Raw genomic sequence first — 62,165 nt, forward strand, 5'->3', positions numbered from 1 at the left:
AATGTTTCATGATTTTATTGAAGATTTTATGCAAATTTACATTGATGATATTGTTGTGAAATCATCTTCTGAAGACAAACACTTAGAACATTTACGTTTATCATTCGAAAGGATGAGACAATATGGATTAAAAATGAATCCATTAAAATGTGCGTTTGGTGTTTGTGCAGGTGATTTTTTAGGATTTGTTGTCCATAAAAAGGGCATCGAAATCAATCAAAATAAGACTAAAGCTATAATGGAGACTAAAGCACCCTCTACCAAAAAAGAGTTGCAGTCTTTATTAGGCAAAATAAATTTCCTCAGAAGATTTATATCTAATCTAAGTGGCAGAGCACAAGCATTCTCGTCATTACTTCGATTAAAGAAAGAGGAAATTTTTAGATGGGAGCCTGAGCACCAAAAGGCATTTGAAGACATAAAGTCATATTTATCTAATCCTCCTATTCTTTCACCTTTGTTGAAAAACAAAAAGATGAAGTTATATATAGCATCATCTGAAAGTACTATAGGGAGTATGTTAGCACAAGAGGATGAAAATGGTGTAGAAAGAGCCATTTATTATCTTAGTAGAGTTTTAAGTGATGTTGAAACAAGATATCATCCTAGTGAAAAATTATGTCTTTGTTTGTATTTCTCATGTATGAAACTTAAGCATTATATAAAGCCTTTTGATGTTTATGTTTATTCCCATTTCGATATTATTAAGCACATGTTATCTAAACCTATTCTGCATAGTAGAGTTGGTAAATGGGCTTTGGCACTCACAGAATATTCTTTAACTTATCAATCTTTAAAAACTGTGAAAGGCCAAATAGTGGCTGATTTTATTGCTGATCATTCCATTGAAGAACCTGTGACTGGGGGCATCGAAGCATTTCCATGGATATTATATTTCGACGGGTCTAGTCATAAAAATGGTTCTGGAATAGGTATAGTTATTGTTTCACCAACAAATGAAGTAACCAAATATAAATTTCGAATTAGCCAATATTGTTCGAATAATGAGGCAGAATATGAAGCCTTAATAAATGGTTTAGAGATTTTGCTCGAACTGGGGGCAAAATGTTTAATTATTAGAGGTGATTCTGAATTAGTAATAAAGCAAATAACAAAAGAATATAAATGCCTCAAAGAAACTTTGATAATGTATTACACTATAGTTAATGCATTACTTAAACATTTTGTTCAAATTGAAGTTCAACATGTTCCTAGAGCAGAAAATCAAGAAGCTAATGATTTAGCTCAATTAGCTTCTGGATACAAACTTTCGAAGGAACAAGAGCAAGAGGTTATTGAAATTAAAACAAAGCGTAATTCGATAGACATTGTGCCTAACAAATTGTTAAGACCAAAACTTGGGGGCATGGAAGCATCTCAAGGATACCTTCAGAGTACAAAATTTTCTGAAATTTTGGTCATTAACAATTTGGATGATAATGATTGGCGAAAACCCATAGTCAATTTTTTGGAAAATCCAGATGGCACAACTTGTAGAAAAGTCAAATATAGAGCCTTGATTTATGTGATAATAGGCAATGAATTATTTAAAAAGACTCCAGAAGGAGTTTTACTTAAATGCCTTAGTGAAGCAGAAGCATATTTGGCTGTATCGAATACTCATAGTGGTGCTTGTGGTACACATCAAGCAGGCTATAAAATAAAATGGCTTTTGTTTCGACAAGGTGTTTATTGGCCAACCATGTTAAAAGATTGCATAAATTTTGCTAAAGGTTGTAAAGAATGTCAAGAACATGCTGGAATTCAAAAAGTACCAGCTAGTGAATTACATTCAATAGTGAAACCTTGGCCATTCAGATGATGGGCTTTAGATGTAATTGGGGAAATCAAACCTAAGTCATCCAAAGGCTACAAATATATTTTGGTTGGAATAGATTATTTCACTAAATGGATAGAAGCTGTTCCACTAAAAGATGTTACTCAAGATGAAGTTATAAACTTCATTCAAAAATTTATTATTTATAGATTTGGCATACCAGAAACTATTACTACAGATCAAGGATCTATATTTACTGGTCGAAAGATGGTAAAATTTGCTGAAGAAATAGGATATAAATTGTTGACTTCAACACCATATTATGCTCAGGCAAATGGTCAAGTAGAAGCAGCAAATAAAAACTTGATTACTATAATCAAAAGAAAAGCTAGCCAAAAGAAAAAACCCAAAGAATGGCATGAGTTTCTTTATGAAGCTTTATGGGCAGTTCGAACTTCTCCTAAAGAATCTATAAATACTACTCCTTTTCGATTAACATTTGGCCATGATGCTGTATTGCCAACAGAAATCTTACTTCAATCTACTCGAATTCAAAGACAAATCGAAATTCCAACAAATCAATATTTGGATATGATGTTGGATGAATTAGTAGATATTGATGAAGAAAGATTAATGGCTTTAGAAGTGCTTACAAAGCAAAAAGAAAGAATAGCAAAAGCCTATAACAAAAGAGTTAAATCGAAATTATTCTTGCAAAGGGACTTAGTTTGGAAAGTTATCTTGCCTATGGATAAAAAGGATCGATGTTTAGGAAAATGGTCTCCTAGTTGGGAAGGACCATGGAAAATTCTAAGAGTTTTTTTCGAATAATGCGTATGAGATCGAAGAACTACAAGAAGATCAGAGAATTCTACGCATAAACGGTAAATATTTGAAAAAATATAAACCGATGTTACAAGAAATTAAAATTACACAAGAGTAATTTGATTCGAAATAAAAACTTGGCATTAATTTAAAAATGCCAACTGATGGGCAGGTTACATCGAAATGCTTAAAATGGAAAAACCATTACAAAAGAAAACATAAAGTACTTAAAGACTAAAAAGCATTTAAAGATGGTTTTCACCATTCAGTTACAATCCCAAAACGATCGAGAAACCAGCGAATTTCCGTATCGAGAAGCAAGCATTGACCAAGTAGTATTCATGATCTGGCCCAGGTAGAAGTGCATACCAGCCTCCAATTCTCCCATCTCCTGCACAGTTGTGGTAGTTGTTGCAAAAACGACGCCTAGTAAGCCAAATAGGCATGGGCCTATTCCACCAAGGACAGCGAAATCGATAAGTTGAAGTCCCTCCCAAAATGTCGCTTCGAAATTCTGCCAATCGATGTGTCCATGCAAGATCTTCGAAGTCTTCGAGGATGTTTTCTGGCATAGGCATGGAGAGCGCATTGATGAGAAGACGGTAGTACCTTGCACTCAGAGAGCCAGTGGCGTTGATAGCAACAGTGAGGAGGCGTTTCATTTCTTCAATGTTTGGATTAGCATCCAACATGTGTTGAGTGCTTCGAAGAATACAGAACATGGCGTTGCCATGATTCCAGAGTCTAAGTTTAAAAGCAAACTTAGAATGAGCCACCATAGCATTGTTGTACCATTCATTGGGGTCGTAGAGGAAGTAGAGGACATCATTTCCAAAAGCCCTAGAAACTTCAGAATCCTCACTGACACGCCAATGCCTGCTACTGGTATGGCGAAAGGCGAAAAGATCTTTCCTGCTTTGATCAGCAATCTTTGCAGCAATCTTGACTAAAAGATCATCACTCAGATCATCAATGGTGGTCATGATGATTTAAGAAAGAAAAAGCTTTGAGTAAGAAGGGTTTTTCAGACGAAGACGAAACAAAGAAAAGAGTGATTTTTATAAAAGGAAAATCATATTTATAGTGGGGGGAAGCTGAAAGAAGTGGTTCAATCAGACGGTTCTTCTTGCTTTGAAGATGATGACACGTGGGAACAGTTATTCCGATGGCCAATGGTTACTTAACTTTGTAACCTGAGGGAAGTTTTAAAGGTTTTCTTTTAAAAGGATTAATCTGTGTTAAAAGGTCATTTATTTGTTTTATTTCTTTTCAACTTCCTAGACAAGTTTAACTTGTTGGGTTAAACAAAAAAGTTACTTTTTTGTTTCCTCATCATTAAAATGTCTTGGAAATTGTTCCAATCTTATTTGGATTTAAATAAAATTTGAATTCGATATAAGAGAATAAAAAAGGAATTTCGATGATTGAAAAGAAATTGTCATTCGAAACAGAAAATGGTTCACAGATTGTTATAAAGACATTACAGACCAAGATATTCGATAAGGCTGAAATAAAATAAAAGTCTTAGAGAATAAAATAGAAACAGAACTAAATCTCAAATGATGAGATGAGTTTCTCGATTTGGCTCTTGTATTCAGCCAGTTGAGTATCGAGAGCATGGTTGTCACTTGCAAGTTGAGCAATGGTAGACTCTAGTTCCTTGGAGAGCTTGAATTTGTTAACAGCTTCATTGGCTTCTTGATTTCTGGCTTCATCCTTAGCCAAAATTCCAGCTTTCTGAGCTTCCAACTCTTTAATCTTGGCATCGATGTCAACCACCTGCTGCTTTGCATTGTTTCTTTCTTGCTGAAGAGTTTTAAATTTCTCTTGGAAGGATGACAGTTCGATCACAATTTGATCATGATACGCTTTCTTCTCTTCCATTTGAGCTTGATCAGTTTTCCTCTTCTGGAAGTTTTGATTAGCACTCTCCAACATTGGTTCAAGATAGTTAAACAGGTTTCGAAATTTCCAACCAGTTGGGAGAGCACCAAGCTTTTCAAATAAACTCCTGATTTCAGCAAGAGCTCCAGCATCCTTTTCAATCAACTCTAGCAAGTTGGCTTCGATGATCCTCTTTTGAAATTCTGCTAGCAGGTTGTTCTTTGAAGTCTCAGAGGGATTTCCCTTGGATGAATCAGAAGTTTGGCCAGTGCTAGTTGAGAAAAGAGTATTACTCTTAGCTATCAAGGCAAAAGCGTTGAAAGGATCATCTTTGGCCAACCGATCGATTTCTTCCAGATCGATCATAGGAGTATCTTGTTGAGCAATCATCTCTGCATCACCAGGAGCATCTTGTCGAGTAGTTATTTCTGTATCTTCAGTAGCAAAGTTTGATACATTATTTCCAAGGGTGGGTGCAGAATGAGATTGGTCATTGTTGAGTGATTCATCATTTACCAAGTCATCAGTGGGTGTTTCTGTTTGTTGTTGTTGAGGAAGATTCACTTTAAGACCTTCTGGACTGCTAGCATCATCATGCTCATCTTCTTTGTCTTCAGCAATTGGTGAAGTGGTCTTCGAAGAAGGAAGAACTTGCCCATGTTGTGATGGATTAGCTTGTTCTTGTTCGATACCCTAAAAAGAATAAGATAAATGCTTAAAACAAGACACTTAGAAATATTTCGTATAAAATATGGTTTTGATAAAATACCTTCGAACCATTATCACCAACATGTGAATGAGCACTAGAGTGAGAATCCTTTCGAAGACGTTTGAATGGTTTAGATGGTGAAATGGTGGGAGAACCTTCAGAAGCTTCCACTTCGACTTCCTTTTCTTGGACAAGTGATATTTGTTCTTGTTTTCTTTTCCTTCTTCCTTCAGTATTGACTTTGGGAAGTGTTACTTTGGAAGCTTCGATCTGTTCTTTAGTTATCTCCACCTCGCCATCATCATCAGAGAGATCAACAGTTGCTTGTTCTTTCTTGCTCTTTGATCTAGAAGGTCCTTTTGATGAAGTTGTTTTCACTTTGGGTTCCTTTGATTTAGGAGGTTTCTTCGATGCAGCCTCAGATTTCTTCAATTCAGCTTCTTTAGTTTGGGAAACTTTCTTTTTCTTCTTGTCAGACTTGCTTTTTGAAGTGTTCTGGGTGCTGGCATCATCGAGCTTTGTTTCTCCTGGAGTTAAAGGCAAAGCTGAAATATGTGATTATACAGATAAGTACTATTTTTTCTAAAAATAGTATTAATATATTTTAGTAAAAGAAAAAATCATACCCATGATACTGGGAGTTTCAATTCGAACTTGGGATAATTCATAACCAAGTTCACCACCATATTGATATAAATTGCATTTAGCATAGGTTACTAAATTATCCTGTGGGATTTCGAAATTATAAAGTAACCATTTTGGGTATGGTGGCCTAAAGGCCAAAGCAAAATTACAAGATGGAAATTTTGCTAGTTTCATTTTCTTTTCTAAAACATAAAGATATTTATTGGGTGTTCCAGGGGGAAAAATTGTTTCTGGAATTTTTTCTCGAATTTTGTCTCTCAAGGTCTGAGCAGCATAATATACTGTCCTCCTTGGATGTAAAGGGTTATATGCTGTTTGATAATATCTTTGAAATTGCTGAATTTCTTTAATGTGCGTACCTTTAGTCTTCTTGTCTTTGTTCTGCAAAGTGTGAAAAGTACTGGTCAGTTGAGGCAGCAATTCATCAGGATTCCCTCGATTGGATTGGCGTGTGTAATAATTTCGCCACCATCGAAAGAATGTTTCAGAGCATGCAAATGATGTTGAGAAATATGTAGGCTCGAACACAGTTGTTCTCTTGGCTTGAATTATGGATTTCCACACAGGTTCGATCTGAGGAATTTTCCATTCACTTATACTTTTGAATAAAGAGCTGGGTTTCGATTGAACTATACCAAACTGTCTAGCTACATGGTTAGGTTGATAACCATATACTCCATAAGGGCTACCAGGTGTAAGTCTGCTAGATAGATAGGTAGGGGTTAAATAAGCTTCCCATATAGCATTGATTTCTGTTTTGTTGGCTGTTTTCGAAGTAGTGGGAAAATCCTCTTTGAACCAGTTAGGTCCATATTTCCTAGTGGTAAATGGTGCCATTATAGGGGTGAAAATGGGACAATCAAGCAAGGTTTTGTAAGCATTCTCAAAAAGTTGTTGTGAAGTCTTGTTCCCATCAGGTTGAAACATAGCTAAGCCTATACCTTCAGTGGTCCTTTCTGAGTATGCTGATGTGTAAGAGGAAGGTAGGATCGAAGCAAGTTTTGATCCAAAAATGGCTAAAAGCCATAGTTGGAACAACCATATGGGTCCTGATACAACTAAATTCCCACCAGTTCGGGGATAATCTCTAAGATTATTAGTTGTATGGTTAAGGGTTTCATACAAAGAACCTAGAATCAGTTTGCTTAAACAGATATCTGCTCCTTCATGTAACTGACTAGCTAGACACATGAATTTCTTAGGGACTTGTACTGACCTTGAGCAAAAAACATGTATAGATAACCAGTAGGTCAAGAAAGCTACATGTTCATCTGCAGATACTTCAGCACATTTGGTATCATGGTTGTTAGCTATAAACAAACCATAGGCAGGGCTATCGAAATCTACTGAGTATTGAGAGGTGGTAACATCTGGATTAAAGGTGTATCCAGTTGGTTTTAAGCTAGTAAGGCCAGCCACATCTAAAAGGGTAGGAGTGAGCATTCCACATTTCAAGTGAAGGCTGTTGTTCGATGGGTTCCAAAAATGTAAAGCAGCAAATATCAATTCATTATGGTATTTTGGACCATATCGAGATATTTGGATGAGATCAAAAATCCCTTTCTCCTTCCAGAATTGTCCCTTTTGTTTTCGAACTTTGTCTAACCAAGCAATGTATTCTGGGGAAGGTTTTGGTTCAGTCCTAATTTTGGATTTTACAAAACTTAGGTCAAAAGGACCTTTTGTGAAAATTAAAGGAGGTTGAGTTTCAATACATGGAAAAAGAGAGTTAATCTCTGGAGTTTCAGGTTCTAGAGAAATGGGGCCTAAGAATGCATGTGGAGTATCAATACAAGGGATGATTACCTGGGTTTTCCAGATAGCTTTTTCAGCTTCATTGATTTCTGGTTCGTTCACAAAAGCAGGAGCAGCACTGGCGATTTCTTCAGTGAAATCAATGGGTTCTTCGCGATTCACATGAGAAGTTCCTGCTGCGTTTGTCATTGTTTAAATGTTTTTGTGAGAAGTTGATGAATAGTGAAGATTTCGTGTTTAAAGATAGGAGTTGCAGAAAATTCAAAGCTTTTTCTTTGAGAGAATTTTGGCGGAGAAGAGGAACAGTGAAAGTGAAAATGGAATGGTGAAAAGTGAGAAGAGTAAAGGTGAGTTTGTTTCTATATGGACCTTTGATCATGACACATGTCAAGATCTTATTTTGACAGTTTTACCATTAAAAATGGTATCTTTTCCAATGTTAGAGAACGTGGCCCACTAACTAAGATTGTGGGGTCAGTATTTAAAGGAAATTTGAATTAGTTTTGGATTAAATACTGACATCATTCATTTCGATGGAGAATGTTAGTTATTTTTTCAAAAACGTCTTTTTCTTCTTCGATGAAATCGAAAATGGCGTTTCTGGGGGGCAATTTGTTAGCCAATATATTTTACTAGCTGTAATAAATGTGGTCAAAGTATAGTTGACCTAGATTTAAAGAAGATTCGAACAGAGTGTTGTATTGAAAGCAAAGATAGGTTCGAAGATGGTAGAAGACTTCGATAGAGCAATTTTCGAAGGTGGTTATCAACAGTTATTCTTTAAGTCAGTTTGTATTTTAAGTTTGTTTTCAAATAAGCAAAACTGTCGACTTGTGGCAGTTGTAGTTTGAATTTCAAAGAAGTGTAGTTATTTCTAGACTTAGTATAAATAGTAGTTTTTCATAGGAAAAACGGGTCACAATTCCATCATACAAACTTACACTCAAAGTATCCGTATGGAAGCGAGAAACGAGTCACAAGTTGCAATGTATGAATCTGTGTACCAACTTTCATTTAATCAATACAATTTACCCTTTTTTCTTTAAGTGTTCTTGCACTTTACTTTATTAAGTTCGATTGAGTTCAAGTGGATTGAATTCGATTGTTTTTATCGTATTTCTTATATTTTCGACACCAAAAACACAGAATTTCTAACAACAAGAACAAACACAATATGTCCTAAGATTTACTGGTTGATCTTGCAAGTTACCATTTGTAAACCAGCGGTTGTTTGCGAAAATCCAACGTAAACACTTAGTTATCTAAACAAACTAATTTTATTACTTTTGGCCCATCCCCTGCATTATTAATTCTACTGAGGGTGGGAAGTTGGTTTAATGAAAACATGAGGATGATGATTGGCAATGGGGGATAATATTTACTTTTGGACGAACCCTTGGTTGGGTGGTATCCCTCCCAGTGTTAGATATATTCGACTCTATGAATTGTCTAACAATCGTTTGTTATCTATAACTAATATGTATGAATTAAGGTGGGGTGAGGGAGGAGAGGCTTGGAAATGGTGACGAAGGTTGTTTGCGTGGGTAGAAAAGTTGGTATGGGAGTGTAGTGCTTTGCTTTTTAACGTTATTTAGCATAGTGATGAGGCAAGTGGTAATGGCACTTAGAGCTTGAAAAAGGCTATACAGTTAGTGGCGTTTACAAATTTTTAACAAATATGAATCGTCTGACTCCTTAGTTTCAAATCTTATTTGACATAAGGAAGTTTTCTTGAAGGTTTCGTTATTTGTTTGGCATTTTATTCGTAACCGTCCGACCATGATAATTTATACAGGCGAGGATCCTTCAACAGAATTCTTAACTTTGCGTAAGTGGTGGTGGCTCGGTATATCATATCTTGATCCACGTTGCTTGTCATACCATTTTCTTTAGTATTGTCAGATAGGTGGGAATTCAAAATGTCTTCGATCTACTTTAAATTTATTATGGTTTTTGTGTGTTGTTTGAGTGATTTGGAAAAAACGTAACAATATGATTTTTAACATGGAAACATCGGATCTAGGAAATGTTGGATTAAATTAAGCTCCTCTCATAATGGTGGCCGACAACGAAAAACACTACTTTTGCTTTTGGTTATCATAATTGATGGCTTAATCTTTTATTTTGCTTGAGTGTTGGCATGTAAATATTTTTTGTTTGATTTGACATTTTTGTCACTTTTTTTTTGGGTTAATAGTGCTTTACCCCTGCAATATAGGCCATTTTCGGTTTTTCAGCATGTATTTTTTTTTTCTTCTTGGTTTTCGTCCTTATAATTTGAAGATTTCCAGTTTTGAACCTTCATGAATTTTGACTGTACAAAATCGATGATATGGTTGGGGGTAAATAAAAAAAAATTACAAGGTCAAAAAAAAAAAAATACAAGGTGGAAAACTAGAAATCGCCTATATTACAAGGGGTAAAACATTATTAACCTTTTTTTGTTGACATTATTGTTATTGTAATTGGCTATTAAACTTTGTGTTCTATCTTAACACTCCTTATGCTAGATAGAAAGTTTTGTCAGTAGTAATATATTCCATCTTATCTTGTTAAAAAGAATATAATTCCACCAACAAAAATATTACAATTTAGAAGATAAATATATTATTTAAATTAAATTAATTTTGTAATTTGTTCAGGTGTAGTTTACTTATTTTATACAATTGTGCTACTAAAATCATTTGATATGGTGTTATATAAACATGAATATTTTTTTTTTTCGCTAACCATCCTATTATTAGTAGAAAAGATCTTAATAATTTGAAGTTCGGATCGGATGTGATAACGAGTACCCCGGGGTACTCGTTAAGCACTTTAAATAGTAAGTTTTATATGAAAAAATGTGTATTGAATGCATTGAAAATTGTGACAGTTGACTTTTTAAAAGAATAATTGCTAAATTTAGGATGAGTGTCCAGAGGCACTCGTTAACAAGACCCAAAAGTTTTCTATCATTTTATTATGGAAAATGTTAACGAGTGCCCCCGGGGCACTCTTTAAGGACCATAATTAGTAAGTATATTATGAAAATGCATGTAATTAATGTCTTGGAAATCGAACTGTTTGACTTTTTTAAAGAATAATTGCTTATTTTGGATAGTTTAAAGAGTGCCCCGGGGGCACTCGTTAACAAGACCCTTTTATTATTAGAGTCTACAAAATAGCTTGAAAGTTGAAACCAAACAAACGCACTCTTAATTAACCTACGATTTTCCTCCTGCCCATTTTCCTCTTCACGTCGAAGTTCGAACAGGCCTCTTCCGCCATAGACGTCTCACATCAAGCCACCTCCAGGCAACACTGCTTCTTTCCTCTCAATTCATTTCTCCTCTCTTTCCTTCTTCCTCTTACACCTAATTGCTTTGCATACCCCCCTTAACCATTATTGCTAACTAAAACACTCAATTTCATCTCATTTTTCCACTTAATTTCACTCAAATTCAGATTCATACCATTTCCTTTCCCACAATGCGAACAACAAGAACTTCAATCTCTTCATGTTTCCTTCGTCTTCAACAATACTGTAACACCTTCTCTTCAACAACAACAACAACGCATTCTAACACCGTTAACAACAGAACCCATCTCTTAAACACCATAAGAACCCTCACAAACGTTAACACCGCCGTCACATTCTTCCACCAAATGCTCACACTCAAACCTCTTCCTAACATCAAAGACTTCAACCTCTTATTCACATTCATAACCAAAAACAAAAACTACACAACAACAATTTCACTAATCAAACACGCCCATTTGTTTAACGTTAACCCCGATACTTACACACTCAACATTGTAATTAACTGTCTTTGTCATCTGGGCCATACTAAATTCGCGTTCTCCGTTTTGAGCCAGATGTTTAAAACGGGGTTAAAGCCGACAGTGGTGACTCTGAACACGATTGTTAATGGGCTTTGTGTTGAAGGTAATGTTGCACAAGCGGTTAGTTTAACCCGTGAAATGGAGAACGCGGGTTATGAGCCAAATGGTTACACGTTTGGGGCGTTGGTTAATGGTTTGTGTAAAATCGGGGATATGGTTAGTGCTGTTGGTTGTGCTAGAGATATGGTTGAGAGAAACTATGAACCAAATGTTGTTGTTTATAATGCAATTATCGATGGTTTTTGTAAAGGAGGGTTTGTTTCGGAGGCTTTGAGTTTGTTTGCGGAAATGAATGAAAAAGGTGTTAAGGGTAGTTTGGTTACTTACAATTGTTTGATTCAAGGGGTTTGTAGTGTTGGTGAATGGAAAAAAGCGTATTTTTTGTTGAATGAGATGATGGAAAAGGGTGTAATGCCTGATGTTCAAACTTTTACGATTTTGGTGGATGGTTTTTGTAAAGAAGGGTTAATTTTGGAGGCTAAAAGTGTGATTTGTTTTATGGTGCAAATGGGTGTGGAACCGAATGTTGTGACTTATAACTCATTGATTGGTGGTTATTGTTTGATGAATGAAATGGATGAAGCTATAAAAGTGTTTCGTTTGATGGTTTTGAAGAAGTGTTTGCCGAGTGTTGTGACTTATAATTCACTGATTCATGGTTGGTGTAAGGTTAAAGATGTTGATAAAGCTATGTGTTTGTTGAATGAAATGGTTAATGAAGGTTTGTATCCTGATGTTGTGACTTGGACAACACTTGTTAGTGGGTTTTGTGAGGTTGGGAAACCTTTGGCTGCTAAAGAATTGTTCTTTACTATGAAGCAATATGGTATGGTTCCGACTCTTTTGACTTGTGCTGTTGTTTTGGATGGTTTAATTAAATGTCATTATCGTTTTGAGGCGATGTTATTGTTTAGGACTTTGGAGGAAAGTGATTTAGATCTTGATATTGTGATTTATAATGTTATGATTGATGGTTTGTGTAAAGATGGAAAGTTGAATGATGCAAGGAAGGTTCTTGCACGTTTACTGGTTAAAGGGTTGAGATTCGATCCGTATACTTTTAATATCATGATTGGAGGTTTATGTAGAATAGGGTTGTTGGATGATGCTGAAGACTTGCTTATGAAGATGGAAAAAAATGGATGTCAACCTAATAAATGTTCTTATAACATCTTTGTCCAAGGATTGCTGCGAAAACGTGATGTTCTAAGGTCGAAAAAATACCTTCAGATAATGAAAAACAAAGGGTTTGCAGTGGATGCTACTACCACAGAGTTGCTTATAGGCATTTACTCAGATGATAAAGAAAGCGACACATTTCAAGAGTTGATGCAGAACTGAGGTTCGTTTGGATTTAATTGCCGTCTATTCATTATTTGATGTGAATTTTTCATATCATGTTTTGAGAGCCTATTTGATGAAACGGTATGCTGTAAAGGACAAGGGCGAGCACATTATGATGTTCGTATATGAAAATCCAAACTGGATTACGACAACGATGGTGTTCTAAACGTTAACAGATTGAAGAGTTCAGAGCTGCGGCTTTTTTTTGCCAAGTACAATTCAATGCAATCAAAATGAAGGTCTTGCTTTGGCTAGATTGCAATTACACGAGTCTGGATGATATATAACTGTTTTGTCTGATGTTTTTACATGATAAGGTATGTTTCACATGACGTAAGTCAAACAATATTTACTGTTTTCAAGTTTACCTTCTGATATGCAAAGTTACCCTTTGAGATTTGTAGTATGAAAAATGTGTGGATAAGTTTGTTGCTCATGATTTAGAAATTGTTGATTGGTTTTGAAGTTCTGTCATAAAACATTTTCTTACAAGCCTAAACCTTTCATATCCCCTCTTTGCTTTGCAACAAGAGGTTAAGATTTAAGAAGAAAGAGGGTGAAAAAGTGCAGTGTTCCTTAATCCTCATTGCTTTTTGCCGTAACTTTAGAATAGGGAATCATTTGTTTTGGCCATTATCGTCAAATAGCAACGATAACAATGCTATAGCGCTATAGCATAGTGGATTTTGAAGAATTCACTATGAAAACTGCGACGTTATCCTAGTTTCGCTAATAGGGTAATAACGTCTGCCATTCCAGTGTCTGCGAGCGGGATATAGTGACCATAGCAGCCAATATGAATGAAGATATTTGATCTCCTCATTCATATTTGATATTTTGGGATTATCTACTAGAGTAAGTGCTTGTAGAACTGTTTGGATGAAAAAATTACAAGAGCTTATGAGCTCACATAAGCCCAAATTCATAAGCTCCCCTTACAAGCTTATCAAGTTGGGCTTATGAATTTCGGACACAGAGCGGAAACACGGAGCGAATCTGCGAAACACAGAACCGGTTCATCTGGCAAAACTCAATTCTCTCACCAGGGTTCTATCTTAGTTCCTTTCTTCTACCTCTTCATGAACCAGAAACAGCGCTACACCTCCATTCTCTTCAACCTCTTCCTCTCAGTTCTCTTTGCTCGTTGTGCTATCTTTGTCCTCTTCATCCTCTGTAACTCAGGTATGCTAGAGTTTCTGAGCCTTTTGCTCTTGTTTCTTGTTGTGATTTTTACAGCTAATATTTGCTTTAAAATGTTGACTTTAATTGCAATTGTTGCTGATTGGTTGCTTCTTTCTCTGATTTTCTATTGATTTGATGTTGTATGTTATTAGGCTTGACTATTCAATCAGTTAGCTGAATTTGAGTATTAGATTGATTAAAATAAAAGGTCAATTTCTCAGTTGTAGGAGCCAAATGAAAAATGTATAGTTTTTTCTTTTTGAACAGGTTGTGTAGCAGAAATCAATGAATAATTGTGAATTCAATTCTATACTGTGTTTTTTCAAGCAATCCCTTGAACTTTATCAAATACAATATGTCAAATTCTATCTTCTTCAAAGTAATTTGATAAAAAAGTAGATGTGAAACCTAGACAAAGAGATAGATAGATGTCTCTAATGTTAGCCTTGCTCCGTACATAGATTGATTATGGTTTTACTTTGGTTTGGTTTCAGTTTTGCTAACTAATGCAGAACTTGTAATTGCTATAAACATCTACTTAACTCCACTCTTCAGCATACCTTATGCTGAAGTTGCTAGGTATTTGTGTAATTGGTTGTATGGCAGTAGATGAAAGAGGGTATGGCAGGCCTTTAATGTCGAACTTGGTCGAATTGAAATAGATGAAACTTTTGAATTATATATAACTTCAATTATAAACTTTTTATTATAAGCTTTCAGGATTAATCTAAAACAATATCATTGCTATTTTCAAAATCAAACTGGAATTTCTTACAGCCGAATAGGAATGCATAATGAGTGCTGCCTCATTTATCGATGTACCCATAACATGTTACTGTGGTATTAATTGAGCTTCATACTAGTAAACGTTGTCTAGATTTGTTTGAAATGTGGTTTTTGTCACTACTGTAGGTGTTGTTTCTTTTTTCCGCTATCCTACTGTGCTTGATGTTGCTGCATATTGTTAAGGTTATGACTCCAATCGAAAGCAAATCGAATCTAGTTCCTTTGTATATATATGTTTGATAAAATGAAGAATCCCACAAGTTGTTGCTTTTCCCTATCTTATGATTTTGATCACCAGTTTGTTTATTTCTGTTTGAGTGGGTGGGGAAGCTGGTGTTCATGGATTTTCAGTTAAGATTCTTGAGAAAGGGCACTGCTTTTTTGAAGTTTCTTGGTTTCCACTAGATTTTGTATTCAGTATAGTTCTGATTTCTGGACCTATTTATAGAAACATTTGACAATTCTTTGTGATATTTAGCATAACAGTTTGTGTGACTTGTGACTTCTGTAAGTTTAACAATTCTTTGTGATGTTTTTACAAGAGAACGTGCTTTTATCGATTTACGGATGCATATTATCAATCTTTGATTTTTCTCTCCTTTACTAATGACATTAATCTTACTATGCATTTTAATCTGATATGACAAACTTTAAGGACTTAATCTTTCATTTATTTTAATCTGATATGACAAACTTTAAGGCCTTAATCTGATATGACATTAATCTTGTTGCATGTGCTTGTAACAGGTACCTGCAACTGTGGACCTAACATAACCATTTTGACTTTTGTTTAGCAAAATTGCATGTTTTATTTTGAGGCATACTTCGGCCTAAACTGTTAAAAATGCATTTTCACTAGAATGTAATAGATGGTAAAATTTCAACCTTTTCAATATTTAGTAAAACAAATTTATTATATTTATGGAATATCCTGAAGTTGCAATGTTCAAAGACAGGGAGAATATGTGCCTGAGCCGGATATTCTTTTTAAGGATACTATGGCATCTAGCCATGGTAAATGGGCATGGTCTCTAGACCTAGAAATAAGGACTGAAGCAACTGGTGAAGATTATCGTGAGCATGTTGAGGAGTTAGTTGGGCAAGGTGAAGAGGTACCAAGTTCTTCCATTCAAAAGCCAAAAAGTAAAAAGGGTGGAAATGATAACAAGAAAGGAGGTGCTGGTTCTCAAATGTGTGATCAATTTGATTGTATAGTTTAAAGTTTGAATAGTGAAAATACTTTTAATAGTGATAAAGCTGTCAATGTTTCTACAATTCTTTATTGTTTGGAGATGTTTAAACAATTGCCAGGGTTGGAGTATGAAATTGATACCCACCTTTTTAATATTTTAGACATATTTGATCATTTTCTATCTTTAAATACATAATTTTTAATGATGATTTTATGATCCCCTCAGAAAAATAATGATTTTATGATGATGGGTGAATGCTGATTTTTTTTCTTTTTAAACTCTTATCATGATTTTAAATAATAGTTTTGTATTACAGTGATCACAAGCGATCAGTGTAAAACAAAAATATATATAGACATTTAAAAATAGACAAATATACCCAAAAACGCTTAGATGAGATGACACATGTCTCTTCTAACTTAACCAAGGTTCTGAGTTTGAATCCAACCTTAGGTATGTGGCAGCGTTAAAACTCTCGGGAAGAGTTTGTCGCCCATTTAGATCCCACAAGATTCGAGGGATTAATCTCCGCCGTTGGGCGTGCGGAGGATACCTAGTTTACAACCAAAAAAGTGACAAATATATGTAGAGAAATGGTATGTTGTGCACCAGACACTAGTTAAGGAAGCAAATATACACGTATTTTTTATTTTTTTTTGGTGCAAACAAATATACACGTATTTCCAATGAGTTGCATGGATAATTTTGCCAACCCAAACATACCCAAATTCAAAGCATAAAAAACACATGCACCTTTTATATTTATTTTGGTGCTTTGTCAAAAAAAAAAAAATTATTTTGGTGCAACACAGAAACACCTTTTACCTCATAACACGTGTCTAATTGTTAACAAGAATTCAAATTCCTAGATTGATGCATGTCATGTTTTAACGGTTTAACTCAAATATAAGAACCATTTTTGCGCGAACTCTGGTTTCCAACAAGGGAACCCTTTCTTCTCCTTTGAACAATTAACATCTCTCTGCATTTTTGTAACCCCTCTTTGATTCTCTTTCACAAAAATCATTAAAAGAAACCAAATTTTCATTTTCATTGCTAATGCATGGTATGGAGATTGTCACGGTTCCAAATGATTCAAACTCGAAAGAGAATCTGACCCTTTATCAAGAGTGGTTCAATTATGCAGATGCAGGTTATTCTATAAACAAAATTTCATATTTTTTTTACTTTTTTGTAAATTAAAAATTTCTAGGGTATTGTTTTTCACCATGTTTGTTATGAAGTTCTTGAGATTTAATTTTTACTCCAATCCTTTCTATAAAGGGATATAATTATGCTACATGCTTGTGAAAAAGTGCACATGTTGATGTAGCCATGAATAAAGCTTTTAATGTATTCATATTCCCCTTTATATGGTTTCTAATGCATTTTTTTTCCCATCATTTTACTCTTTTTGTGAAAACAGTGTGGTAATTGGAAATTTGTGTTTTTTATACAGATGGTGACGGTCGCTTTACCGGGAATGAAGCCACCAAATTTTTTGCAATGTCGAATTTGTCTCGACAAGAGCTCAAGCAGGTTTCGATTTTTTAATTTGGTTTGTGCATTGGAACAAGGTGTATATATAAATAGGAATAATGTATGTCTTCATTAGGGTTGAAACCAGTCAATTAGTATTTTGAAGTAAAGGCTTGTTTCCTTTGGTAACGCATCTCAAATTTGAGTTTTTCTAATTTAGGTTTATTGGAAAAAATTAGAGTGCACATTGACTGGCGAATAGCGATGAGGTCTATAGTGTTTATATGTCGATTTTGTGGGGTTAGGCTAGACCTAAAATCTAAGATAATATCAGAAGATTCGTAACCTATTGTAGATATGCTAAATTGTCGTAAGTGTTATCGACACATCTAACATTATCAACGAGTTATTAATACTACGCCACTCGATGAGGAATTAAATATATTACTCAAAGGCCATAACATTTTATTGTTTACTACTACATAATGACTAGTTCTACAAAGTCTCTTATTTTTCACTTTTTTATCTTCCTTGTAACTAAATTGTTTCTTTGTTTCTCACCTTACCAAACTAAGGTGTGGGCTATTGCAGATTCAAAGCGAGAAGGGTATCTTGGTTTCAAAGAATTTGTTATTGCTATGCAGGTAATTCTTTTCATTAAAAAATAAAAAAAACTTTGCTTTATCAAACTTTAATGCTAATCAATTTCTTGACTCTAACCAATTTGAATTGTAGCTTGTTTCTTTGGGACAATCTGGCCACTCAGTAACACAGGATCTTCTGACTAGTGATCGTAAGTTCTGTATCTTTAGGTTTGTCCTCTATTGTATGGCTGGATGACTCTGCATATGTATTAGTTAATGATTTTGCAACTATGCAGCCACGACACTTTAGATTGAAGTCGTGTCTAGACGTCTGATGAGACCAACACATGTGGTTACATCCAATCACTTACATTTTCTTAAATTATTATCTCCATTACATGTCTGTATCGATATCGATACTGTGTTTGATGTTTGTGTCTGAGTCAGTGCTTTATAGTTATGCAATGCGTATTTTTGTTGCTTGTGAGTATCTTTCAGATAAAGCTACCTAATAGAAGATTTACTTTGATTTCAGTTATAAAAAATGTAAAACCACCAAAAATGGAAGGTTTGGAAGCATTAGTTGCAGTAAGTATTTCCGTCTCTATGTTAATAATTTATGTTGATTTAATCAAAGTACTTATCAGTACCTAAATGATTATGTTTGTACAGAAGAAAAAGCGCAAACATAAAGATAAAGATAGGAATGGTAATATCTCTCATTTTATTGACTACGGTCATTTACACTTTCACATTTATTTTCGTTGGTTTTTCAATTTCTTTCTTCTTCTCTTCGAATTCCAAGTTCGCGTAATTTGCAATAATGCAGTTAGTCCTCTGCCATCACCCTCAGATAAGTGGTTTTCTGCAAAGTCATCAAAAAAGGTACACATTTTGTTATTAGTATTACTCTGAAATTTGATTTTCTCTGCTTGTGCTCCTTGATTGTTTCTGCATTCATATTGATTTTTCACTTAAACGTTTTGTGCATTATGTCCATAGATACCTTCTTCCTCTGTGACATCAATTATCGATGGTTTGAAGAGACTTTACATTCAAAAGTTGAAGCCTTTAGAAGTTGCTTATCGATTCAACGATTTTGTATCTCCTTTACTAGTCAGTATATGACTCTGGTTCTTTTGTGTAACTTTTTGATTAAGCTAACCACGTTTTAAATATCGAAAAACATGTTTACTTAATTCTACATTGATTGATTGCAGACAAATAGTGATTTTGATGCCAAACCTATGGTTATGCTTTTGGGTCAGTACTCAACCGGGAAAACGACTTTTATTAAACATATGCTTCAAAGTAGTTATCCAGGCAAGTAGTTCGATCCATTCTCGATATCTACTCGAGTATTATATATTTATGTCATTATTATATCTGTTAAACAGTACATGTTACTGATTTTATTTTCTTGTTTTTCTATTTACTTATGTCATTAGGAGCTCATATTGGACCTGAACCAACAACTGATAGGTTTGTTGTTGTCATGGTATGTTCTAAACTATTTACTCTTCATTACCAGTTACTACTGATATGGTCTTAGAGGGTCAGAAATCTTTAGCTTTCTTCAGATTTGAATTTGTATCTTAAATTGACATGATATGAGTGTTCTATCATTTGGTTCACGAAGGAAAACTTAACCGTTACAACAGTTTCGTAAAACTGAACCAATCCAGCTGCTATAAAAGTTCGGTGTACTGGTTCTGTGTTTATGTACCGTAACTATCTTTATAGAAAACTAAACTGTAACTTTTTGAACCAAACTGATTCTTTGTCAACCGAACTATACCAATTTTTTTTTATCAAGGGATATTAGAACTGTTAAGGAAAACAAAAACCGAACCAAATCGATTATTGGGACTGTAAAAAACCAAAAACCTAACTGCACCTCACCGAAAAGAACCAAATTGGAAAGATAGTTCACGAGCCGAACTGAATTGAAATGGTTCAGTTCGGTTTGTGAAGTTTCAGTCACAGTTCGGTCCTTTTCTGTTGAGTTCGGTTTTGATTTTTTTAACAGTCCTAGATATATGCTTGAACATCAAGCCTGTAATTGCAAACTTGGCTTAAGAATTTTCAAACTAAAAAAATGTAAAAAATGGCACATAGTAGCATGACTGTTCAAATAAAATGAGGGAGCATTGTTGTTGAGTTACAATAAATAAAGCAAGCTTCACACTACAGGAAAAATTGGTGATATCGTTTGGAAATTTTCACTGAAATACATCGCAGTCTTTGAAGGCATATATGTTAGTGCTGATCCTTGACATCGTATAATTATATTAACGAGACGTTGGTTGTGTTTTTATATTACTTTATTCTCTTCAAAACCTCTTATAGTTTAAGTTGTAATCATTTTAAAAAATGAAATGTCAAGTCAGTTTATAAGATTGCTGTGGGCATTTTGAGTGACGAGTATGATATCGTGAAGTGATTGTTATCTATGCAGTCTGGACCTGATGAGAGAAGTATTCCTGGTAATACTGTTGCTGTCCAAGCAGACATGCCATTTGGTGGTCTTACAACTTTTGGCTCCGCTTTTTTGTCAAAGTTTGAGTGTTCTACAATGCCTCATCCTGTAAGTTTCTCTAGAAAAAATTGGAAAAAAATTATTTTCTAAAATATCTGCAAATTCGATCAGGAGAAAAGCAACGATCGCATAGATCATATGATTTTACCGTGCCAATATATAGTAATTAAGTTTTTTCATTTTATAGCATTTGGAACTAACTTTTTCTCATTTGTCCAAAGCTACTGGAGCACATTACATTTGTGGACAGTCCTGGAGTTCTATCAGGAGAAAAGCAACGATTAGAGAGATCATATGATTTTACCGGCGTAACATCTTGGTTTGCTGCTAAGTCTGATTTAGTACTCCTCCTATTTGATCCTCACAAACTTGATATCAGCGACGAGTTCAAACGTGTGATAACATCCCTCAAGGGGCATGATGATAAAATTAGAGTGGTTTTAAACAAGGCAGACCAAGTTGATACTCAACAAGTAAGATAACATTAAGCAATTCATCCTGTATTTGTTTGCTTAGCAAATATTTTGAAACATAGTCAAGGAGAATATAACTTTATATATAATTGTGTGCTCTAATGTTGCAGTTAATGAGAATTTACGGTGCTTTAATGTGGTCGCTAGGGAAAGTGCTCAATATTCCAGAAGTCATGCGGGTGTATATAGGGTATGCCACATCATAGATGTCATGTGCACACATTCTCTACCATCACTCTTGAAATGTTATCTTTGACCAATGTTTGGATAAACACTTCAATTATGCACATATGGCATAACCTCTTATCATACAAGTGTCTATGTATAAGCTATTTCTCTAATAAAACATAAAATAAAGTCAAAATATTTTCGTATAACCTTAAGTTGTTTTCATGAACTATCTTTGAGAGCTTATGGAAATAAGATGAAACATGTCATCTACAAACAGTCTCACAAGTGCTTATGCCAGGAGATAAATAAAATTAATCAATCCAAACAAACCCAAGATTTATTAATATTATTATTATTATATTTTTTTTTTATTGTTGTTGCTGTTGTTGTTTCTCAGCTTTTACCTTGTGCACATTCATATAAATTTAGATGTGATTTAAATCTTATGACATTGACTTATATTGGCAGATCCTTCAATGACCAGCCTGTAAACAATATTGTCAGTGGTGTACTTGGCAACGAACTCTTCGAAAGAGAACAGGATGACCTTCTTACAGATCTAAAAGATATACCAAAGAAGGCCTGTGATCGTAAAGTAAGTTCTTCATTTGATTAAAATTTTTAATTATAATACTTTTCTCAACTTACATACTACACACATGTGCAATTTTTTATATTAGCTAAATTCTTTGATGAGATTCATTTGTGGAGTAAGCTTTAATGTAAAGTATAAACCACAAAAGATTGAAAGATAACCGGAATATGGATGAATTAATAATGATCTGAGATTACTTTTTAGTGTATTTGGACAGATAACATTAGTCAAAATGTTATGCAAATTTTTGTTGTGGTATTGACTTCATAGCTGTTGTGTATGCGATCTCTTGAATTTCAGCTTATAGTTAAGTAACTAATCATGTTTTGTTCTATAAAAAAAACTAATCATGTTTTGTTTTATCTATCTGTTTTTATAAGAAATTAATATGGGAGGGGGAATGATATTGTTTAATTAGTGGGAAAGGGGAGACACTTGGCCACATAGTCTCCAATTGAACCTAAATCTGCCCTTTTATATTACAAAGCCAAGCGATCACCGATCTGCTAACGTTGCTAAGAGTTTGAACTGAACTCTGCCTCTTTAGGTTACAAAGCTAAGCACTAACCACTATGCTAACATCTGATTTAATTTTTATTTTATCTGTTGAAGTTACATCTTTTTGTAATTAAGATAACACTTGTACATGTAGATCAATGAATTTGTAAAACGAGCTCGAGCTGCCAAGATACATGCATATATTATCAGTCATCTGAAAAAGCAAATGCCTGCCATGATGGGGAAAGCTAAAGCTCAACAAAAACTCATTGATAACTTGGAGGGGGAATTCGCAAAGGTATATATGAATCCAGCAACAACTCTGAATTGCTCACAAATTTATGATATTAATAAAGAATGAAAATTGAGAAAAATGTATAACAGGTACAAAGGGAGTTCCATCTACCAGCAGGAGACTTTCCAAATGTTGAACATTTCAAAGATGTGTTGAGTGGTTATAACATCGACAAGTTTGAGAAATTGAAACCGAAATCGATACAAGCCGTGGATGATATGCTTGCCCATGACATTCCTAATCTCTTAAAGACTTTTAGAAATCCATATGGTTAAGTTTGCTAGATCAATGTCAATGACAAAAGCATGCATGCATGCACAAGAATGTACATGCATTGTGATAAATATGTATCATGTGGTGCATATTATTATCAATATAACGGCTTCACCATCATAGATCTAATTGTTGAGAAGAAGGGATTTTTGTTGTGAAATGATGCATTATCATCATTCTACAAAAGGTGTTACATTTGTTTGGACCTCTCACTAGTTTATAGGTCTTCCACTTCCTCAATAATGGAGATGGCCTTTTGTCAAAAAAATGGCGATGATCGGTTTCATCTTATGATCACCAAAATTTTCATTCAATTTTACAAGGTTAAATGTGTTTTTCATCCCTATACATAAATCGACTTTCGTTTTCAATCTCTATAAACTATTTGTTTTCAAAATTTCGTTCACAACATATTTTAAAGTTAGAGCTTAGCCAGCACATTAAATTACATAGACACATGCTAACAAAAGTTCACGTGGCAAGTGTCACCAATCTTTTATACAAATTTTATCATTGAAAATTATACAATTCTCTCTTGAAAGAAATGAATTACATTCCTCTCCCATTTTATCTTTCAAATTTGCTCTCCCCTCCGTTGATGAATACTTTGGTTAAATATGGGTACCCTATCAGCAAAATTTACTCAAAATTAGAACTTATTTTAAAATTAATTAATATAAAATATGCATGACATTAAAAGATTAAATGTTTGATATATACCAAAGTAAACTCTGAGGTATCAAAATATTCTTCAATGGTTTTTCTCCCTCTATTTCTGATACAGAATATCATTAATTTATAGTTTAAAAATCTACTATAAACCATGAAACAATACAAGATAAAATAATTTTTTTTGACAATTTACTTAAAAAAAAAATTGCAAACTCGATGGTAAGAGTTTAGCCTTACAAAGTTCAAATCGTTCTGAGAGTACTTTGTTTAATAATTGTTCTTCCTTCCCCGATTATTTTTAAAGATCTTATATTCAGTCATAAAATAAATTATAAAAATTATGATTCACATTAAAAGTTATATAGAAAAAGAAAATTAATATCTCAAATGATACTATATTGCTTAATTTATTTTAATAAAAAATGGTGTTTGCACTCCTATCTCTCTTTTTCTTGAAACAAGTAAAAACTCACCACTTTTTCTACTCAGTTTCTGTCTATCGTTCTTTCCATCAACCCATATCGCCGTAAAATGCTTCCTCAGCGAATGAAGAAAGCAATTACTGATAACCCTAAAAAACTTGCTAATTTGATTGATCTCGTTAACCTTCCTTCTACTCTCAGAGACTTCGTTGGTCAATCTCAAACTTCTCGTTTATCTTGTTTCATGCGTGTTTGGTCCTACATCAAAACCAACAATCTCCAGGTTCCTTTTTTTCTTTTCAAATCAAACTCAATCATTTTATAATTTTTTTTTTTAAATTAAAAAGGTAGAGGGTAAGATGTGGGTTTTAAGCTTAGGGAATTTTCAAGGGGTATACTTTTAGATTTTTCCACTTCTTTGCGTGGTTATGAAGCACAGACTCAGACACGGATACGTTGACACCGTTAATAATTTGAGAGAAAATGACATAATTCAATGTAATAATATGAGCCGGTGTGGTGTCGGACACAATGCGTATCTGACACCAGGACACGCCTAATCTGAGGATTATATGTGCTTCATAGCCGTGTGGTGAGTGCTAATGATGAAATAAGGTTGGAGTTAGACATAATGGAAGGTTAGAATGGGGTTCTGATGAGGCACTTGATCAATTTTGATTTGATAGAGATAGACTTGCATCGACAATTTAGATTGAAGATGTGTTTGGGTCAGACACTAACGCAACACTGATGCATGTGGTTACATTCAATCACTTCTTTTTTCTTAAATTTTAGAAGCATCTATGTAACTATGTCTATTGTGATAGTTCTAGTGTTGTGTCCAGTGGCCGTGCTTCATAGCTTATAGTTGATCTTTGAGTGTTACTTTTGCTGATTAAACCCATCCTTGTAGTTTTAATAGTGTTATCAATCCCAGGTAGTGGCTAATCTCAAAAACACTAGTGAATTGCGATAACGGGAGGCAGCTATTTTGAAATATGTATACAATTTATACTAAATGCATAAAAAATCAATTAGTTGTGTGACAGTGAGAGCGGAGAAGCTCTAACACTGTTTTGGAGTGTTTTAATTGCAAAATTCCTAATATCCCCCAACGATAAAGCCCCAACATTTAAATCTTTGGGGCTTTTTTGGAACTTTTTATTTCATTCTGTGTGACACTATCTATCTGCAAAAATCCCAATAGTGGTTGCTACACTAAACCAAACCGCTCTGCTATCGCGTGTCCTGTAACGGTCAAGGGCCGCTCTGCTACACCACCATAGTATGCTATTGACTGCACTGATTGCACTAGTAGTGCTTAAATTTTTTTTTTCCACCTGTTAGCGTTGGTTTAGGCTAAACAAGAGCTCAACATAATATTCCAAAATAAAAGAGATCAGTTTCTGATGTTATTGAGTTGTTATATGATCTTATTATTTAACCATATTTGTGAAGTTGTGAATATATAAAATGCATGTGCCCATTTTTGAATTGGGGCTACCGTCATATTTGCTATGATGTCTTATGGTTTTGGTATATTTGTTTTAGTTAAAACTGCGCCAAAGGTCCTTTAACTTGGTTTGCAGTTTCAAACACATCCTTTTATTTTTATTCTTTGTTTCAAATTAATTATTTATCTTTAAAAACATTTACGCCAGAACAACTTTAATTCTTAGTCTACTTCTGTTACAAATTTGTCTACTTGATTATGAATGATAAACTATGAATAATGTTTCACCATTCAACACCCGAGTGACTCTGTTCGACAAAAAGGAGCTCACAATCTTCAGATAAAAATTGAAAAAAGGTCATGCTAATTTTGATGATTAGGTATTGTAAAAATATTTATCATGTAATTTTGATGTTATCTTGATGAATTGAAGATGTAATTCACCTTTTGAATGGTCAAGTAAGACTTTTGGTAACATGCATAGATGAAAAATGGACTACTTTGACATGAAAAACAGATAAATTACATGTTTGAAATTTTAAATAAAGTTAAAAGATCACTGGTGCAATTTTGCCTTTATTTTAGCACGTTGTTTGATATGTATGTTGAATAGACTGACTAAAAGATGAGCTGTTTCTTTGATAGAGCAGGATCCAAATAACAAGAATATGGTAAACTGTGATGAGAAGTTGAAAGGCATTTTACTTGGGAAACCTCAGGTTGATTTAGCAGAACTTCCAGCACTTATCAAGCTGCATTTTCCGAAAGAGCCCAAGTGATGTGTGTGATACAAAACAAAATGTTTGTCTGATTGGGAATGAAAGCTCAGATACTCTTCCTCAAGATGAGTCTCTCTACTGTTTCCTGCTCTGCTTTTCCCCCATAGATTATGCAACAACATTAGTATAGGAATCTAGCACTTGAAATACCAAATTGGCAGTTTTCTTTGTGCTGTATGGATGGATTATTTAATTACATGTAATCCAACTTAAAAACTGGTCCTGTTTTGCTGCATGCTTTTGCGACTTTATAAATTTTGTATTTTAGAGTTTTTCTTGTTGAAGTTATTATTTTTTATGCATAAATTCTGCGTATTATCATATATGCCGAGTCATTTTTATCTTTCCTTAAAATCGGCCTCTGCAGCAGCTGCAGAACTGTTTCATCCAAATCTAAATTCAGTGAAGTTATGTTAAACCGCTCAATATCATGTTACTCCATACATATTTTCAAAATTTGACTGATGGATTGTAAGTTCATATCATTTAGATCATCTGTAAATCTTTAAGTAAATTTGATATGTTATTGAAACTAAGATTAAGGTTGAACATTGTTAATCTAGGCGAGTTTCAATAAAATATCAAATGATTTTCGGTTTGTGTAAAATTTTACATGAATGACTTATATGATATAAATTCACAATCCAACGGTCAAGTTTAAAAGATTAAAACAATATTAAACGACGTAACATTACATTAATGTAATTTGATCTCACCTCACACACACACAAAAGTAATATAAGTAATATATGTTAACAATCTATGGATTCAAAAGTAAGACGACTAAGGTTTCATAAAGTTACAATAGCATACCATGATAAAAGTTACCAGCAAATATATAGTAAAATCTAATGGATTAGACTAGTAACTTAGAAATCTAAAGGACTTAATAGCATAAACCCAATACCTTATTATCTACAACCTCCCTTCAAACTCACGATGCAACGGCAAGAAACAAGAGTTTATCAAACAAAAAACAAAAAAAATGAAATACTCAATAATATAAACTCAAAATACTACCACTCAAGTTAAAGCTTACCAAGCTTTAGATTGGTATAGAAGTAACCATGAAAATAAATCAAACCAACTGATATCGTCACTATCCAAGAGAAGCAAGCGATGAAACCATATCAAACAAAATTGACATTGAACATAAGAGCCAATAGAGAAAGAAGCAATCAAAAGGTTTTAGTATGTCTTCAATGAGAACTCTTTACAAACAAATTGTGAGCATTATCTTGACTCACCAAATTATCCAAAAGAAACACCATAACATGATGCTTCACAAACTACCAAAGTAGATACCATATGAAACCAAACAAAACTAAATCAAACTGTCCAAACTAAACCAAAGCAAATTGAAGAACCAGTGTGAACCAAAACAAACTAATCCAAACTAAAAGAAGGACAAAGAGAAGAAAAACAACTAACAGCCTACAAATCTGACCCCAAACAGTGCAAAAATACACCAATATCGAATAGAATCAGCTGTACAATAGAACGCCCGGGTTTTGTAAGATTACAATAGCAACTTGATAAAGGTTACAAGAAAATATTTAATAAAATCAAGGTTCAAGATTCCCGTTGAAGGGATTTCTTACGAGACTACGCCCCTCAAAATCTAAAATTCCATCTTTTAGACCCATTTTTCATGTTTTTTAAAATTTACATATTCTCAAAAAAAATCCGAAAAAATTCGCATTAGTTTTATTTTATTTGACACATTTTATTATTTTTTTTTTTTTTTGTTGTTTTTAAAAGCAAAATTCGAAACTGCTGAAATGAGAGAGATTCTGATCGCTCATTATGTATAAACATATTTTGGATTATATAAAATCCAAACTCTGAAATCCCATGATCATTTTTGTAAAAATTATAGGGCGCGTAAGAAGTAGATAGGGTGGAAAAAGTAAAACCCAAAATCTAATAGACTATACTAATAACTATTTTTTGTTTTTGACAAACTATTTTTTTTTTTTGAAAGAACTATACTAATAACTTATACATAGTATATGGTAATGCTATATGTACGATTTGCATATGTTATATTATTATATTAGAAACTTGGTCATGAGTTGGGCATTACAACTGCAATTAGCAATAAGAAAGGCCAGAAAATATCGTCATGAGTAAGATGAGATGATGAAGAAGAAAACTGGGCAGCAATTGGCCGGAGGTGGAAGTCCATACACATCTGTCTACCAATTGGCAGCCTTACCACTAATTAAGTTGGTGATTAAGTTGGTGCCGGTGACGTTGTTAATTAATAATTTTGCCTGCACCACTACCTTCATTATTCACCAAATGAAACAGGAAGAAATAGTAAGCAAATAATGTGTATAAATATGTGTTATCAACCTGCATGCTCATTCACAACTCATCAAAAACTACATAATATTATGAGTAACATCATGTCTTCAAAATTATCATTTTCTTTTCTTTCAGTTTCAGTAATAGTTGCTCTCTTGCTGGCAACTACTGAACAAGTGACCTCTCAGAAAACAACTTCCTTCGACTTTCAAAAATTCACCTCTGGTCAATCTGATTTAATCATGCAAGGTAGTACCGAGATTTTTTCAAATGGGATAATGGCACTCACCAACCCTTCTACCCCTAGTACTGGGCGGGTGTTGTATTCAAATCCAGTACCTATTTGGGATAGTACTACTGGACATGTTGCTAGCTTCGTCGCTTCCTTCTCCTTCACGGTTGAGGACTTTCGAGGTTATAATCAGGCCGATGGAATCATCTTCTTTCTTGCACCACAAGACAGCGACATTCCTCCCAACTCTTACGGTGCAAACCTCGGAGTAGTTGATGCGCAAAATGCTTTCAATCAATTTGTTGGTGTAGAGTTTGACAGTTATGCCAATGTGTATGATCCCAAATATCCACATATTGGAATTGATGTTAACTCAGTAATTTCCGCCAGGACAACACCATGGAACAGGGTGAGTGGGTCATTGGTGAAAGTAAGTATAATCTATGACTCTCTCTCTAACACATTGAGTGTTGCTGCCACTAACAACAATGGTCAAATTACTACTGTTGCTCATGTTGTTGATTTGAAAGCTGTTCTCCCACCGAACGTTAGGGTTGGTTTATCTGCAACAGTTACATCTGGCGGCCGCCAATTGCAACACATTCATTCATGGTCTTTCACTTCAACCTTGGCATGATTGGTCTCCTACGTATGTTATGTATGCATGCATGGAGATTGTGATAATAACTAGTATGGCTAAACAAAAGTCCATACTAGATTGTGATAATAACTAGTATGGCTAAACAAAAGTCCATACTAGATTGTGATAATAACTAGTATGTCTAAACTAGATTGTGATAATAACTAGTATGGCTAAACAAAAGACCGTACTAGATTGTGAATTTGTGATGATAACAAGTATGTCTAAACAAAAGACCATACTTGAACCATGTGTATGTTTTAGTTTTTCTATAAATAAAGTGCATGCTTAAACTAATGTTACCTAAATAACTAAGTCATGAATACCTATCAATTTCTCAATAATTAACTAATATATACGTACCACTCCAAACACAAATATAAGAAAAACATATTCCAGTTTAGTGGTATAAAATATTAATAAATTAGGTTGAATATGTTTTTATCCCTATAAATATTTGAACTTTTTATTTTAATCCCTTTAAAATTTTCTTTCGACTTCAAGCCATGCAAAAGTTTTCTATCCACTTTTATGGCCCTACTTTCAAGACACGTCATCTGTATGCTTTAAATTTTTGAATGGGTTTATTTTTTTCTTCAGGAATGCTTAGAATATTATAAGAATCTCTCACAAAAAAAATATAACTTTTTAACCAAAAATGAATTAAATCTGAAATTTTAAGAGGTAAAATTATATTTAATTTATGTTTTGTTAAAAAATTCTAATTTTTTTGGGAGAGATTATAATATTATAATTATTCTTGGAAAAACTAATTCAAATTTTAAATGATACACATGAGTCGACCAAAGAGCAAGGACCATAAGTGGTGATGGAAAAAGATCTTTTCGGGAACAGAGCTCAAGGATGACGCATCTATGGTGCTTGTGCTGGAATGGACGGTACGTTGGAGGAGGAACTCCAATGATGTTGAGGATGACTTCTACGACGGTGCTTGCAAAACTTACACACACACACTCCGACGATCAAGCCAGTATTTGCTAGAGAGAGGGGAAAAACATCAAAAGTTGTGATTATGAGAATGTATATGGGGTGGCAGCGATGCCACACTTATATAGATGTGTTTGGGTTGTGGATGGTCGTAGATGATGAGATTATGACCAAGGTCGTCCTGAGGCCGTGTTCCCGTGTTGTGATGAGCATGGGTTGTCTTGTGTAAGCGCCTTCGGAGGTGTTATGCCTGTTTGCTGAACTTGAGTTAATGGGCCGTCGTTGGGTCGTTACTAGGTTATTATTGGACTGTTGAGAATCTGAGATCTAGTCTGAAGCAGTTTCCCCCTAATCGCTTATCGTCTTTATGATGTAAGGAGCTTGTTACAGGTTTGAGAATCAGTGGTTGACCTATTTGCTTTAAAGACGCCTTTATGACGATTTTGTGCGGTGAGGATGGTTGTTGGGGAGCATTTAAGTATCAATTGAAGAGTTCTAAGAAAGGGTTGATGCAACAATCATTGGTAGCAGATTGTAACAACCTTTTTGTCAAAAAAATTGACGCGCGTCCCATGATTCCTTGGATTGAGGCGGCACGTTTGATGATGTTTGAGTATGGTTCCATTCTCGAGACACGATCTAGAACGTTGAACCATGCTCTTTCATCTTTTTGTCAATCTAGAATCATTGATTAAACTTTCTTCAGAAGCTTCTTGTTGAAATATATCATTATTATTATTATTTTTATTATCCTATTTATGGTTACTTGTTTATCATTATATATCACTCATAAAACAAAGAAGTTGACTCTTGTATTTTCTCCTATTAAAAGGAGTCCCTTTTCTTCATAATAATATTATCACATATCACAAATGTTATTTTCTACAAGGCATCAGAGCCCCCAATTTTGGAGGTTGTGCTTCCGCATAAACCCTATTCTCGGTCATTACGATTTTGGGGTCCTTGTTTTTCTGGATTTTTTATCCTCACAGTCATTACGGTTTTATATTTTCTACAAAGCATCAGAGCCCCCGATTTTGAGAAGTGTTCACCTCGCTGACATTGGTCACACGAGCACCGTTCAATTCAACGACACTATTCAAGCACCGTTCAATCACCGATACTGTTCACGCATGCGCACTGTTCACCGCGGGAAAAAACTCCGAATTGTAGCTTGCTATTTTTTGAGTTACTCGGATCACAAAATGAAGGGGATGAATAGACCTAAGCCTGGAAGAGAGGAGGCAAGGTAAAGGGTGATGATGTATAAGACAATGTTCAATTCATCAATCGATGGTCGTGGGTTCCAAGCTAATTCTGATCAACATCCACAATCTTCCTTAAATGCATTAACATTCACCAAGGAGCAACTAGATAAACTGTGCGTACTTCTTAAGTCTCAAACACCTACCTCCTCCATAGCCTAGAAAAGTAACTTCTCAAAATCAGCCCACCTTAATGTCATTCCAAATCACGCATGGATTGTTGATTCTGGAGCCACCAATCACATCACCGGAGAATCTAGTTTATTTTTCTCATATAAACCATGCGCAGGAAATTTCAAAATTAAGGTTGCTGATGACTCTTTTTGAGTCATGATAGGAAAATGTTATATTGTTTTGTCTCCCCTATTGTTTTATCTTGGTTTTCGGGTGTCAAACATTGATTACGTTTGAACCTTTTTAACCGGTGATATCTCATTTTTTCTTGGGAAGGGAAAAAATAAGCAAAACCCTTGAGGATCGAGGTCCGGGAGTTGTTTTCGCTACGGGAAGGTGTTAGGCACCCATAACGACTATAGTATCCTATAGGAACCGTCTTTACTTTCTACGCGCGCGCTTTATTTTAAATGCTATTTTGAAAGATGATATTAAGCCTAAGAGTTTACTAAGTGAAGAATTGGAGGGAGAAGAATGCGTTTGAATTTTTATTTTATTTGAATTGAAGGAATTTTGATTCCTTGCCTACGTACCCGTTTAAGGGATCAAATCCACCGTAGTTCTCTTCCAAAAAATGTTTTTGTTTTTGTTGGTTGATTTTAAGTTTGAAAATTGGAATTTTGAAGAATGAGAGAGAGAGGCCTCAAGGGCATAAGATTGTGAAATTGTGAAGTTGAATTAGTCATTTTGCAAAAAGGAAGTCAAAGTATGATTAAAATTCATTAAGTTTCTATTTAAGAAAAAAAAAGGAAAATTCAATGGGATTTTGATCCCAAGGTTTATTAAGAAAAATATTTGAGTGATGTTGTTCATATTTTTTGGAAAATTGATTTTTCTAAGTGTATATCCTAAGCATTCATCTAAACATTCAATCCTAAACATACATCTAAACATGCATAGCCTAAGCATACATCTAAAATATCTACATGATGTGTGTGCATGTGTCGGTGCTTGTGTCGGTGTACATCATTAGAGTCCATTGTCCTTTACATATGCCCTAGTTTACATTCTATGGTCTTGCAAGATTTTAAAAGCATAAAAGAAAATTACAAAATCCCTAAATCTTTACATACTAAGTTTTCGTAAGAAATATAAATTGCAAGAAAATTAAGCTAGAATATGAGATGAGGTGAGCTTATGGAATGCATGAAACATGAAACAAGAAAGGTTATTAGCACAAGTGAAATAGGAACAACATACTAAAGGCATAGTAAAGTAAATGGAACTTGAAAGTGAAGTAACAAGCAAAATTAACCAAAAGTGATAAAAGAAACTTGACATTTTAACACAATTCTAAAGCAAGGTTAAAGGCCTAAATCCTCATGATATTAGAGAAGTTTTGAGTGACTTAGTTCAAAAAACCAACATGAGAACCTAGGGATTTAACTATGCTAAAGTTTACAAAATTTTCAAGTTCTTTATGCACTTTTATTTCCCATTATTTACCAAACACAAGGTCCACAAAAATCTAACTCAAAACAGCAAGCATACACCACATTAGGAGGCAAATTTATTACACAAAATTATATGTCTAAAACCACAATTATGTACCAACATCCAAGCTTAAAATCACATAACAATTTCACAAGAATGTTAACAAAAAGTAAGCAAAAAACAAGAATATATCCTACATATTTTTGGAAATGAATTTTTACATGTAATTGCCTTCCAAAAGATAGGTCTCAAATGCTAAAATTACTCACACAAAAACTCACACAAACTTCTAGAAGTTTTTAACAAAAATTTTAACAAGAATTGAAACCTTGAATTAACAAGAGCACAAAATATTTCTCATACATTTTTAATCAAAGTTCAACATGCAAACAGCATCAAGATTCATCAAAAGACACAAGGAAATTAATAGAAATTTATTTGGAATTTTTTACAAAATTTTTGAACGCATAGGGGTGCAAACAGCAAGAAATTATCACAAACACACAGACAGGGGGGGTGCAGGGAGCAAATCTGTAGAGAAATGAAACAGAAATGAATGAGGAGTACTGGGCCCTGGTTTGTTGCGAAAATGGGCCTATATAAATGCATTTTTGCTGCAGAAACCTCATTCCTTCTTGTTCTCCCTCTCTCTAAAAATTTTGCTCTCACCTCTCTCTAAAATGTTCATCTTCAACCTCATGAATGTCACCGGAAAGTTCAACAAGCTCGCCGGAAACTTCATAGAGTTCGCCGGAATCTTCAAAAGTTCGCCGGAAAATTCATAACTCCGGCGACACTTCCGGATTCCGGCGAGCTCCGATTCGAATTTTTTTTACACTTTTAAAACCGGATCGTTATTCTCTTTTCGAATATGAACTCGGAAACATTCAAAACACAATCAATCCACCTAAATCATAAAGCTACAGCCGCGCAAATTGGAAGAAAAGAGAATGGAATAAAAAGTTTGGATCAAGAACAATACCGTGATGCTTGACGAAGCTTTGAATGGCTCCGGATTCTTCTTATGTATTCGGATTTGGTGCTGTTTTTCTTCTCCCTTTGCTTCAATTGTATTCTTTTCCTTCGTCCGATTCCGGTTCGTCGTTGTTGAATTCGGTCACAATGGAATTAATTGAAGATTGTTGTTCATGGATGTGATTTTTGTGGAATTGAAGGTTTGTGTTGATGAATATTTTGGATGAATCCTTGAATTTGGTAATGGATTTGTGGAGGTTTGAGGTTAATTGTGGTGGTTGTAGTTTGTTAGAGATGAAGGTTGTGGTGGTTATGGAGTTAGTGGTGAATTTTAATGGTGGATATTGTTGATGATGATGGTGGAGGAAGAAGATTGTGGTGGTTAGAGAGAGATTGAAGATGAAGTTGTGGTGGTAGAAGTTAGTTAGGGTGGTTAGAGGTGGTGGAAAAAGTTTGTTATGGTGGTGGAAAGTTAGTTAGAAGAGAAGGAAAATTGAGAGAAAATAATTATGAATTTTGTGATTTTTTTGTGGAGTTTTTGTGAAAATGATTAGTGTGTTGACTCTTTGACCATGGGACCCATTATATAGGTGATGTGTGAATTTTTGGACCAATAGGAGTAGGACATGTGGCGTAACTAACTTCTTGGACAAAAAATGAACTAAAATGCAATTTTAACAACTTGAGGACAAAAATGCAAAATTAACTAAAGTTGCATTAAAAAAAAGTAATTTGAAAATTAACGTAAAGTGAAACGATTTAAAATAAAAAAAACGGACTAAAATGAACCAATTACTGAAATGAAGTACTTCAAAGTAACCTTTCTCCGTCAAAATTTCGTGTGAAATGACCAAAATGCCCTTAGGGACTAAAATGACTCAAAATGACTCAAATGCAATTTTTAAAACGGTTTTTTAACAGGGAAATAAAGCAAGAATTTATACAAGCAAATTAAAAGACTCAAAGACAATTTTTTAGGGATTAAAAAGAATTTTAACACAGGAAATGACTAAAATGCCCCTAGGGGCTAAACTGACTCAAAGACTTCAAATGTGATTTTTTGAAATGGATTTTAACATGGAAAAATTCGTTCAAACCAATTGAAAGGACTCAGGGACAACTTTTCAAAGATTGAAAGAAATTTTAACATAGGAAATGACTAAAATGCCCCTAGGGGCTAAACTGACTCAAAATGACTTCAAATGTAATTTTTGAAATGGATTTTAACATGAGAGTGAAACAAGGACTTATTCAAACCAGTGGAAAAGACTCAAACAATTTTTCAAAGATTGAAAGAAATTTTAACATAGGAAATGACTAAAATGCCCTTTTTCCTGAATTTTGCAAATAATATTGAAATAAAATGCAGAGAAAAATGCAACTGATCAGAGACATATCAAATGACTTAAAATGCAAGAAAAGGAGAATTGAGCTAGTATTTTCAGGTCCAAAATTAGGGTATAACAGCTGCCCCTATTTAAGTTTCTTTGTCCGGAGAGTCAAGAGACGGAGTCTTTGACTTGACGGGACGAAGATACTTAAATATTAACATTTGCACTGTTTTTGAACATAAAAATACGCTCTTAGATTTTCAAAAACATGAATGCCATGCAACATTTTGATTATGAATGCAAGACAAGCAACTGGAGTCTAACAGAGCATGTCATATCACTTGGGATTTAGATAGACATTGACAGGGTAGACAAACCAGGGGACAGAAGATAGGTACAAGCTGTTCTTTGGATCGAACCTGCCACTTGACCGAGAGATACAAACAAGAGATGGGTACAAGCTGTTCTTTGGATCGAACGTGCCACTTGACCAAGAAATACAAACAAGAGATGGATACAAGCTGTTCTTTGGATCGAACTTGCCACTTGACCAAGAAATACAAACAAGAGATGGATACAAGCTGTTCTTTGGATCGAACTTGCCACTTGATTGAAAACATAGCCATATAGGCATATACAAGCTGTTCTTTGGATCGAACTTGCCACTTGATCGGAGATATAGACAAAGGGTAGATACAACCTGTTCTTTGGATCGAACCTGCCGTTTGATCAATACCACGACATGTAAGTAGGTGCAAACTGTTCTTTGGATCGAACTTGTCGTTTGACCGATAACAAAACATAAGCAAGGGTACAAACTGTTCTTTGGATCGAACTTGCCGTTTGACCGAAAACGTAGGCATATAAGCAGGTACAAGCTGTTCTTTGGATCGAACTAGCCACTTGACCAATAACAAGATACAAATTGGAAGTTGGATTTAGAAAGATTCAAATTGAGAGTAAGTTGATATTGACTTGATTTGAAGGTAGACATGACCATTTTTGTTGGCCCAAAAGCAAATTGAGAATGGATTAACATTGACAAAGACATTGAATTGAAAGTTTGAGATTGAAAGAGAGATTGAAAATTGAGATTAATCAGAGACATAGACATAGACAATGAATTGAGAGTTGAAATTGAATTGAATTGGAGATTGGAATTGAATTGAGTTAAATTGACATTGAGATTGGATTGAAAGTTGAGATTGAGTTTGAATTTGACATTTGAAATTGAATTGAATTGAAATTGAGATTGGATTGAAAGTTGGAGACTTAGTTGAGTTTGAAAGTGAAGACTGAGTTGAGTTGGGAATTGAAATCGGGAATGCAACATGTATGTATGGTATAACAAGATTATTGGATGTGTGAGCACATAAAATGCATGATTATGCATGTATGAATGCTTGAAATGCATGATTGGTTTGTAGTTTGACAGAGAAGTTTCACAGGGGCAGACGAAACATTGGAAGATTGGGCACGTAGTGGCTTGTGCTGCAACATATTCACATAGAAATCCTCTTTGGAGAGATCGTCGTTGAGAGACGTATCAAAACCATGGCTGAGGGCAATAAAACTTGTAGAGGAGGGACCTCTTTGATACAGGTCGCCGTTGTTAGGCGTGTCAGTGCTGGGTAAACATTGGATGTTCGTATCTGTGGTCAACGCTTTTCAATATTTCATTCTTTCATTCTTTCATTTTTTCAATCCCATTTTTGCCTGAACCGCCCTTTCGGGTTTTCGATTCACCGGGGAATAAAATTCTTTTCATTGCCCCATTTTTGCCTCAATTGCCTTCATAGGTTGTCAACCAGCGGGGTGCTGATTTTTGCCTAAGCCGCCCTTTCGGGTTTTCAACTTAGCGAGCTTTTATTTTCATTTTCCATTTTTCATTCTGTTTTTTCATTCTTGCCATTGACCACAGATCATCCTGAGGAGTAACCTGCTTGTAACACGTATTGAAATAGACATTGACATTCATTTATTCATGCATGTTTCATTGAAATGTACCCTATTGCTCAGGTTTGTTTTCAAAATAGACAGAAAAGATTTTTCAATTTTCAAAGATGCTTGTTTCAGACATTGACATTATCAAATAGCAAGAAAGTATTTTGTATATAGCATTGAAAGTAGAAAGACAAGTAGAGTTTCAAACAACAGCACAGGCTCAAATTGATGTAGAAGAGTGAAAATCAGCCAAAGGCATAACTCCACGGATTTACAAAGCTTGGAAAATGGTAATTTTATCGGTTGGTGATACATTGAACACGATGACCGCTATATTTCATAGAAATTTTGAATTCACAAGTACAGAAGCTTCTGATGAAGACGATCATTGACAGTTGCAGATGCCCCAAGGGGTGATGGTGATTTGCCAGATATAGTTACTTGTCTTTTATTGTCAACCTCATTTTTGCATGAACCGCCCTTTTGGGTTTTCGGCTCATCGAGGCGCTCATTCTTGCCTGAGTTGCGTACAATCTCAGCGAGCTTTTTCATATTCATTTTTTTTGTCCCTAACTTTTGCCTGGATCGCCCTTTCGGGTTTTCGATCCATCGGGAAGCGCATTTTTGCCTAGGCCGCCCTTTCGGGTTTTCGACCTACCACGCTGTTCTTTTCTTTCTAGACAAAGTATTTCTTGACTATATCGGCATTAACAGGATTTGGGAGTTCAACACAATCCATGTGTGTAAGGATTAAAACACCACAAGAGAAAGCCTTCTTGACAACATAAGGACCCTCATAGTTAGGTGTCCACTTGCCCCTTGGGTCGGGCTGCTGACTTATCCTCCTTTTCAATACAAGTTTGCCTTCCTTAAATTCTCGAGGTCGGACTTTCTTGTCAAAAGCATTCTTCATTCGCACTTGATACAACTGTCCATGAGCCATAACATCCATACGTTTCTCTTCAATCAGATTCAACTGGTCATACCGACTTTGACACCATTCAGCCTCAGTTAATTTTGCTTCCATGATTACTCGAAGAGATGGAATCTCCACTTCTAGAGGGAGAACTGCTTCCATACCATATACCAAAGAGAAAGGGGTTGCCCTGGTTGAACTGCGCACTGTAGTACGGTAACCATGCAAGGCAAATGGTAGCATCTCGTGCCAGTCTTTGTAAGTAGTGACCATCTTCTGAACAATCTTCTTGATGTTCTTGTTAGCGGCCTCGACTGCACCATTCATCTGAGGTCTATAAGGAGAAGAGTTGTGATGTTCAATCTTGAATTCTTCACATAAAGCTTGCATCATGCTATTGTTCAGATTGGAACCATTGTCAGTGATGATTTTGTTGGGCACACCATATCGACAGATGATGTTATTCTTGATAAATTTGACAACTACTTGCTTGGTCACATTTGCATAGGAAGCAGCCTCAACCCACTTGGTGAAATAGTCAATTGCCACTAGAATGAAACGATGTCCGTTGGAAGCTTTTGGTTCGATTCTCCCGATCATGTCAATGCCCCACATAGAGAAAGGCCATGGGGAGGAGATAACATTGAGGGCATGTGGAGGCACATGAATCTTGTCAGCATAAATTTGACACTTGTGGCATCTCTTAGCATGTTTGTGGCAGTCACGCTCCATGGTTATCCAGTAATACCCGGCTCTTAACAATTTCCTCGACATAGTGTGACCCGAAGCATGGGTCCCAAAGGTACCGTCATGTACATCATGCATCAGTTTCTCAGCTTCTTGTTTGTCAACACATCTCAACAAGACCATGTCATAGTTCCTCCTGTATAGGATTTCTCCATCCAGAAGGAATTTGCTAGCCCATCTTCTCAAGGTCTTTTTATCCCTGTTGGAAGCACCAGGTGGATATTCATGATTCTGCAAGAACTGTTTGATGTTATAATACCAAGGTTTTCCATTATTCACATCTTTATCAGCTTGATCTGGCATATTTTCAATAGTAAACACATGAGCGGGTCTGTCAAGACGCTGCACTTTGATTACGGGCACATCATTCCAGTGATTGACACGAAACATAGAAGACAAAGTAGCGAGAGCGTCAGCCATCTGATTTTCATCCCGAGGTATGTGATGCAGCTCAACCTTGGTAAAGTATGTCAACAGACGTCTTGCATAATCACGGTATGGGATCAGCTTCTCATGATGAGTCTCCCATTCACCCTTTATCTGATTAATAACAAGTGCAGAATCTCCATAGATGTCAAGGTGCTTAATTCTCAGATCAATGGCTTCTTCAATGCCCAAGATGCATGCTTCATATTCAGCTATGTTGTTCGTGCATTCAAAAGTTATTCGAGCGGTGAAAGGAATGTGGTGCCCCTGTGGAGTTACAATGATGGCCCCAATTCCTTTACGATAAGCATTAACAGCACCATCAAACACCAATCCCCATTTGCTATTGGGGTACGGCCCTTCATTGATCAGTGGTTCTTCACAGTCTTTCGCTTTCAGATACATAATCTCTTCATCAGGGAAATCAAACTTAATTGGCTGGTAATCATCAAGAGGTTGACAAGCAAGATGTTCAGCAAGGACACTTCCTTTGATTGCTTTCTGAGCTTTGTACACAATATCATATTCAGACAATAACATTTGCCAACGTGCAATCTTTCCAGTAACAGCAGGCTTCTCAAAGATGTACTTGATTGGATCCATTCGGGATATCAACCAAGTTGTATGATTCACCATATAATGACGCAAGCGTTTGGCAGCCCAGGCTAAAGCACAACAAGTCTTTTCAAGCATCGTATCCGAGTCTCACAGTCGGTGAACTTCTTGCTCAGATAGTAGATAGCATGCTCTTTCTTACCAATCTCATCTTGTTGACCGAGAACACACCCCACTGAATCATCTAACACTGACAGATACATAATCAAAGGCCTTCCTTCCACTGGTGGGACAAGGATAGGTGGTTCCAACAAGTATTCTTTAATGCTATCGAAAGCTTCCTGGCATTCATCATTCCACACAATAGGCTGTTCTTTCTGAGCAATTTGAAAATTGGTCCACAGGTAGTAGTCATGTGAGATATGAATCTTGAAATATAGTTCAGACGTCCGAGGAAACCTCTGACTTGCTTTTCAGTTTGAGGAGCCGGCATTTCTCTGATGGCTCGGACTTTGTCGGGATCAACTTCAATGCCTCTTTGACTGACAATGAAACCTAGCAACTTCCCAGACCTTACACCAAATGTGCACTTGTTAGGATTCAAACGCAGCTTGTACTTTCTCAATCTTTCAAACATCTTTTTCAAATACACAACATGCTGCTCTTCATCACTTGACTTCACAATCATGTCATCAACATATACTTCAATCTCTTTGTGAATCATATCATGGAATAGAGTAGTCATACCTCTTTGATAGGTAGCACCAGCATTTATTAAGCCGAATGGCATCACTTTATAACAGAACGTTCCCCATGGAGTGATGAATGACGTCTTTTCTCTATCTTCAGGTGACATCCGTATCTGGTTGTAACCAGAGAAACCATCCATAAAAGAGAACACTTTAGACTAAGCAGTACTGTCAACAAGCACATCAATATGAGGCAATGGGAAGTTATCTTTCGGACTGGCTTTATTCAGATCTCTGTAATCAACACACATTCGAACTTTCCCATCTTTCTTTGGTACTGGTACAATGTTGGCAATCCATTCAGGATATTCAGCTGTCATGAGGAAACCCGCATCAATTTGCTTTTGTACTTCAGCCTTGATCTTAAGAGCCATGTCTGGACGAGACCTTCTTAATTTCTGTTTGACAGGAGGGTATTCAGGTCTTGTCGGTATCCGATGTTCCACAATCTTAGGATCTAGACCCGGCATATCTTCATAGGACCATGCAAAGACATCTGGATAATCATGGAGAAGCTGAGTAATCTTCTTTTTCACTTCTGGCTCAAGTGCAGCACCGATCTTAATCTCTCGCTTGTTCTCTTCAGTACCCAGGTTGATAAGCTCAATCTCTTCCTGGTGAGGCTGAATGGCTCTTCTTTCTTGCTCAAGCAGTCTAGTGATCTCATACGGTATCTCTTCATTATCTTCCTCATCTTCAGCTTCATATATAGGGAATTCAAAATTTGGAGGAACCATAGGGTCACTGTGTTCAACGGGTTTATTATGGTTCAATCTGCATAATATGATTGGGATGATTTTAGAAAAATGTTTTTTATGCAGATTTTTGAAATTAATAAGAAAATACAGATGTTTTGGTTTTTTCTGGCATTACCATTATTTCCAAGAAAAAGGCACTAAAAAGTATAAAAAACAAAGAGTCGCGAAAAAGACGACAACTTTTATTGATAACGGCAATGCCGAAACAAACATGCCCTTACAATGATATCACTTTCGCCTTGGGCAGAGCGAAAGGATTGTTATTTTGAAAACAAAAAACATGAGCAACAAGACACATTACATGGAAGCATGCATGACTAAAGGAACATCAATAGCCTCCCAATTTCTCACAGTGCCTCCTGGTACAACAAATGTAGGCACATAACTACTCTCTGTAGCATCTTCAGCAATAACATTGATAAACACAACACTATAGAAAGTTCCTGTTGAAACGCTTGAGGTCGGGGAGAATCCAAGGCCCTCTTTACGCTTGTTTTCCAAGATCTGAATCACTTTGCCCTAGCCAGCAGCTTGCCCTTCTTGAACAGCCTTCTGGGCATCTTTCAATGAAGCCATAGCAGTACTGGCTCTTCGAAGCTCCGCGCCTTCAACAGTCAAGCCTTGAAATGACGTCCCTTCAGCTGACCCGGCTTTAACACAAGAGAAAGATGACACTTGGCTAAGCAGATATGCTTCTTCACCATGTACAGTGACAATCTTACCATTCCTCACAAACTTGAGCTTTTGATGCAAAGTAGAAGTGACTGCCCCAGCATCGTGAATCCATGGTCTCCCGAGGAGACAACTGTAAGAAGCATTGATGTCCATGACCTGGAAAGTAATCTGAAACGTCTCAGGACCAATGGTAATTGGCAAGTCTACTTCCCCAAGAACATCTTTGCGAGATCCGTCGAAAGCCTTAACCAAATAGTTGCTTCCCCTCAGAGAAATTCCATGATGACTCAATTGTCTTAGTGTAGACTCGGGCATTACATTTAAAGATGATCCAGTGTCCACCAACACATTGGATATCATGTCAGAGTTACAGTGCACCGAGATGTGCAGACCCAAGTTGTGGTGTTTCCCTGCTTCAGGGAGCTCATCGTCACCAAACCCCAAGTTATTGCAAGCGGTAATGTTACCCACTATTCCATCGAACTGATCCACAGAGACTTCATGATCAACATATGCTTGCTCAAGTACTTTCATTAACACTTTCTTGTGAGCTTCTGAGCTCAAGAGCAGGGACAAGATGGATATCTTTGATGGAGTTTGCAGCAGCTGGTCAACAATTTTATAATCGCTCTTTTTGATGAGCCTCAGAATTTCGTCCAGGTTAGACTCTTCAATGGGCTGGCCCGAGGGGCTGGCATTCTCTTCCTCAAGGTTAGCCATGTTTCTTCTCTTGTACAATCTTGTCTGATGAACTCTATCTGGTTGGTGAATCTTGCGAGCACGAGCCACCTTTCAGACTGCGGCAGAAGAACCAGGAGACAATGAGCACGGGAAGCCATTTGTGACCGATGAATGATGCATATGATGCATGATATGCAAATGTGAAAAGACTCTTTTTTGTCAGAGGACTTTGTCAAAGTGGTTGTGAACATCACAGAGAAACACGGTTTTATTTGAAAATCTTGAGCAAAACTAAAAGTTTAGTTGAGATGGTATCACTTGGTGTTCACATCCGTGATGTTCAAAAGATGACTTGTCTAAGTCCTCCGATAAATGCATGGGAAAAAGTTTATGCATGTATGCATGTATGCATGAATGCATGATTATGTTCAAGTTCGGAGAAAACATGGTGGGTTGAAGTTCAAAGTCAAGGAGTCACGGGTGGACACGGTGTCCGGTGAATCTAAGGCTTTAGGAAATAGTAACCGGGTTCTAAAAAGGTTCCCAAGTTGCAACCTCTCCAACGTATATCACGGTATCACGAGACAACACTCGCTCCATGATTATACATAAGAAGGTCTAACTTGAGTGTAGTATCGCGTGACGACTAAAACTCGAGACAACACTCGGTTTAGCTTCCGCACTACGTCCTAGAAAATGGCCATGGATGGGTTTGGTTATCTACGGTTCATAGCGTCATAGAACAATTAGAAGTAAAGTGCCTAAACGCGACAACACGCGCCGACAACATCACCCCCAAAATGCCTTAGCTATGTGGGATTGATCGCATAATCCAAAGCACGAGGCAACCCCGGAATGAATTGTCGATTATATCCCTCCTAAATCCTAAGTTCACTCAGCCCCGGGTGCAGGACTTTTGATATTCTCACCCCACACGTTTGCAAGAATTTAAACATTTATTCACATAAGGAAGCAAGTAAAAGAAGCAAGTAAAAACGAAAGCGCAGGCGTGGAAATAAAGACTAGGCGTAACTCTCGAATACCCCCAGCGGAGTCGCCAGCTGTTTTATCTTGGTTTTCGGGTGTCAAACATTGATTACGTTTGAACCTTTTTAACCGGTGATATCTCATTTTTTCTTGGGAAGGGAAAAAATAAGCAAAACCCTTGAGGATCGAGGTCCGGGAGTTGTTTTCGCTACGGGAAGGTGTTAGGCACCCATAACGACTATAGTATCCTATAGGAACCGTCTTTACTTTCTACGCGCGCGCTTTATTTTAAATGCTATTTTGAAAGATGATATTAAGCCTAAGAGTTTACTAAGTGAAGAATTGGAGGGAGAAGAATGCGTTTGAATTTTTATTTTATTTGAATTGAAGGAATTTTGATTCCTTGCCTACGTACCAGTTTAAGGGATCAAATCCACCGTAGTTCTCTTCCAAAAAATGTTTTTGTTTTTGTTGGTTGATTTTAAGTTTGAAAATTGGAATTTTGAAGAATGAGAGAGAGAGAGGCCTCAAGGGCATAAGATTGTGAAATTGTGAAGTTGAATTAGTCATTTTGCAAAAAGGAAGTCAAAGTATGATTAAAATTCATTAAGTTTTTATTTAAGAAAAAAAAAGGAAAATTCAATGGGATTTTGATCCCAAGGTTTATTAAGAAAAATATTTGAGTGATGTTGTTCATATTTTTTGGAAAATTGATTTTTCTAAGTGTATATCCTAAGCATTCATCTAAACATTCAATCCTAAACATACATCTAAACATGCATAGCCTAAGCATACATCTAAAATATCTACGTGATGTGTGTGCATGTGTCGGTGCTTGTGTCGGTGTACATCATTAGAGTCCATTGTCCTTTACATATGCCCTAGTTTACATTCTATGGTCTTGCAAGATTTTAAAAGCATAAAAGAAAATTACAAAATCCCTAAATCTTTACATACTAAGTTTTCGTAAGAAATATAAATTGCAAGAAAATTAAGCTAGAATATGAGATGAGGTGAGCTTATGGAATGCATGAAACATGAAACAAGAAAGGTTAGTAGCACAAGTGAAATAGGAACAACATACTAAAGGCATAGTAAAGGAAATGGAACTTGAAAGTGAAGTAACAAGCAAAATTAACCAAAAGTGATAAAAGAAACTTGACATTTTAACACAATTCTAAAGCAAGGTTAAAGGCCTAAATCCTCATGATATTAGAGAAGTTTTGAGTGACTTAGTTCAAAAAACCAACATGAGAACCTAGGGATTTAACTATGCTAAAGTTTACAAAATTTTCAAGTTCTTTATGCACTTTTATTTCACATTATTTACCAAACACAAGGTCCACAAAAATCTAACTCAAAACAGCAAGCATACACCACATTAGGAGGCAAATTTATTCCACAAAATTATATGTCTAAAACCACAATTATGTACCAACATCCAAGCTTAAAATCACATAACAATTTCACAAGAATGTTAACAAAAAGTAAGCAAAAAACAAGAATATATCCTACATATTTTTGGAAATGAATTTTTACATGTAATTGCCTTCCAAAAGATAGGTCTCAAATGCTAAAATTACTCACACAAAAACTCACACAAACTTCTAGAAGTTTTTAACAAAAATTTTAACAAGAATTGAAACCTTGAATTAACAAGAGCACAAAATATTTATCATACATTTTTAATCAAAGTTCAACATGCAAACAGCATCAAGATTCATCAAAAGACACAAGGAAATTAATAGAAATTTATTTTGAATTTTTTGCAAAATTTTTGAACGCATAGGGGTGCAAACAGCAAGAAATTATCACAAACACACAGACAGGGGGGGTGCAGGGAGCAAATCTGTAGAGAAATGAAACAGAAATGAATGAGGAGTACTGGGCCCTGGTTTGCTGCGAAAATGGGCCAATATAAATGCATTTTTGCTGCAGAAACCTCATTCCTTCTTGTTCTCCCTCTCTCTAAAAATTTTGCTCTCACCTCTCTCTAAAATGTTCATCTTCAACCTCATGAATGTCACCGGAAAGTTCAACAAGCTCGCCGGAAACTTCATAGAGTTCGCCGGAATCTTCAAAAGTTCGCCGGAAAATTCATAACTCCGGCGACACTTCCGGATTCCGGCGAGCTCCGATTCGAATTTTTTTTACACTTTTAAAACCGAATCGTTATTCTCTTTTCGAATATGAACTCGGAAACATTCAAAACACAATCAATCCACCTAAATCATAAAGCTACAGCCGCGCAAATTGGAAGAAAAGAGAATGGAATAAAAAGTTTGGATCAAGAACAATACCGTGATGCTTGACGAAGCTTTGAATGGCTCCGGATTCTTCTTATGTATTCGGATTTGGTGCTGTTTTTCTTCTCCCTTTGCTTCGATTGTATTCTTTTCCTTCGTCCGATTCCGGTTCGTCGTTGTTGAATTCGGTCACAATGGAATTAATTGAAGATTGTTGTTCATGGATGTGATTTTTGTGGAATTGAAGGTTTGTGTTGATGAATATTTTGGATGAATCCTTGAATTTGGTAATGGATTTGTGGAGGTTTGAGGTTAATTGTGGTGGTTGTAGTTTGTTAGAGATGAAGGTTGTGGTGGTTATGGAGTTAGTGGTGAATTTTAATGGTGGATATTGTTGATGATGATGGTGGAGGAAGAAGATTGTGGTGGTTAGAGAGAGATTGAAGATGAAGTTGTGGTGGTAGAAGTTAGTTAGGGTGGTTAGAGGTGGTGGAAAAAGTTTGTTATGGTGGTGGAAAGTTAGTTAGAAGAGAAGGAAAATTGAGAGAAAATAATTATGAATTTTGTGATTTTTTTGTGGAGTTTTTGTGAAAATGATTAGTGTGTTGACTCTTTGACCATGGGACCCATTATATAGGTGATGTGTGAATTTTTGGACCAATAGGAGTAGGACATGTGGCGTAACTAACTTCTTGGACAAAAAATGAACTAAAATGCAATTTTAACAACCTGAGGACTAAAATGCAAAATTAACTAAAGTTGCATTAAAAAAAAGTAATTTGAAAATTAACGTAAAGTGAAACGATTAAAAATAAAAAAAACGGACTAAAATGAACCAATTACTGAAATGAAGTACTTCAAAGTAACCTTTCTCCGTCAAAATTTCGTGTGAAATGACCAAAATGCCCTTAGGGACTAAAATGACTCAAAATGACTCAAATGCAATTTTTAAAACGGTTTTTTAACAGGGAAATAAAGCAAGAATTTATACAAGCAAATTAAAAGACTCACAATTTTTTAGGGATTAAAAAGAATTTTAACACAGGAAATGACTAAAATGCCCCTAGGGGCTAAACTGACTCAAAGACTTCAAATGTGATTTTTTGAAATGGATTTTAACATGGAAAAATTCATTCAAACCAATTGAATGGACTCAGGGACAACTTTTCAAAGATTGAAAGAAATTTTAACATAGGAAATGACTAAAATGCCCCTAGGGGCTAAACTGACTCAAAATGACTTCAAATGTAATTTTTGAAATGGATTTTAACATGAGAGTGAAACAAGGACTTATTCAAACCAGTGGAAAAGACTCAAACAATTTTTCAAAGATTGAAAGAAATTTTAACATAGGAAATGACTAAAATGCCCTTTTTCATGAATTTTGCAAATAATATTGAAATAAAATGCAGAGAAAAATGCAACTGATCAGAGACATATCAAATGACTTAAAATGCAAGAAAAGGAGAATTGAGCTAGTATTTTTAGGTCCAAAATTAGGGTATAACACCTATTAACCATCCATGAATTATAGCCCCTACGGTAGCAAGGAAGGGCCTTCCCAAAAGTATTGGTACTTGGTTATCCTCCTCTATTTCCATCACAACAAAATCTGTGGGGACATAAATTTCTCCTACCTTGACAGGGACGTCCTCTATGATTCCAGCTGGATACTTAATGGAACGGTCCGCTAATTGTAGGGTCATTCTAGTTGACTTAAGTTCCCCTAACCCCAATCTCTCATAGAGAGATAAAGGCATCAAACTGACACTGGCTCCTAAGTCACACATTGCCCTTTTTACCATTTCAGGGCCTATGACACAAGGTATGGAGAAACTTCCTGGATCTTTAAGCTTTGGTGGCAATTTATTTTGGATGATAGCACTACACTCTTCCGTAAGGTTCACCGTTTCACTCTCCTCAATTTTCCTCTTTTTTGAAAGAATTTCCTTTAAAAATTTAGCATAGGTAGGCATTTGAGTTAGGACATCGGTGAAGGGAACATCAATGTAGATTTTATTCATCATTTCAATGAACTTTTTAAATTGCTCATCAAGCTTAGACTTGGCAAATCTCTGAGGGAAAGGGATTTTTGGTTTGAAGGGAGGTGGTGTAACTTCCTCACCTTGTGGCTTCTCATTCTCTTCTTCAATTACCTCTCCTAGTGGTTCACTAGTTTCTTCCTCACTAGGCTTGACTCTTAAGGGGTCCTCTAGTTGCTTACCACTCCTAAGTGTAACGACGTTCATTCTAGGTTGGCGAAATTCTTGAACAACTAGGGAGAGCTGAGTCTCTAAGATTTTGTTGTGGGAGGAAATAGAGTCTACTTTTGATATAAGTGTAATAAAAGAGTCATTCAAAAGTCTAGTTTGATTTGCAAGCTCCTTGAGCTGTTCGGATTGGTTAAGAAGAAAATTTTCCATTAAAAGTTCAAGACTAGACTTTTGAATAACCTTTTGATCAATTGCAAAACTTGGTGGTGTTGTTTTTTGGACCAAGGGATTGGGGCTTTGGTTAAAACTTACCCCTTGGTCGTTTTGAATAAAGTTTATTTGCTCAACACTACCTAGTTTGCATTCACTACATGCTTTACAAGAAGAAGATGTAGAAGTAGGAGTACTAGCACTAACATTAAGTTTTTCAAATTTGCGGGTTAGTGCATCAATCCTAGAGGCGAGATGGTCGTAATCAGAGACTTCGTACATACCTGCCCTCTTTTTGGAGGGTGAAGATTTTGTAGTGAATTCTCCATCGGTCCATAGGGAAAGATTTCGAGTCATGTCTTCAATCAAGGCATAAGCTGTTTCGAAGTCCTTGTTCATTAGGGCACCACCTACAGCTGTATCAACAAAGATTTTAGTAGCATGAGATAAACCATTGTAAAAGGTGTGGATGATTAACCACTCTTCTAGACCATGGAGGGGGCAAAGTTTAAGCATTTCCTTAAAACGTCCCCATGAATCATGAAGAGATTCCCCCTCTATTTGAGTAAATTGAAAAAGCTTTGCCCTTAGTTGGCCGATTTTTGATGGGGGAAGGAAACAGATGAGAAATTCACGCTTTAATTGGTCCCATGAAGTGATGGAACCAACTCTTAGGGAATAGAACCAATTAAGAGCCTTGTTTTTTAGAGAAAAAGGGAAGAAATGCAGTCTTAAAGTTTCTTGGTTTTTCTTATATGTCACAGTGAGCCGCCAAAAAGTTGAGATATGGAGATTGGGATCCTCATCGGGGGATCCCGAAAAATAATTTTGCTGCACCATCTTAAGCTGGGCAGGCTTAATTTCAAAGTCTTCACCCTCAACCGTTGGATACACAATAATAGCATACGGCTCTTCCGTTGAAGGAGTTACGTATTCTTTAAGAGCACGTCTTTCAGCCATGTTGGTATTATTTTTGTGTTTTCCAAGAAGTTAATGGTGAAGGAAAAATAAAAAGAAAAGAGAAAAAGAAGAAGAGAGAATTCTAATCACGAAGAAAAAGTTAATTAAATTAGTTAACTCCCCGGCAACGGCGCCAAAAACTTGATAGGGCCAAACCGCAAGTGCACGGCCTATCGAAGTAATAGTAGTAAGTAGAGTTATCGTTCCGCTAGGGAGTTGGTCAATCTAATTAACTTTTAGAAAATGATTAGAGGAGAAAGAAATAAGAAGTTGGAGAGTGCAGTTTTTGGAAGTAAATAACAATAATATTAAAAAGCCTCGGGATCATTGGTTCATCATAATAACGAATCTTTTCACAAGCAAGCCTTAAACTTATAATTATACGTTAATCTTAATTACTAAGGACAAGTTTCTCTTTAGCATATCACAGCTCCTCTCGAAGTCAGTGAGTGTATCCCTCCAACAACCACACCTATTCTCATGGGTGATTGCCTTTGGGACCCTTGAAGATCGAAACTTTATGTGTCCCAAGGTTTGCTAGACTATTCTCATGTTTCGCAAACCTTGTCTAAATTCACTTGATCGGATATCAAAGCTCCGCGTTCACTTTATGAATTGATATCTGTGATGATGAATTAACCATTATCAAACCCTCCGCGTTCGCTTCCACAGTTTGATAATAATTAATTCATGTTAAAACGGTGAATTTAGATTAGGGATTAAGGTAACAAATAATTAGGGTTTAAGGCTTGGCTTGATCCGGATTACGTCATTAGACTTATCCAACGATCCCAAGACAAAGAAGTCTACTCACTCATGTTCATCGTAGACATGGGGGAAGAAGAGTGAATGCGATAAAAGTAAATTGCAAAGGAAGTAAAAGGAAATAAAGACTTTTTATTGAAATAATGCTTGAAATAAACAAAGTAAAAGGTGAATGTTTATGGTGGAGAGCTACTCTATTTATAGCTTTACAATCGACTTAGAAACTAAGCAACTAAAAGGGTAAAACAGTAAAGCTGCAACAGGGTAACTTGGGCCCGAAGAAAAAGCAGCAAAAGAGGCTTCTGGAGGTGGCACGGCCGTGCCACATGTTGGCACTGGCCGTGCCAAGCTTCTGACTTGGTGGGAACATATTTTTGTTCCGTATCTTCGTATTTTTGCACTGTATTTGCTCCAGTCCTCTTTCTTTTGCTCCAAGACACCTTCCACCATATATTCGTTCCTAAAATAAAATAAAAAACAATTTAAAGTAAAATATTCTAAAAGGAAATAAAATGCAATAAAATCAAATCAAATCTTATTTAAAACTAAACTAAATAAAGCATTAAAATATACTAATCTATGACTCATCAAACTCCCCCACACTTGAATCTTTGCTTGTCCTCAAGCAAAAGGCAATAGACATAGCAGCAACAAAAGATTTATTCATGGCAATATTAAGAACACATGTCTCAAAAGAAAGGCTTTGCTTCAAGTACACTAGTTACAATTTCAAATGCTTCTCATGAACCTATTCTACCCAACATCAAGTCTCAAGTGAGTGTGTGTGTGTGCAGTCCAACCCTTTTCTTGCTCCTGTATAAGACAGATATTATGAGGAATAGGTTCTATCCTTAGTGCTAAAGTAACCGAGAAAAGTCCTTTCTTCATTTCATATAAGAGTGATGGGAATTTAAGTTAAAATTAGATTAGATTAACAATTAAGCACAAGGGGCTGCAGATGCTTAGGGGCTATCTATCCTCGTAGGAAGTCTTCTCGGATGTAATTGTCCTTTCCCCCTAGATTCAAAATCACCCTAAGCAGTGCTGCAAAATTTTATTTGTTTCACGAGTTATGAATAATAAGAAGAATAACGAATAGTTAATCTATTCACGAGCAAGTTAAGATAAGAATTATACGATTACGATCTTTAAGGAAGAAAGAGTGTTGTGTCTTTTGTATTCCTCCAAGATGGGTATAAAAGGTTTCCCAAGGGAAATGGGGTAAGCCGTAAGGGACCCGCACTTCACTAAGGGAGTCCGGTACGCCTTTGCTAGGCATTCATACCGGTAGTAAGGGATTAACTTCCACGGTTACTCCATCCGGGACTAATCCGTAAAATGAATTCAAATATTCTTGATTGTTCAACGCTAACTTCTAACTTTATGATTGAATATGTACTATGCTTACGTATGTATTAAGATATGTCTTATCATGTACAAGTTTAGAAATCAAGTAAAGGAAGGTATGTCGAAGACGAGTTAGGTTTTACTTAACCGTCCGACTTAGAGTTGTGTCATGGAAGGATAGTTCTTGATACATAGAGTGTATCATGATATAGCGATCTTAGACTTTCCCTTGATCGCCATGACATGTATAGGGTAGCGAGACCTTTAGTAATATTTAAGAATTTACGACGGATATAGCATGCACTACCGTCTAGACAAGCAAAATCCACACATGTATAATCAACCGGCAGGTTGTATTTTAGACACGTGATGACCATAGGTTTTCCCCAAGGTTATCACTAGCCTAGGGCTTGATAGAACTCACTGAGGCATTATGTCTCATCCAACTCCTTATTTGTTCAGGTTCACAGGTTGCTCAAAGGAAAGGTAAGGAAAAAGCTTTGGATTGATCGAGTTTGCAGAAAATCATTGTGGAGTTGAATTAAGGATGCATATGTTATATTATTTAAGTTATGTTGTTAGACTTCGTAACAAGACTTATGAAGCAAAAACTTTGGTGTGTAATAATGTAACATATGACTCAGAAGCTTTGTATCTTAATTCTCGACTTAAAATCGTTTCCGTATTGTATAATTAATGTATCCAATATCACCTTATAACGCACATTTGATTATTCTAGATAATTTCAAACTGGGCGTTACAGGGACTCTTTCCGTCTATGATATAGAAACATAGTCAAATAAAATCATATTGGGGCACAACATGTTAAAAGAGTTGGGGTGGTGGCAATATCATACAATGAGGTTTTTGTTAATTTCTTTCATGAAAAGAGGGAAAGGAAATTAGAAAAATGAAAAAGATGAAAAAGAAATATGAACTTTATATACTCCCTCCATCCTATTTTAAATGACCTACTTAAAAAAAAATTAGTGTTCACATAATATGTTTTGATCTTATTTTTCTACTAATATATAAAAATAAAATATAGCATATAAGATGTTGGATTCGTCTCGATAAATATTTTCAAAATATCAAATTTTCATAATTTTTTCTAATAGATTATTAAAGATATTTAAGTTCAAAATTGTGCATTGGCATGCATGACAAAGTCAATCAGGTTACATAATATGGGACGGAGGGAGTAAATGATAATGGAACAAATAAGGAGTATGTGGTTTGTCCGTGAAAGTGTAAGAAATAGACTGAGTTGTTGGTAATTTTATGAATTCGTTGAATGATTTAGAGATTTTTAGGTATTTATTTTATCAAAAAGTTATACTCAAATAAAAAATGTCACACATTTTAAAATGTTTGATAACCATGTATTTCGTCAACTCATCACAACGCGTCTGAGGGGTACCTAAACTGGGTTGGGTCATCATAATAGACTAAGAGCAACCACACAAGCGAGATTGATACTACATCTTCACTTAAAAAAATTAATAAGCATATATTTATCTTTTTTTTGTTTTGACAAACAAGCATATATTTTATTAACTCGGCATAACAAATCTATATTTTACCATTGCCAGATCCAGCCAAGGATTAAATGTGAAGGAATTTGAATTATTGAAGATTAGATAAAAAAAATAGCAAGCGAATGACATCCAAAAACTAAAATTTAAGCTAAAAGAATTAAACAAATGATATAAAAAAAATTCATCATAATGTTGTGACTTCTGAGGAGCCTAAACTGGATTGGATAATCATAAAAGAAGATCAACTACAAAAGTGAGTTTAACACCACATCGTCACCCAAAATCTTAAGGCATTAGGTATTTGAGTCATCTCACTTTTATTTTTCTCATCGCCTACTCTTTCAGCTAATGCGGAACTTTAACTCACATATGACACATTAACATCTCTCTCTTAAGTTTAAAACTCTTTGCATCAGTAATCTTGTGACCTAGCTAAATAAGGTTAGACTAAGGCACAACATGGTAAAAAAAGGTGGGTTGGTGTTGGTTTCTTGGAGGTTTTTTTTTTTGTTATTTTCTTTCATGAGACAGAGAAAAAAAAAAGATGAAAAAGAAATTTCGACATGGGAGAAATGGTAAGGAAAACAATAAGAGAGTGTGCTTTAACTATGAGAGTATAAAGAACAAAGTGAGTTGCTGATAATTTTTTGGGTTTGTTGAAGGATTTAAAGTTTTGGGATAGTTATTTTACTAAAAAATTAGACTCAATTATTAAAAAAAAACACACATCATTTTAAAATTTATAATAATATATATTTTGTCAACTCAGCAGAACACATATTAATTTTTTTCATTGTCAGATTTCACCGAAGATCAAAGTCAATGGATTTAAAATAATGGAGGTTGAATAAAAAAAACATGAAAGTGAATGATATCCAATAACTAGACTCTAAGATAAAAAATTAAACAAATGACATAAAAATACTAACAAAATAATTCATCATGATTTTGGAACTTCTGGAGATCCTACAATATGATTGATCACCATATTAGACTAGGAGAAATCATACAAGTGAGATTGACATCACATCTCCATCGAAAACCTCAAGACATCACATTTATGGGTCATCTCACTTATATGTAGTCAAAACCTACTCTTCATTCTAATATAGAACTTAGAGCATCCACATTAGTGATGTCTTCACCATTTAAGATGTGGTACCTAATAGGTACCCCCAATGTGGAATTTTTTTTTTTTAGAGTCTTCTAGGAACCAGGGTCTCACTTAAGACTCCAATGCTTAAGTGGACCCCACATTACTTTTTCTTGAAATAATCACTGTCATTGTACTATTGCTTTTCACTTGCAATTTAATCAATTTAATATTATAAAATAGATAATAGTATCTTAAATAAACAGGTATTGGTGGGACCTATATAGACCTTTTGTTAGAGGGTCTCCATTGGAATGGTTGAGTACCTACTAGGTACTATTACTACTAGTTACTATTATTAAAAAAAAAGTGATGTGTCCATGTGGGACCCGTTTAAGACCTCAAGATTGAGGGTCTCCATTGTGGATGCTCTAACTCACACAACCAAATGTGCAACTATCCACGTCCGTAATTATGTGGTATAGTCCATTAGGCTCAAACAAATGCATAATATATTCAAAAAGGTTGGTTGGTGGTCGTTGCATGGAGGAAGGTTTACATTCAATTCTTACCAGAGAAGAAATAAAGGGAAAAAGCATATTTGAATAAGGAATTTGCAAATGAGAGAAGATAAGGAAAAAACTACTAAGTATTGTGCATTTTGTTTGTCAGAGTATATGGATCCTATATTGAGTTTGATCATCCATTAGACTAAGAGAATTCACATAATTGAGTTGATACCACATCCTCACCCTCAACCTTAAAGAACTGGGTATATGGATCATATCAGTTACATGTTGCTCAAAATTTACGCTTCCATCTAATATAGAACTTTAACTCGCACTCGATATATTAACATCCCTCCCTTAAGTATAAAATTCTTTGCATCCTAGATCTACGGCTGCTAGAACTTTAACTGAGAATATAGAACTTCCATCCAATATAGAACTTTAACTGACACTCGATATATTAACATCCCTCCCTTAAGAACAACTCATGCTTCCCTCACAAAGTCGAACCGGGCTATGATAACATTGTTGGACCTCATGGGGGGACACATTGAACATAGAGCAGTCACATAAATAAGAATGGTACGACATCTTCACTCAATATTTTAAGTAATACGAAGTTCTAGCCCGTGCTTGGCACGGGTGTCCATACTATAGTACACATACAAACAAAAGACAATTTAGTAATATTAACACACAAAATAAACACATTAATTGCACTAACTATTTTTTTTAAGAAAAGTAAAAAAAGCAAAATGTGCATACATACAGGAGTGGAAGGAGTATATGCTGCACTATTCAAGCACACTCATCATGTGTTGTTCAATATTCATTGATCACAAAATGGATATTCTAAGACCCGTCAAGATATTATACAAGCAATGTTTTTTTTTTTTTTGTTTATTCAAGCAATGTTTGATATATTAATTGAAGACCAACATTTAGAAATAAAATTTCTACCAACATACTTACAACCTACACCTTTCATCTTCTGCACTTCGTTATTCTCTCTCTCTCTTGTAATTCTATTCCTCCCATGCATGTATTGTTTGTGTTCCATTCCTTCCTTCTTTTTTTTTCTTAAAAAAATCGGCACGTAATTTAATCGATTTCACAGTACATGACATTTGAAGATCCATTTGTGTTTTTTTATTTTATTTTTACCAACCTGAAGATCCAATTGTTGGAACTTAAAAGCATGAGATTTTTTTTCTTGAAAAAATGGATGCAAAAAACATAGAAACGTGAAAATATTTTTTTTCTTTCTTAACGTTGTTATTCCCAGACCTTTCAATCTCAACAAAAAATAATACCCTATTGTCTCAAACCCAATCTCTTATGTCTTAAACTTCTTCAATCTAACAAGTTCCAAATGAATCGAGATCCACCCGTATTAAATTTAACATGATAATTAAGTGCATCGAGACTGAACATGTTAGAAAAAAATTAATCAAAAATAATATTTAGTTTTTTTTTGGTGGGAAAAATAATATTTAGTTATTTTAGACTAATTTTAATTTTTAAATAAATTTGGATAATTTTGTTTGAGAACATCACCTTCCACCATTGACATGAACCTTCCCAGGAAGTGTTTTAGGGTGCAAAATTTCCAAAAAAGAAGGGTTGGTCATAGCCACATGTCACTCCTTTAAGATTAAAAGCTGATTTTTAATAAAATATATGTCACTCCTTTAGGTTCTTTTTTTCTACCACTAACCCAACTTTTTCTCTACCTCTATGCTATTATTGGATTAAAATTGACTAACAACAATTGAAACTTTACAATCTTGGTGTATCTCAACATATACAACACCATTAATCTTGGTGTATCTCACCAACTTAACAAATGATTTCATATTTTAGTAAAAGAATTTACGAATGGTATATACGATATAAATTTAGAATCTAAAAGTCAAATTTAAAAAATATGTATCGAGTAAAACAGTATGAAGCAGTGTAATATTTGTGTAACATTACATCAGTGTAATTTAAGTATCTCCAACAAGCTGACCCTAGTTTTCTCTCTCTAAGTTTTCTCCTCTAGATTCTTCATTTAGGGGGAGGTTTTCTGTCAATTTTTGACCTGAAATTACCCCTCTTCATCTTTTTCTCTTCATTTCAATCTAAATAAGTGACTTTCACGTAGATCTAGATTTTTTCTCCGTGATTTAATCATCTAAGTGTGGTGGTATGTTGTTCGTCGTCTTATGCTGCGTTGTTTGATTTCTCGTCTTCTTGTGGTGTTCATTTGATTCATATTGAAAAATCGATTATTCAATCAAAGATTTGGGCGTCAACGTTGCAGATCTGGAGGCATGAGTATTCTGGTCATTTTAATTTTATCATATATTTTTGTAGGCATATGCCGTTATATACTATTAACTTGAATACTGTGGGTTTGTTCGCAGATTTATCCTTTACGTTTTTAGTGATGTTTAATGATGTACTCTATCGATTTGAATGAATGAATATCATTTTGTTTTTGTAAAAAAAAAAAAATTACAACAGTATAATTTGATCTCTCATTGTGTGTGTGTGTGTGTACACACATGGTAATGCTATATGTACGATTTGGATATTTTATATTATTATTATATTATAAACTTGATCAGTTGGGCATTACTATTTGCAATTTTCAATAAGAAAGGCCAGAAAGCATTGTCATGAGTAAGATGATGAAGAAGAAAAATCTGGTAATTGGGCAGCAATACCACTAATTAAGTTGGTGCTGGTGACGTTGCTAATTAATAATTTAGGTTGCACCACTACTTCAGTATATTCTCCAAACGAAAAGGAAGAAATAGTAACCAAATAATGTGTATAAATATGTGTCATCAACATGCATGCTCATTCACAACTCATCAATACTATCAAAACTACATAATATTATGAGTATCATCATGTCTTCAAGATTACCATTTTTTTTTCTTTCTGTTTCAGTAATAGTTGCTCTCTTGCTGGTAACTACTGAACTAGTGACCTCTCAGAAAACAACTTCCTTCGACTTTCAAAAATTCACCTCTGGTCAATCTGATTTAATCATGCAAGGTAGTACCGAGATTTTTTCAAATGGGATAATGGCACTCACCAACCCTTCTAAACAAAATACTGGACGGGTGTTGTATTCAAATCCAGTGACTATTTGGGATAGTACTACCGGACATGTCGCTAGCTTCGTTACTTCCTTTACCTTCATGGTTGAGGACTATCGAGGTTATAAACAAGCCGATGGACTCATTTTCTTTCTTGCACCAGAAGACACCGTAATTCCTCCCAACTCTGTGGGTGCAAAACTCGGAGTAGTTGATTGGAAAAATGCTTTCAATCAATTTGTTGGTGTCGAGTTTGACAGTCATGCCAATGAGATAGTGTTTGATCCAAATTATGCACATATTGGAATTGATGTTAACACAGTAATTTCCTCCAGGACAACACCATGGAACAGGGTGAGTGGGTCATTGGTTAAAGTAAGTATAACCTATGACTCTCCCTCTAACACATTGAGTGTTGTTGCCACTAACAGCAATGGTCAAATTTCTACTCTTGCTGATGTTGTTGATTTGAAAGCTGTTCTCCCAGAGAACGTTAGGGTTGGTTTTTCTGGAACAGTTACAGATGTCGGCCGCCAATTGCAACACATTCATTCATGGTCTTTCACTTCAACCTTTGCATGATTGGTCTCCTACGTACCTAATTACGTATGCATGCATGGAGATTGTGATAATAACTAGTATGGCTAAACAAAAGACCATACTAGATTGTGATAATAACTTGTATGGCTAAAATCCCTCAAAAAAAAAAAAAAAAACTAGTATGGCTAAACTAGATTGTGATAATAACTGGTATGGCTAAACCAAAGACCATACTTGAACCATGTATATGTTTCAGTTTATCTATAAATAAATCCATGCTTAAACTAATGTTACCTAAATAACTAAGTCATGAATCTCTATCAATTCTCAATAACTGATATATACGTACCACTCCAATCACAAACATAATTAAAATAACAGAAATGTTAACGAGTGCCCTCATGACACTCTTTAAAGTTTTTAAATGGTAACTTTTTATGAAAATATGTGTCATCAATGCATTGAAAATCGAAATATTTGACTTTTCTATAAAATAATTTCTTCTTTTGTAATCCTAAAAGAGTTCTCGGGAGCACTCGTTAACAAGACCCTTAAAATAGATTCAAGTTTAGTGGTATAAAATATAAATAAATTTTAGGTTAAATATATTTTTAATCCGCAAAAAATTTTCTTTCGACTTTTTGTCCCGCAAAAGTTTTCTATCCACTTTTTTGGTCCTTTCTTTTAAGACACGTCATGTGTACCCTTTGAATTTTTGATTGGGTTTTATTCTGGAATGCTTGGCATATTATAAGAATCTCTAACAAAAACTTACAATTTTTTAATCAAACATGAATTAAATATGAAATTTTAAGCGATAAAATCATAAAAATTCATATTTAATTCATGTTTTATTAAAAAAATTATAATTTTTGTGGAAGAGATTCTAATAATATTTATAATTATTACTGGAAAACCCATTCAAAATCTCAAATGATACACATGAGTTGACAGAAGAGCAGAGACCAAAAGTGGTGATGGAAAATGATATGCCTGGGAACATTGCTCATGACGCAACTACGGTGCTTGTGATGCGTTGGACGGTACAGTGGAGGAAGAACTCTGACGCTCAAGCCTGTATTTTCTCGAGATAGGAAAAAACATCTAAAGTTGTGATTATGAGATTGTATCTGGTATGGCAAAGGTGTCATACTTATATATATATATATATATATATATATATATATGTGTGTGTGTGTGTGTGTGTGTGTGTGTGTGTGTTTTGGATCGTTGGTGACCCTTAATGATGAGATTACGAACAAGGTCATCCTGAATTTGTGTTCCCGTGTTGTGATGAACTTGGGTTGTCTTGTGTAAGCTCCTTTGGAGGCATTATGCATGTTTATTGGACTTGAGTTAATGGGTAATTGTTGGGTCGTTGCAGGGTTATCATTGGACCGTTGAGAATATGGGATCTGGTCCAAAACAGTTTCCCCTAAAGCCTTTATTGTCTTTATGACGTAAGGAGGTTGTTACAGGTTTTACAATTGTTCGTAGCGGATCAAAAGGCGACAGGAAAAGCGGTGATTTCACGATGGTAATGAATAGTTTGTGTTGACTGGAATATCAGAGGGTGTGTGCCTGCAGACACTCCAACGCTCGAGTTAGTATTGAGTTTAGAAAATAGGGTTAAGGTTGGAAAGATAATGTATCTTTGGGGACTGCTATGAGTCCCTTATTTATAGTGTGGAGGTGCATGTCCCTTATATGTTCATTGGGTCCAAAACAGTAGCCCCCAAGTCGTTGCTCTTGATTTAGAGTAATGAATTTGAGGGTTAGTCTGGTGCTCGCAAACGTGTTTCTCAAATGGCACCTTGTCCAAAGATGAGAATCTTTAAGATCATTATTGTTCGACAACCATGCCTTTGTGGTGTGCTCGCAAGGAGTTGTCTGCTAGAAAAAAGGTTGAGCTTGCGGGGAGTGTCACGCTCGTAAAGTACTAGCTGGTCTACAAAGGTGATGACATGTCATCTTATGTTATTCTTAGCATATTTTTCAGTCATTTTCATTAGGCTTTAGCAGCAAAACGGAGGAGTATTAGAACGATTGCCTATGATTTCGGGACTTTCGTAATGTTTTCTATATTTGAGTCTGTTATTCTAGTTTTCCCGAAACATAGCAATTTTAGGGGGGTTTTGAAGTAATTCACGAAGAAATCATGCAAATCGGCAAGTCAAGAACATCTGAAGATTTGTGAGGACTTTGGGAAGACCAAGAATGAAGATTCAAGAGGCCTCATGAGACTTTACAGTGGGAGGAATTGTGTTCCCTAGTTTCAAGGCAAGTTAATTGAAGACAAACACCTAAAACAACGAAAAATCAGAGAAACTGGGCCCAGGAAGCTATGCCATGCCCCTAGGGCATATACCATGCGCCTAGGGCATGGTTTTTGCAAGCCATGTGCCTAGGGCATGGTATTTGCTATACTCACATGCACTTAGAGCATGATGTATGCGCCCTGAGCATCCAAAATGTGCGGGGCACAAGCGCCTTTTCCTACTTTTTTGTGGGTAAATCCTGAGTTTTTAGCCCAAACCCAGTTAGAAACTCTCACTATAAATACCATCCTTCCTGGTTCAGAATTTCTCGTTCAGAACTGGAGTATTTAAAGAGGAAGGCAATTCTTGAGCTTCGGAGGAGTTTCTATTTTATCCTTGATTTTCTAGGGTATGTTTTTATCTTTAGTAATTTGTTTTTAGTTACCATGCGTAACTAATTCTTTTTAGGTTAGAGTTCTAAGATGCACCTCTGTTTATTTTTGTTGGATATTTATTTAATTTAATGTCGTTTATATTTTATTTATCTTTTGTTCGCTATTAAGTTTTATTAGGAATTTAGTTTATTTCTGTAGTAGAGGAACCCTAGATTAGATACTTAGATTGTGACAGGGCCTAATATTGATATTACTATCCTAATGCTTACATCTTGATACTAATATTTATCTGTCTAGGAAGTAAGTAGTTATAGGTAGCGAAAGATACTGAAAGCGAGTTGACCCTAGTAGTAAGTACCTAGGAGGTGACATTACTAATATTGAGTAAAATATGTTGAACCTAGGAGGTAATTAGTTAATGATTAAGGAAACAAGTGTCTTCTTGAAGGAAAAAAGTCGTAGCCTAGTAGAACCATTCTCTTAAACCCTTGGTAAGGTAAACGCTGATAGGGCTGCCCGTTTGTAGAACTACTAAGTGAGAGAGAGAGAGAGAGAGAGAGAGAGAGAGAGAGAGAGAGAGAGAGAGAGAATGTTATGAGTGTCCTAAGATTCATAGATGGGTAGACCTACAGGAACCTTGGCATTCATTGCCTTGGGAAATCTTGGAAAGCCAATATAAAGTCTATGCTTTCAATTACCTTTGAGATTATAATACCCTATGTTATACCCTAATTTTGGACCTAAAAATACTAACTCAATTCATCTTATATTGCATTTCAAACCATTTGATATGTCTCTGATCAATTGTATCTCTCTCTGCATTTTATTTCAATGTTGCTTGCAAAATTCACATGCAAGGGTATTTTAGTCATTTCCTATGTCAAAATTTCTTTCAGTCTTTTAAAAAAATTTGTTTGAGTCTTTCCATTTGGTTAGAATAAGTCTCTGTTTCATTCTATGTCAAAATCTATTTCAAAAGTTGCATTTGAAGTCATTTTGAGTCAGTTTTGCCCCTAGGGGCATTTTGGTCTTTT

General features: G+C 35.3%; 5 protein-coding genes, 1 non-coding gene and 1 pseudogene across 9 annotated transcripts; 6 read left to right on the top strand and 1 right to left on the bottom strand.

The window, feature by feature from the left end:
• The first annotated feature begins 10,881 nt into the window (after window positions 1-10,881).
• On the top strand, window positions 10,882-13,037 carry LOC146938319 (uncharacterized). The gene is made up of 2 exons (XM_085752277.1): window positions 10,882-12,822; window positions 12,919-13,037. The coding sequence occupies exon 1, from the start codon at window positions 11,067-11,069 to the stop codon at window positions 12,819-12,821; it is 1,755 nt and encodes a 584-aa protein (XP_085608403.1). The 5' UTR covers window positions 10,882-11,066; the 3' UTR covers window position 12,822; window positions 12,919-13,037.
• A 2,513-nt stretch (window positions 13,038-15,550) lies between these two features.
• LOC146938320 (EH domain-containing protein 1-like) lies at window positions 15,551-23,246 on the top strand. 3 transcript variants are annotated; one of them, XM_085752274.1, is made up of 17 exons: window positions 15,551-15,664; window positions 15,749-15,968; window positions 17,445-17,524; window positions 18,040-18,108; window positions 18,200-18,257; window positions 18,584-18,636; window positions 18,721-18,757; window positions 18,878-18,933; window positions 19,051-19,164; window positions 19,269-19,371; window positions 19,497-19,546; window positions 20,507-20,635; window positions 20,809-21,060; window positions 21,171-21,250; window positions 21,700-21,826; window positions 22,479-22,622; window positions 22,709-23,246. In XM_085752274.1, exons 1-17 carry the CDS (start codon window positions 15,662-15,664, stop codon window positions 22,892-22,894), a joined length of 1,761 nt encoding a protein of 586 aa, XP_085608400.1. In that variant the 5' UTR covers window positions 15,551-15,661; the 3' UTR covers window positions 22,895-23,246. The 3 variants fall into 3 exon arrangements, with proteins under 3 accessions (XP_085608400.1, XP_085608401.1, XP_085608402.1); XM_085752275.1 differs by having other exon boundaries at window positions 15,561-15,664; window positions 15,745-15,968; XM_085752276.1 differs by lacking the exons at window positions 15,551-15,664; window positions 15,749-15,968 and adding an exon at window positions 16,902-17,138.
• A 776-nt stretch (window positions 23,247-24,022) lies between these two features.
• Window positions 24,023-29,697, top strand: LOC146938321 (SWIB/MDM2 domain superfamily protein). The gene is made up of 2 exons (XM_085752280.1): window positions 24,023-24,269; window positions 26,090-29,697. Exons 1-2 carry the CDS (start codon window positions 24,096-24,098, stop codon window positions 26,216-26,218), a joined length of 303 nt encoding a protein of 100 aa, XP_085608406.1. The 5' UTR covers window positions 24,023-24,095; the 3' UTR covers window positions 26,219-29,697.
• On the top strand, window positions 28,618-29,697 carry LOC146938322 (putative bark agglutinin LECRPA3). The gene has a single exon (XM_085752279.1). The coding sequence runs from the start codon at window positions 28,618-28,620 to the stop codon at window positions 29,395-29,397; it is 780 nt and encodes a 259-aa protein (XP_085608405.1). The 3' UTR covers window positions 29,398-29,697.
• Window positions 29,698-47,707: 18,010 nt separating this feature from the next.
• LOC146938323 (uncharacterized) lies at window positions 47,708-49,594 on the bottom strand. The gene has a single exon (XM_085749615.1). The coding sequence runs from the start codon at window positions 49,592-49,594 to the stop codon at window positions 47,708-47,710; it is 1,887 nt and encodes a 628-aa protein (XP_085605741.1).
• LOC146938324 (small nucleolar RNA R71) lies at window positions 49,122-49,228 on the top strand. The gene has a single exon (XR_015033794.1). It is a non-coding gene; the product is annotated as a small nucleolar RNA R71 (small nucleolar RNA).
• Window positions 49,595-57,678: 8,084 nt separating the features above from the next.
• On the top strand, window positions 57,679-58,766 carry LOC146938325 (putative bark agglutinin LECRPA3 pseudogene; annotated as a pseudogene). The gene has a single exon (XR_015031261.1). The product of XR_015031261.1 is annotated as a putative bark agglutinin LECRPA3 pseudogene (transcript).
• Window positions 58,767-62,165: the final 3,399 nt, after the last annotated feature.

Source organism: Medicago sativa, chromosome 3 (genome assembly GCF_051527215.1).
Source record: "Medicago sativa cultivar Bolivia chromosome 3, Bolivia_mono, whole genome shotgun sequence".
In the NCBI taxonomy this organism is placed as follows: Eukaryota; Viridiplantae; Streptophyta; class Magnoliopsida; order Fabales; family Fabaceae; genus Medicago; species Medicago sativa.

Bases quoted from the DNA above. Each gene is read 5' to 3' on its own strand.
- LOC146938322 (XM_085752279.1), top strand. From the start codon at position 28,618: ATGAGTAACATCATGTCTTCAAAATTATCATTTTCTTTTCTTTCAGTT.
- LOC146938320 (XM_085752274.1), top strand. The intron at 18,637-18,720 runs GTAAGTATTTCC...ATGTTTGTACAG, and splicing joins GTTTGGAAGCATTAGTTGCA to AAGAAAAAGCGCAAACATAA. The intron at 18,758-18,877 runs GTAATATCTCTC...GCAATAATGCAG, and splicing joins TAAAGATAAAGATAGGAATG to TTAGTCCTCTGCCATCACCC.
- LOC146938323 (XM_085749615.1), bottom strand. From the start codon at position 49,594: ATGGCTGAAAGACGTGCTCTTAAAGAATACGTAACTCCTTCAACGGAA.
- LOC146938319 (XM_085752277.1), top strand. From the start codon at position 11,067: ATGCGAACAACAAGAACTTCAATCTCTTCATGTTTCCTTCGTCTTCAA.
- LOC146938321 (XM_085752280.1), top strand. From the start codon at position 24,096: ATGCTTCCTCAGCGAATGAAGAAAGCAATTACTGATAACCCTAAAAAA. The intron at 24,270-26,089 runs GTTCCTTTTTTT...TTGATAGAGCAG, and splicing joins TCAAAACCAACAATCTCCAG to GATCCAAATAACAAGAATAT.